This window comes from Rattus rattus, chromosome 10 (assembly GCF_011064425.1).
Source record: "Rattus rattus isolate New Zealand chromosome 10, Rrattus_CSIRO_v1, whole genome shotgun sequence".
NCBI classification, from domain to species: domain Eukaryota; kingdom Metazoa; phylum Chordata; class Mammalia; order Rodentia; family Muridae; genus Rattus; species Rattus rattus.
Window position 1 is genome coordinate 50,723,209 of NC_046163.1, and position 70,825 is coordinate 50,794,033.

At 45.0% G+C, this 70,825-nt stretch overlaps 2 protein-coding genes and 1 long non-coding RNA gene across 4 annotated transcripts; 2 read left to right on the forward strand and 1 right to left on the reverse strand.

The window, feature by feature from the left end:
• The first annotated feature begins 8,938 nt into the window (after nt 1–8,938).
• Cd244 (CD244 molecule) lies at nt 8,939–30,419 on the forward strand. Its single transcript, XM_032915532.1, has 9 exons — nt 8,939–9,158; nt 21,226–21,549; nt 21,638–21,913; nt 24,478–24,582; nt 25,050–25,204; nt 26,376–26,441; nt 27,970–28,032; nt 28,891–28,947; nt 29,861–30,419. The coding sequence occupies exons 1-9, from the start codon at nt 9,098–9,100 to the stop codon at nt 29,939–29,941; spliced, it is 1,188 nt and encodes a 395-aa protein (XP_032771423.1). The 5' UTR covers nt 8,939–9,097; the 3' UTR covers nt 29,942–30,419.
• A 1,735-nt stretch (nt 30,420–32,154) lies between these two features.
• On the forward strand, nt 32,155–38,395 carry LOC116911567. Its single transcript, XR_004389329.1, has 2 exons — nt 32,155–32,258; nt 38,273–38,395. It is a non-coding gene; the product is annotated as an uncharacterized LOC116911567 (long non-coding RNA).
• Ly9 (lymphocyte antigen 9) lies at nt 36,491–55,670 on the reverse strand. 2 transcript variants are annotated; one of them, XM_032915555.1, is made up of 10 exons: nt 55,547–55,670; nt 53,498–53,830; nt 50,295–50,570; nt 49,487–49,825; nt 48,188–48,457; nt 46,293–46,391; nt 45,092–45,145; nt 42,179–42,513; nt 40,608–40,679; nt 36,491–36,754 (listed from the first exon to the last, which is right to left on the reverse strand). In XM_032915555.1, the coding sequence occupies exons 1-10, from the start codon at nt 55,668–55,670 to the stop codon at nt 36,689–36,691; spliced, it is 1,968 nt and encodes a 655-aa protein (XP_032771446.1). In that variant the 3' UTR covers nt 36,491–36,688. The 2 variants fall into 2 exon arrangements, with proteins under 2 accessions (XP_032771446.1, XP_032771447.1); XM_032915556.1 differs by lacking the exon at nt 53,498–53,830.
• Between the last annotated feature and the right edge of the window lie 15,155 nt (nt 55,671–70,825).

A 70,825-nucleotide genomic window follows, 5' to 3' on the forward strand; every position in this document is an offset into this window, starting at 1 on the left:
TAGCCAACAGCTGGATGTCTCAGGTTTTCTTCAGTATATGCTGAAATCTCAAAGTAGACTCTAATACTACTATTCCTTCTAATAATGAAGGAATGGTTTTGCTAGTGAGGACCAAAGCAAGCAGGCAAAAAAGAGAGTTTCCATCTTTCATGACCTTATGTGGGCTGCCCACAGAAGGTGTGATTCAGACGTTTTCCACAGTTCAAAAGATGTGGATTAAAGGTGTGTCTTCCCGCCTCAAAGACCTGAATCAGAAGTGGATCTTTCTACTTCCGATTAAGCAGAAATCCTTTATATGTGTGCTCCTTCACTTTTGGGTTTTAGTTAATTACAGGTGTAGTCAAGTTGACAACCAAAAGCCGCCATCACTGTGATCTACACCTGCCGGGTGTCCCAGGCTCATGTCTTGGTCCTTCCACACTCAGGCATTGTCTTTGTCTCAATTTGTAGCTATTCTATTGTTTATGTTACTTTTATCTGTGCTGGTCTTTGCTACTTTGTGGGTTCTTTTTCTCACCTGTTATCTCCCAGTTTCACCTCTTAACCCTAGAGAGGAGAGAAAGAAGGATGTGTGTGTGTGTGTGTGTGTGTGTGTGTGTGTGTGTGTGTGTGTGAGAGAGAGAGAGAGAGAGAGAGAGAGAGAGAGAGAGAGAGAGAGAGTTCTTTAATTTAATTTCTTTCTCAAATGTTCCACTTTCCAGTCCAGCTCATTAAATGTTTCTTCCAACCGTTCCTCCCTCAGGTCCCCAACAGGCTGCTTAAACAGTCCCTGCTCCCAGTTTCCCCAACACTAGCAGCTCCAAACTATAACAGCTTTTCTATCTTTTCTGCTCAGCTCAGCTTCTCCTGGATCAGCTGACTCCTACCAATATCTGCACCAACTGCCTTCTCCTCTCACTCTGGGAGCTCAACTCTCTCTCCCAGCTTCAGCTGGCTTTTTCAAATAGCTTGTGGTCCTGGTGCTTCATCTCAGCATTGGTAACCCTAAACTAAGGTACTGTGATTCTCAGGTCCTGGGATTAAAGGTGTGTGCCACCATGCTCGGTGATTCTAGTAGTTTTTGTTACTTACAAATTATTATTATGATTGAGACAGGTCTTGTGTATCCCAGGCTCTCCTTGAACTTGTAATATGGCTAAGGATGACCTTGAACTTGGATTACAAGTCTGTACGACTCTCATTGGGCAGCATTCCCCAGCGCTAAAGATTGAACCCAGGCCCTCTTACATTCTAGACAATCATTCTTCCAACTTAGTTATAACATAGACCCTGGTGCTTTAAAACTTACTTTTGTCTTATTTTATGTGAATGGGTGTTTGCCTGTGAGGATGTCTATGTCCCCTGTTGTCCCCTGTGCCTGTTGCCCATGAAGGTTAGAATAGAGCATCAGATCCTCTGGAACCCGAGTTACGGATGGTTGTGAGCCACCATGTGGGTGCTGGGGATTGAACTCAGGTCCTCTCCAAGAGCAACAAGTGTCCTTAACCACTGAGCAATCTTTCAAAACCTCTGTTTTGTTTTGTTTTGTTTTGAATTATAAATAATGTGCTATATTCTAGGTATAGATGAGTCTAAATTTCATTTGAATATATGGGTCTATAACTAGAAGTCAAATTGCTGGGTCACTAATTTTGTGAATATTTAGCTTATTAGAGTATTATTAGATTTGTGAATAAGGTAGTTTTAACTTATTTCCAAAGAATGCCCCCATTAACACTCCCATCGCCAGTATATTATTGGTTCAGTTAATCCTTATCCTATCAAATACTTGATGTTTTCAGACTTGATTATTTTTGCTAATTAAGTGCTCTTGATTTACATGTCTCCTAATTCTCCTAATATCTCTTTGTGTGTGTGTTGTGTGTGTGTAGTATATGCATATGTGCCAACCAATGTGCGTGGACACATGGGATGTGTCACTGGTGCACATGCTTAGGGAGGCCACAGGTTGATTTAGGGATGTCTGCCCAGGGGACAGGGTTTCTCATTGAACCGAGAGGAGGATGACTGACCAGAAAGTCCCTGGGATCTGCCTCCACCCAGCATTAGGGCTACAAGCACGTTGTGATGCATGTGGCCACCTGACTGTTAAAATGTGGGTTCTGGGATCCAAACTGAGGTCCTCATGGTTGTGCAGGAAGCCCTTTGCCCACTGAGCCATCTCCTCAACCACTGTGAGTGAATAGTTCTCCAAGACTCACTGACTGTATTTCTTTTTCAACTACAATTCTCATTTATTCGTGCAAAGTTTCTTGTTAGATTATCTTTTCCCCTTGGACTTATTAGCTGATTAATAGGAATTCTTTATAAACAAGAATTACTTGCTATTGACCCTTTGGTATGTGTGTCAAAACATATGTCCTCGTTATATCTTTAATTTTATTGATGGTTTCTTTTGAAGTTTTGAGGTACAGAACTTCTTAGTGTTAAAGATTGTTTTTAGTCTTTTATGATTAGCCTAGCTTTAGGAAATAAAGATGTTATAGTTTATAATTGGGTTTTTTTTTGAGACAGGCTTTCATGATATAGCTAATTAATTTTTATTTTCCCAAATACTTGGTGTCATCAGACTTCATTGTTTTTGCCAATCAAATGTTCTTAATTAGCATATCTCTAATCTTTAGGGTGACTGAATCTCTGTGTATGAGTGTGTGTGTGTGTGTGTGTGTGTGTGTGTGTGTAGTATATGCATATGTTGTTCCCTCTAGGCTACCTTAGAACCCACGGTGTAGACAGGGATGGCCTTGAACTTGCCTATGCTTCCTGAGTGCTGAGACTACATCCAGCGCTTGCTGATATTTTCTTTGCTCTTTTACTAAAAAAGTCACCTGGTTCTTCTGTGAACAGCTCTGGCTTATCAGAGAGATTCACTGTAAATTCCATGAAATTCTGATGACCCAGAGAGGTAAGTTTGAATAAAGAAATCTCTTGGCAACAAATGCACTAAATACATGTGAAGAGGCTTTGACGCACTCTTGGAACCACAGAGTAGAAAGAGGATGAGAAAGTGAGTCGTCTCCTCACCTTGAGGATTAGAGAAAGCAGGAGGGACAAATGTGCATGGTGGCGGGGGTGGGGGGTGAGGGGGAGATCTGGATCTGAGAGGCAGAGATTTACAGATTCAGGGAAGGGACTAGGACTCAAGACCTAATAGTCGGGCTTATTACGTGGGATGGGATGGGGACTCCAAATGTAAACACGCACCCTCCAAAGTCTCTGATCAGGATTTATAAATCTGAAATGATGCTTTGAGGGCATCGACTGCAGGAAGACATGCGTTTTGTCTTGCACGCCTTTCTCGTACACTTGTGAGTGCTGTTGCTCTGCCCAGAGGGAAGGCAGGAAGGAGGCACTGGCAGAGAGCGGAGCGAGGGAGGTACCAGTCCTCAGGGCTCACAGATGTGCTACTGTCCGGTCCGTGATCAGAGGCAGCTGGCAGGACAGGATGTGCCAGAAAACTGCTCGTGAAAATCTAGTAGGAAGGGGGCAGTGGAGCTAGGATGGGAAGGAAAAGAGGAACCCAGCAGGACAGGAAGAGGAAGTGAGATCTAGTCTCTTGATTTTTTTTTTTCTTTTTTTGTGACCTTGTGTGGGTGTTTAAACACAATGCGCATGGTGTTCTCGGCAGCAAGCAGCCAGGGAATCTGTCAGCTCTGTCATGGATCCTACAAGATGTCGAAACAAAAACACGGAACAGAGTTAAATCTTCCAGAATGTAGCTGAGGTGTGTAAAATCAGTTTCATTTACAGTCATTACAATGATCTGAGTGGATGCTTGCTAGGGGATGATGACGCTGAACTCTGGTCATGTGCATGTGTATTTTAGGGGCTCTGGGTAGGCACAGCAGAAAAAACCTGAAGGGAACATGGACTTATACAAGTTACTTGATCATTGAAACTTCAGTTGTTCAGTTAATCCTAGAACTTTGAAAGCCTGTATAATTTACAAAGCAGGCAATCAAGTACCCAGAAGTCATTGTGTGTGGTATATACATGTGCGTGTTTGGTATATTAGTATGTCAAACTCAGAATATAAAAACTTGAGAATATGATGGTGACTGGCAAAGTCTTCTCTGGGTGAGGCTCAGAGGGAAGGCAAAACCTTTCTCAGGGGTCTGAGTGTGAAAGTTTACAGTGTGCAGAAACTGTACACCCCCCCACCCACACACACCCACACACACGCGGAAGCACTTTTATAGCTCTCTTGAGAAGTAACAACGGAAAAAGGACAGTTTCATGTTAAAAGCTTAGTCATGATGGTGAGGTGGGTGTGGTTTGCGTGTGGATTTATATTTCTGGAGCATGGTTCCCAGTGTGCTGAGAAGTAATTGGGTCAGCAGGAGGAAGAGCCTAGTGAGAGATTCTTAGGTTACATGAGGGAAACTATGCACAGAAGGGATCAAAGTACATCATCATGGACCTAGTATGGTGGCTTATACCTGTAATCCCAGCATCTGGGAAGCTGAGGCAGGAGGATCACTGTGAGTTTGAGGCCTGCTGGGTTATATAATGAATTCTGGAATATATAGAATGAAACCCTTCCTCAAACAAAAACAAAAACAAAACAAAAACCCAAAAAACAAACAAAAAAACAAACCCCCCCACAAAACCAACACAGAACCAAACAAAACCAACCAACAACAATGAAAATAGTGTGTCTCATGGGACCTCTGAGCTGTGCCTAACTCCTGAGTAGCTCTCTGGCTTCATGTGTCTGATATGGTTGCGTATTCTCTTGCCACTGTGATACCATCCTGACATTCGAGCAGAACATAGACAGTAATGAGATCGCTAGAAAGGAAGCCATTGAGCATTCTCTTAGTGTGTGTGTCATGGTAACTAATTCTTAAAAACTGGCTAAATATATCTGAAAAGCCAGGTGGGTCCTTTTTGAAAGGCTCATCTTTAACTCCTGAATAATGGTTACTTTTGAGAGGTACACAAAAGGCTTAACCTTACCTGAAGAAAGGCTTTGGCCTTTCCCCTTGGCTCTCAGGAGCCAATGCCTAAGGTCTTAGCCTTAGTTAGTGTCTAAGCCTTGGAATCTTGCTGACTAAGAACATCTTCATTTATGGGACCTTGGACTATGGCAGCCTGTGCCAATGAAGCGATTTCCTGTGGAGGACTTGGTCCCCTTAGCATCGGATCAGCCTCTGAAGGGGTCAGAGAGAAAGGGCAGCTCTGTTCATGGTGACTCTCTCCATATATGTGACCAAGCACAAAAAGTCTAGACACAAAGTTTGCGAGCTTTTCTGGTGGCAATACTCCATACATCTTGTCACATACAATTTCCAGGAGAAGTAAGTTTTTTCTTCCTTTTTTTTTAAAATTCATTTTTTGTAATTTATTTTATATTTTAAATGACTTTTAAAATCAGTAACTTTAGTTATATTGTTACATCATAATTGTTACTGAAAGACATTTGGTTGAATTTAGTATCAGTCTGGGGACAATTTTGCACACATGTACAATGTACTATAACCATGTTTTGAGAATTAGGCTCTGTCTGCCTACCTCTCTGAGGACCAGAACTCTGTTCATTGGAATTGTCTGGACCTTGCACGATGTTTTTCCCTCGATTCATTTTTGTCTGTAATTTAATTTGTGCTACGAATCAGCTGGAAGTAGCTTTTAATGAATTTTTTGAGTTTTTCTATTGAGTTAACAAATTTCAAGGTAGGCTTGGGGCTCCCAAGTTTGCAAAGTGTCTTGGAGGTGGGTAGCCCTGGGAGGTGGGATTTCCTAGGACGATCTGACTCTCTATAAAGTAGCTAAAGCAGAGGAGGATAGAGCTTGAGGAACCTTTGATCTCTTGGCTGCTGATTTTCAAAGCTCTTGATTAAGCCTCTGTTTCAGACTTTCAGAGACTTGGGGGAATCTCGATCTGTCTGTCTATCTGTCTGTCTGTCTGTCAGTTCATCCATTCATCTGTCCATCCATCCATCCATCCATCCATGAATGAAACACAGAACAGCCTCTGAGTTTACATGAATTTTGTCTGGTCTTGAATCTTTATAATAAAGTGGTCAAGTCTTAGAAGCTTCCCATCCAAGAACTTGTCATGAGGGGAGAGAACTATGTTCGAAGAGCTTACCACTGTATCTCAGTGGGAAGGAGAATGCCTTCTCTAGGGAACTCATTCATCCCTTTACCAAATAATGTTGAACCACCTGGAAAAAAGCAGGCTCCAAGACTAAGGAGAGCATTAGGGCTGGACAGCCTCAGGGCGGGACAGGGCAGTATGCAGAAAGGAATAGCAATTCTATGTACACGGTAGAACTTGTCAGGAGCAGAAGATAGAAAGATGCACATGGCGCTTCTTCCAATTCAGTTTCCAGGAGGTGGTAGGCTGTTTATATTTGGAAGAAAGGATGGAGCTGGTCCTGGGGTCAGGATTGGTGAAACAGATTTTCCTTTCCAGAGACCATGTCTTGCGTATATTGCTTTACCAACCTGTTACTCAATATGTATTCCAAGATGGCCTCTGGCTCAAGGCAATGTCCTGCCTCCTCCTCCAGTGTAAGGCTGCTTTTACATTCACGGTTGTTTATTACTTGCTTCCAAAAGCTGAGCCTTGTCTTCTGCCTGTCATGTGATAGTCTGTTGCATTACATCTTGGACACTACCTCTCAAAGTCAAGGGTGCTGGTAGGCCACTGTGCGGGAGCTCCAGGGGTTGAGGGCTTCGTCTTAGGATGAGATGTGGAAAAAGCTCTGTAGGCTGATGCTAAAGAAGCAGAACCTCACTGAAGTCTGCTTGGGTTGTTTAAGTACCACACCCCGGCTGGGTGTCGTCTACCTCTGTCTTTCATGGGTCTGAGAGCTAGATATGCCAAGATCAGGAGGCTTCATAGTCAGGTTCAGAGAAGGCTTCATGTTTTCTCAGTCATGGTAGAAAGAATGAGGGATGAAGAATTTTTGGAGCCTGTGGGGGGTCTCCTGACCCTGCTTTTTAAAATAAGACCATTAATTCAATTCAGGAGAGCTCGGTTCTCGCCCTGCTGGTTTTTTTTTTTTTTTTTTTTTTCGGAGCTGGGGACCGAACCCCGGGCCTTGCCCTTGCTAGGCAAGCGCTCTACCCCTGAGCTAAATCCCCGAGCTAAATCCCCAGCCCCATGAGAGCTCGGTTCTCAAGGCTTGATCACTTCCCCAAACACTCCACTTCCTAATACCACCATACCGTTGTTTAGATTTCAAGATATGAATGAAAAGGGTGGGGGACACTCAGATTCATTTATTTACTGATCTTTTACGATAATAATTAATAATAAAGAAACAAACAAATCAGAATATTTGATCCCAGCACTCGGAGGGCATAGACAGACAGATCTCTGAGTTCGGGGCCAGCCTAGTCTGCAGAGTGAACTCCAGGACAGGCAGAGCTGTAAAGTGACCCCATCTTGAAAACAACAACAACAACAACAATAACAACGAAAACCCAAAACCAAGAGTCTATTTGGGCTGGAGAGATGGCTCAGCAGTTAAGAGACTGCTGGTTCAGTCAATTCCCAGCACCCACATGGCAGCTGACAGCTGTCTGTAATTGCAGTTCCAGAGGATCTGATGCCCCCAACACAGACATAAATGCGGGCAGAACACCAATGCACATGACGTAAAAATATACGAAGGAGATTGCCATACGAAGTAAGGGGTTTTACCAGGGCATTTTCACACCAGCGTGTCCCGGAGTGTTATATGCACGCTCTCAAGGGTAGCTATTGATTTGGTCCTGAAAACTCTCTTGAAGGAAAGCCAAGTATTCACGTATCTGCTGCTCTTTAGTTGGGGGGAAAACCCCGTATATTTGTTTATTCATGTGTGTGTTCGTTTGGGTGTGTGGGGACGGCAGAGGTGGAGTCCATCCTCCCTCTTCATCATGTGGACTCTGGTGATCACGCTCGGGTCTTCAGGCTTGACGTTGAGTACCTTCGCCATCTTGCTTGCCCAACTGCTGTTGAGCCAGAGGACTTAGAAAGCAATTTTGTTGGTGCTACACAGGTCGCAAGGTAATGAGCTGGAGTTCAAGTCCAGGTCTTTGACTGCAAATTGATCGTCTAGTCCAGAGCGTCCGTGTTGCCTCCACTGGCAGCCACCGTCTCGTCAAGGTTTGGTCAGGCTAGAAATAGATCTAAGGATGGGAAGAGGGGATGGGCTTGGAGGAACCACAAGTATTTGTTGCTAAGGAGCAAAAAAGAGGAAGAAAGCAAGAGGCCTGGCCTCTGGATATGGCCTTGAAGTAAAGTGTTCTGGGGGAGCAGGGGTGCTGGGTACCACTGACTCTATCCCTCCTTGGAGTTCAAAGGGATCTTCGCTGCCTGCTGTCCTACAGGATGAATCCAGCTGTGGAAGCCAGGGAGTAACACAAATGGTTTCACATCCTTTGGTGGAGGGCGGTGAAAGGAGGAACACAGTTTGCATACGCTGAACATTTGAAATCATAGACTTCCTGGGCTGATTAGATTATTTCCGAGCAAATCTCAATTTTATGTCTCTTCCTTAATCGCCCCATACCACTCTTCCCTTTCAACATTAGCTCCCACTTACTCAGGGTCCTTCTTCTCAGCCCACCCTACCCCCAAGTTCCTTCAAACTTCTGTTTCCACGGTGTGTGTTGGTATGGGGCCGTCTGGAATAATCGCCAGTGGGTTTTTTTTTTCTTTTCTTTTTTTCGGAGCTGGGGACCAAACCCAGGGCCTTGCGCTTGCTAGGCAAGCGCCCTACCACTGAGCTAAATCCCCAACCCCTCGCCAGTGGTTTTTCTCCACACTGCTGGTGCCACTGAGGATTCAGCACCAGGCTGAGGAGGACCAAGGGCTGAGATTTTGCAGCTGGTTTTGTGAGTCACTATGCACTCTGAGAGAGCACCCACCCACTGGAGGCAGCTTAGCTTGTGGGAACCCAACTGGAGGGACTGAGGCTTTCTCAGTGGCCTTGTCAGTGTGCACAGCAGAAGTGAACAGCCTTGAGTTGAGGAAATTGTGGCTGGACAGGCAGGGAGGTAGTTCTGCTGTGTCCTGCTGGCTGTTAGCTGCAGAGTCTATTGACATCAGAGCACCTGGAGGAGACAGGGGCCCCTTAGCCTGCTCTGTTCTGTGGGGATGTTGCAGCAAACTGTCCTGTTGTCACTCTTCCTGCTCCTCAGAGCTCATCAGGGCCAAGGTAAGGATTCTTGTGTTGATGTGGGGTGGGGCCTGGTATGGACTCATGGGGGCCTGAGTGTGTGAGGGAGATCAGAACTCAGAGCCTCTGATTATGCCATCTACATAGTCACCCGGGACACAGGGAGCAAGAGGAGAGATTAGAGAATGTGGTCCAGGCCCCTCAGGCCATTGTAAAGTGCTTGGAGTTTAGTCTGTGTGAAAAGTGTGGAAAGTCAGGGTGATGTGTGCCCTATGTTTCTCTGGAGCTGTGTGTACACTAGGCTTCCCTGGAGAGAAGTGGGCATTAGCTTTCCCTGGAGCGAGGTGGGCATCAGCCTTCTTCTTTCTTGCTCTAGGAGCACCAGCCACAGCTTTTTTTCTTCATCCCGTCACAGTTTTGCCCAAACACCACCTTGTCATTGTCACTTTCCCCCACTGAATTCAGGTTTTTGGTTGTCCATTCTGAAGAAAAGGATGGGCTGGGAGTTGTGAGGAGTCCCTGGATGCTGTGGGTCTGGGTGAGGTAAGCTGTTGAAAAGAAGGAAGAACAGGCGGTGTCATGGGTCAGCACCGGGGTTGCTGTACTTTGCGTGGGTTCGGTTGAGCCTTGCATTTCTCAGGGACCAGTTTCTAATTGTCACTGTGCTGGAGGTGACCCAGGGAGGCTCTAGCAGGCCAGACTGTTTCACACTTCATCACCTCTCCTCCTCCCAAACAAGGCGTGAGTGGAGAAGCAGCTTCTTCTTCTTCTTTTTTTTCTTTTTTCTTTTTTTCGGAGCTGGGGACTGAACCCAGGGCCTTGCACTTGCTAGGGAAGCGCTCTACCACTGAGCTAAATCCCCAACCCCGAGAAGCAGCTTCTTGAGGAAGAGATTTGGGCTCGGGACTCAAAGGGACTCTAGTTCTGCAGAACTCACTCCAGGGGCAGCCAAATGATACGTTGACAGACAAACCTTTCTTACTAAAGTGTGACATCTGCACATAGACGTACGTGACAGTGGGTTGCTTCCTGGATGACTTTGGGACAATTGTATGCTCAAGTCCAGTCATCATCTATTGTCTTTTCCATGACCCTAGGCAATGTTCTCACTTCAAATCTCAGCTTAGTTTTCCCCGGATGTACGTGCCATGGTTTGGCCTCCTGGCTTCTTTTGCTTGACATGTTCATGAGGTTTGTCTACGTTGATAGCTGTAGTTCATCTCTTTACTGGGAGCTGTGAGTCTCTGGATGCCTGCGGTGAGATAATACTATTTCATCCCAGCCTCAGGCCGTTCTTCGCTCATTCTGTTACAGATGCCCATTCGGACTTTAACATGGTTCCTTCCACAATAATGCTTTCCTAACATGCCACGGTACACTTCCAAGGTCCAATCGTGGGAGCGCATGTTCTTAGCAGGTGTTGTCGAGTTCAGGAGTTTTCAGGAATGCTCGAGCCGTGTAGTACCCGGGATTTCAAGTTGCCTCAAGGCGACTGGCTTTTTGTTCTGAGGGCCTGTGAACAGGAAATTGCAATGGTGTGGAGTCCACAAAGCAAAAGGTCAAAGCCAAGGGTCCTGTGGCTTTATAACTTCTTTGATATTTTGCACAAAATCCCCATAGCAGAGCTACAAAGTTGAATTAATTAAACAGATTCATGGTGGCCTTACTATGTTATGAGAACTAGGTAAAATTTTGCAAGGAAACAGTTGAAGAGCTGGGGTCGATCTTTTTTTTTTTTTTTTTTTTTTTTGAGATAGAATCTCACATATTCCAGGATAGCCCGAAAGACAGAACTTTGGTCATGGGAGGCAAGGGTCCGACTAACTAAACTATATCCCCGACCCTGGATTTCACCCATGAAAATCTTCCAGTCAGAGAAATAGGTGTGTACAATACCAACTCCAAGGGAAGGCAGAAGAGCCCTGACAGTCATGGTACATTGAAAGGAATCAGAGGATGCTGGATTCTTCTAGGTGGAGACACAGGGGGACTGGCTTACAGTGGTAAGAGCTCAGAAAACCGAGTACAGAGAACCAATCCGGGCACAGAAAAGGCCTAAAGAGTTCGAGTGAGAGGCGTAGTACGGTAGTTGCCTTGGAGAAAGCAAATACTTCAGTGGACTGGGGATAGGAAGGGACACAGCCAGGGCAGTTTTGACAGACAGGAACAGTCAGCTTGCTGTCTGAGAAGGAGAGGCGGTGGTCAGTCAAGACAGGGCTAAGGAGGAAGTGGGCTGTGGCCTCTGCAAGAGACTCATTGTTTTGTGAGTTTGCTTTAGCTGGTCCTGTTCACTTCCCTGCATTGACCCAATCTCTCTTGTCCCTCCCCCAAACCTTGTTACCTATGCCCAACTGAGAAAAAAAAAACCCTCAACATCCTTTTGCAGGCTGGCAGGATTATACCCCCACTCCCACTCCCACTCCATCCCCCACCCCCATCCCCGTTTCTACACCTAGCCCCAGCCATCAGACTTGCCCCTGGCCCTCTCTCGGGCACTCGGGCCTCCCAGCTTCCGGTGAGCAGAGGGTCTAGGCTGGAGAAAGCTGAGCTGACTCTGATGTGGCCGCACAGGTGACCCCCCTGCTGAGTCAGAGGTCCCCTAGAGCATTGTTTTCTCCTTGGTGCTCACCCTACCAAGCTATACTAGAGTTTATCAACTGTCCTCACTTCCCTAAGCTGCAGTACAGTCTAGCAAACTGCCCCCATTCTTCTTCTATAGACTTAATATTTTACCTCATCCGTTCTTAACCACCGGAAAAGAGCCCCCAAGGCTATGAGCAGCAGCAACAGCCTTGGCTGTGGCGACCCTGACCACCGGAACTGGCTGCGGCCACTCCCTTCTGAACGGCAACCCTGTGTAGGCGGTTCACCTCTCTCCCTTTCTCGCTCCCAGCGTGCAAGAACTTGTGAAGTTATTCTCCCTTTCTCTCGTTATCTTTTCACATTAGCATTTCTTTTTTACTCCCTTAAAATGTCTGCCTCCCTGGGATGGGAACGAGGGTTTTCTGTCCCTCACAGGTCCCGCCTTTCCTCTGTCTTTACTCAGGCTCCAGCTCCTGCAGGAAGCTCAGCTCACCCCAACTCCTTTCTCCTTCCACTAGACTGTGGAGACCTGAAGGAGAAAAGCCCAGCAAAGAGCAGGCATAGATTCACAGCCTCTGAGCTCAGCCGAGTTCCTTTCTTCCTTCGAAAACATTAATTTATTCTTTGAGGATTTCATACAATATATTTTGATCATGTTCTTTCTTCTTTCCCAACTCTGCCAGATTCTTCCACATTTGCCAACATCCCCCACCAACACACACACACACACACACACACACACACACACACACACACACACACACACACACAAAGTGTTGGTCAGCTACTCTTGAACATGGGTCCTATTCTGGAATGTGGTTAATATATCGTCTCCTGGTAGCTATAAATTGTGAATAGCTTCTTAGCTATTGGTGGGACCTGGGTCCGTGCCCCTCTGGGAGTCCCCCACCGCAACGCGCGCGCGCCCTGGTCTGCAGTGTCTTTTTCTTTTCTTTTTTTTCCCGGAGCTGGGGACCGAACCGAGGGCCTTGCGCTTGCTAGGCAAGCACTCTACCACTGAGCTAAATCTCCAACCCCGGTCTGCAGTGTCTTTATCCTCCCCGAGGTTGCATTTAGTTGCTGGTGTCTGAAAACCTTTCAGAAAATGGAAGCATGGTTAGGGATTTTTTTCAATCCTACCCACAATTTCCCGGTGTCTCCTACCTGGTCTCCAGCACACAGTCACTTGGAGAGAGTGTGGTTGCTACCTCCTGTTGTTCTGTTTTTGGCCAGCACCAGCTTCCCACTCCTAGTTAAGTTTTCGCCCATCTGAAAAGCCCAAACCAACAACTGTCGTGACACCTGTGGGTCCGCCTAACCTTCCCACCCTTTAGACGGTCTTGTTAGGTCGGGCTGATCTCAAACTTGCTATGGGTCGGGGGATGGCTTTGAACTTTCGGCTTGTTTACCTAAAATAAAATACAGGGGTATAGTTTAGTAAGTGCCCTCAGTACAGTGTAGCATCAATAAGGGCTACAGATCCCATACTTTCTTTATTATTCAAATTTTATTTTAATTTTATTTTATTTTATTTTTTGAGACAGGGTTTCTCTGTCTAGCCCTAGCTGTCCTGGAAACTCACTCTGTAGACCAAGTTGGTCTTGAACTCAGAGATCCACCTGCTTCCTCCTCCCAAGTGCTGGGATTAAAACTGCGTGTCCGGCCCCACACTTCATTGCAAAGAAGTTACAGCCTAGTTAAGGATACTGCTTCGTTTGCAGAGTCCATATTTAACTGTGTGACAGTGGAGAACGGTGTTCTCTGTGGGCCTCTGCTCTGCTGCTGGCTACACAGTAGTTTACTTGTTATTATCTGTGGTACTGAATATTTTTTAGACGGCTCATCCTTAGATATTTCTGCTACCTCTTACAGGTATTTTTTTAAGGTTTACACCTTAAAAATTAAACTCACGCTGTTTATCACCCCACTTTCCAAACATGTTGGGGAAGGCTTTGCTGCAGTCATTCCTACACCAGTGTTGGCACCCGGCCCATGCTGCTGCTTTGCCTGTGATGCCCTCTTCCTTACTCCTTTCCCCCACTAGGCTGACCCTGAGGCTTTCTTCTAAGGGCAGTGCCTAACCACTTGCACTGAGCGGCCACTTCTAATACACTGGCACGAACGAGGAAGGCACGCTCTTCCCGTGTGCCAACGTCATTATACCGTTGTGTGGAAGCAGCAGAGGTTGTACCTAGTTCTGGTAGCCAAGCTTGGTAGTGTAGGAGTCACCAGGTGGTACTGTGTGGCGGGACTCGGGTCCCTGAAGAGGGCCCAGTAGAGGCCATCGGTGAAAGTGCAGCTCAGTTGTGGCAAGAGATGCCAGGAGTTTTGGAGATGGCAGTGTCATTGGGATGATCACCGAGCACAGCAATAGCAGTGGAGTGGAGTCAGCCAGAGCCTAGAGGACAAGCTGTGTGTGCTGCAGAGGGCAGAGCTGGAGAGGTGACCCCGAGCCCCTTGGAGGAGCCCAGAAGATCGTGACAGAATTCCAGATAACTGGACACGGAGTTATTTACACTGTTGGAGTTTGGCTTTGCTTGTTCAGATTGTGACTGTGCCCAGGTTCTTTACTCTTGGAGAAAGTATTTAACTTAATTTTAAATTTTTTAGGAGCCCACAGCTGAGAGACGAAACCTTTAAAAGAGATTTTTGGATCTTTAGAGGAGGTTATTTTAAAGAGAGTGAACTTTTAATGTATTTGAGTTTGTAAGGATTGTGAGACCTTTGAAGTTATTATGATATTAATATCGTAATGGTAATTATTGTGATGCTAATACTAATATACCATCCTGGGGATAAGTGAGAAAGATTCTAATTGAAAAGTCATATGCTTATGTGTAAAGTTGACAAGGGTCAGTTGTAATAGCTGCTTGTATGTCGACTTCACCCAAGCTAGAGTCATCAGAGAGGAGGAACCTCAAATGGTAAAACGCCTCCAAGATCCAGCTGTAGGCAAGCTTATGAGGCATTTTCTTAATTAGTGATGGATCCAGGAGGTCCCAGTCCATTGTGGGCGGTGCCTTCCCTGGGCTGGGGGTCCTGGGTTCTATAAGAAGGCAGGCCAGACAGGCCATTTGGAGCAAGCCAGTAAGCAGCACCCCTTTATGCCTCTGCCTCAGCTCCTGTGGCTAAGGTCCAGCCCTGCTTGCGTTCCTGCCCTTGGTGCTTTTGATAATGGACTATTATTATGAAACTGTGGAGTGAAATAAGCCCTTCCCTGTGCTTTTGGTCATGGTGTTTTGTCATAGCAGTAGTAACCCTAAGTAAATCGTGACCCAATCAATGCTCCTGATAGCTCCATTCTTAAACAGAGAAGTGATAAAAATATTACCTACAGGTGTAGGGAGACAACCAATCGTTAACAGCCAGCACTGAGCAACTGAGACATCCCTGTTGATGTGCCCAGTGGCTGAGCTTCTGACCTTGCCTTTGGGCTAGTAAGATGTATCCGGGCACCAGCCGAGGCTGGATGGTCACGTCTGTCAGCCACTCCTCTTACAGTCTTCTGTTTTAATGGCTCCCCTTTCCTTGATCAGGATTCCATTTCTTATTTAAAATCCTGCCCCACCCCGCCCTGCCCTGTGGATTTCTATTCTATGGCAAGCACATCAGGTTCTTTTCTCAGAATCTTTAGATTTGGCACTGCTGGCTGCTCTTGGCCTTGTTTCCTGTGAAATACCCAGGACCCATCTCTCGTCTCAGCCTTATGTGGGATGGAGTTTGGCTCCCAAAGCTTTCGGCTCAGCTCGAGGCTGACGAATTGCACGTCGTCCACACAGCTTCTTGTTGACTGGACCTTACTCTTGACTCTTCGTGTAGCTGATATCGCTGGTCAGTCCTGGGTGCCTCAGATCTTCCCTTTCATCACCTGTTATCTGAGAGGAGCACATCTATCTTCCTGTGTGTTGACCAATCAAAAACCCTCCTCTGACCCACTCACTTAGATTAGTCTCTACAGTGTTATCTGGTTCCTCCCCCTCTTCCCTTCCACAGCATAGAGTAACGTCACCCTTCTAGGAGTTGAAGCCTTATGACACATGTCTATTTCTTTACCAACGCTGCCGATCACACGATCAGATGTCTCACTGATCCTGGTTATTTTATCTCTGATGTTCTGCATAGGGGGAGAGCTTGCCCTCCCTGGCTCCCACCACGAGGACTGGGGTTTAATTCCCAATATTGAAAAAAAAAAGTCTGTAATAGGTTCATGCCCTCTGCTTGGGTCCTTTACCACAGAGGATTTAAACTCTCTGATTCGTGTCCTGGAAATGTTGTTCTGATAGCCCCTTCCGTGGCTAGAGAGCTTTCTGATTTCTCACTTCTCAGTCAGGCACATGCTGACATGGAGGCTTTCCCAGACCAGGCATCTAAAGAAACGTTCATGCTATTCCAAGCGTTCTGGTGTTACCTTTTAAATTAAAATGCTTTAAAAAAGAATTTAAAATCATAGGCACTCAGGCTTCTCTGAGAAGTCTTGTCTTAATTTTCTGCTTGCTAACAGCATGCACTCCAACGGAAATGTGATCTTCGGGGGTAGGGTGGGGTGGGGGAGAGGATCTTGATTCTCTTCCTCACCCCAATGCCCATTGCTTCTCAATGTTTCCCCTCAGCGGACATTTGGCAATGCCTAAAGACATTTTTGTTTGTCATGATTGAGGCTAGGATACCACTGGCATCTAGTGGGCGAGGCTTGGAACGCTGCTAAATGAGGTATAGCACAAGCTTCCTCCCAATACCTGGGTGTTCTTGGGTCCTGAATATTAAAGGCTGAATTCAGCCAATCCCCGTCTTAGAGCAATGCCCAGCACAAAGAGGAAATTTGTCGCCCTCTTCTGGCTTCTTGGAGTAACTGCATTCATATGCCCTCACCCACACGTAGATCACATATGCATTCACATAATTTTTTTTCTATTTCTGTGGCGAACGTCACTGATATTCTGATATGGCTTGCATTAATTATTAATAATAATAACTCTTCAAACCCAAGGATGTTGAATGTCTTTCTATTCTTTTGTTCTTTCCAACATCTTTCATTTCATTATGTACATTTCCTTATGGAGGTCTTTCACTTCTTTTTTTTTTTTTTTTTCTTTCTTTTTTTCGGAGCTGGGGACCGAACCCAGGACCTTTTGCTTGTTAGGCAAGCGCTCCACCACTGAGCCAAATCCCCAACCCCCCACTTCTTTAATTATATTTATTCCTAGGATTATTTTTTGGTAGCTACTTAAAGTTTGCTTTTTTTTTGACAGAAGGGTGACTATTTTTTTCTTGATTCCACTTTCACAGGAAATTTTGTTTTAACCTTTCACTTCCAATTTATGCATGTCCTTAGAGATAAGGTGTGTTTCCTTCCTTTGAGTGTTCTCATTCTCTGTCTCTCTCTGTCTTTGTCTCTCTCTGTCTTTTTCTCTCTCATTCTTCCTTCTCTCCTTTTCCCCTTCCTTCCTTTTCCCTTCCTCCCTTCCTTCCTTTTTACTTTTGTTTTTTCCTTCCTTCCTTCCTTCCTTCCTTTCTTTTTGAGACAAGATATCATCTGTCTGAGGCTGGCCTCAAACTTGTTATGTACCCAAGGGCAACCTTGAATTCCTGATCCTCCGGCCACAACCTCCCGAGTCTTGGGATGCACATTTTATGTAGTGTTTGGGTGTAGGGGGCCAGTGAAGTCCTGACCGAGTCCAGTTCTGAGCCAGTGTGTATTGCTCGACATGAGCCATGTTGAAGACCCCTGAGAAACTGGCAGAGCCTTTGTTTACCCCGTGTCATGCTGTTTTGGTGAAGTCAGTCTGTGAGAGCTAACCTGGGCCATGCTTGAGTTTCACAGCTTCGAGGACCTACACAGCTTCAGGGATGCGTGAGGACCATGTCACAGCTGGAGGGGATGTGGGCTAAGACACACATCTGGCCCATCAGTGCCTAGGTCTTCATCGGATGCAGGGCCTGTCTGTGTGTGAGCTTTGTCCACATGGGCAGTTTCCCCTCAGCTCTGGTTGTTCCTATGACAGGTCTGTCACTGAGCTCTAAGACAGGCCTACTACCTCCCCTCAGCTGTTGGAGTCTTATTTCCTGCCCTGCTACCTGAAGTTACAAGAGAGAGGTGGAGCATTCAGCCTCTCGGACTAATGTAGTTCTGGTAACTCAGTCTGTGGTGGGTATTGGCTTGGTGGTAGGAGTTGGGGGCTCTGCAGCACGTGTGTGGGTTTTACCACGTCAGGCCTGTTACGTGGTTTCAAGCCAAAAGCCAGAATTTAACTTATTCACTCTCACATGCTGGAGACATCATGCTTTACACTGGACTGATTGGAGTTGGGGCGCATGTGACATGGACAGTGGTTCCCTTCTGTATTTGTCTTTTGTTATAATTGGGCACTGTGGTCCCCACTGGATCTTCTTAGGTTTTATCAAGGTAATTTGGTGTGGGGAGAAGATACTGGATGATCTTACTTCGCTGCCATCTTGTTCTCCTAGGTCTGCCTTTCTTTTTAATGTGCTCCATTGTTAAGAACCATGCGTGGGGCTGGAGAGATGGCTCAGCGGTTAGGAGCACTGACGGCTCTCCCAGAGGTCCTGAGTTCAAATCCCAGCAACCACATGGTGGCTCACAACCATCTGTGATAGGATCTGTTGCCCTCTTCTGGTGTGTCTGAGGACAGCGACAGTGTATTTATAATAATAAATAAACCTTAAGAAAAAAAAGAGCTCTTGCTCTTACTCATCTCTTGCCTCTACTCTTCTCTGCTCTGGTGCCCTCTTCCCTGTCCCTTCTCGCCCCACTCCTCCCCCTTCCCTCCATGTGCTCATGGCCAGCCTTTGTTCCTCTCCTCTTCTACTCTTCTTCTCTCATTAAACCTCTCCATGTGCAAAAAAAGAGAACTATGTGTGCAACCATCTCTCTCTTTACCCTCTGACCCCTGCTCCTCCCCACTGTAGTCTCGTTAACTCAAGATTGTCATTTTTGTTGTGTCCTGCCTCTGGATGGCACCCTGAGGTAGCCGTCTAAAGTCTACCACTATGTTATAGTCTAGTCTACCACCACCACATTCACTAAATCGCATCTTGATTCCTAGGGAGGGAAGTGCAGACATATACCTGTAAGGCACAGTTTTAGAATTTTGGTGAGCACTCTTGCAGAGACCATCAGGTTCCTAAAACAATAGCAAACATTAACCATTAGTGAGCATCGCCCACAGTGCACTGTGCTAAGTGTCCTGAGAGGACTGTGAGTCCGGCTCTATTTTAGAGCACAAGGCCAGCTGTGAAGTCAGCATTGTTTTCATTGGGTCTGGCTGTTCAGGGTTCCTGGAAGTCACTGTTTGGCCATGTGTGCTTCCCTCAGTAGTTAGGGAATCAGGCTTTCTTTTGCCTCTGTGACAAATACCCAGAGGAACAAATTTAAAATGGGGAAAATTTATATTCGGCCTATTGCAGAGTTTCTATTTGCCCTTTTCTTTTGAGATGAGGTCTCATGTAGCCCAGGGCACATGTTTTGAGGATGGCCTTCAATTTTGATTCTTCTGGGCACCTCCCGAGTGCTGAGACCACCAAGGTGCTGAGGAAAATCCAAGGGCATGCTAGGGAAATCTCCATTATGTCAGAGGCATCGCCCACATGGTTGGCTTAATCCTGTGTCCTGAGACTATGATGAAGCAGTGTCATGGTGGGAGGATGTGACAAAGGTGCTCACCTTCTAGCATCTGGGCAGCCGAGAGACACAGTCAAGAAAGGGAAAGACGTAGCCTTGGAAGATGTGTCCTTAGTGACCCACTGGCCAAGCCCCATCTTTGTGTAGTTGATTGATGAAGTCAGTGCCCATGAGCCAACCACCTCTCAATGATGTCATCAGCTGAGGACCAATCCTACAGCATATGAACATTTGGGGGGGAAAACTTGGCAGCCAAGTTACAATGGGGTGGGTCACGCCAGTAACGTGATGTTTCTAACATTGGTGGTTATGAAATCATCCTCTAGGAAAGCACGGGGAAACATGTCTGTCATTCCAGCTCAGTAAGGTAGTGAGCTCATGGCCAGCCTGGGCTACTTAGTGAGATCCTGTCTCAAAATCCCAAAGGAAGGGTCTGAGGAGATGGCTTAGTGGATAATAATAGCATTTGATCTGAAAGCAAGAAGAGCCGAGTTCAAATCCCCAACACCCATTAAAAAGCCAGCCTAGATCAAACAAAGAGGTTCAGGTTCGGTGAGAGATCCTGTTTCCAAAAATAAGGCAGAGGTCCAGAAAGCTGGCTCAGTAGGTCAAAATACTTGCCTCGTAAGTCTAACAACCCGAGTTTGATCCCTGGAACACACACACGCGCGCACACACACACACACACACACACACACACACACACACACACACACACACACACACATACTAGCCCTCCTAAGGGGAAATGGGAGACAGAGACAGGAGAATCACCTGGAGCTCACAGGCTAGCCTGGAGTACACAGAGTAGGAGAAAGGACAGGAGGAACCCTGCCTCAAAAAGGTGGGAGGAGAAAAATCAATTTTTGAAAGTTCTCCTTTGGTTCTCAAACGTGTGCTAGAGCCTGAGTGTGCCCCCCACCCCCATACACATAATGTGGAGAGCGATAAAGACTCTTACCATCCGCCTCTGGTCTCCACATGCACAAGTGCCTGCACCTGCGCGCACACGCACACATATGCCACAGTAAATTATGTTAGAAGAAAAAGCTGAACCAAAATCTCTCTCTAACGCCATATCAGTTGTTCATCGTTTTGCTGTGTCGCTGGAGTTATTTACTTAAGTATTTTCTTTTTTTAAATATATATAATCTATTTTTATTTTATGTTCATTGGTGTTTTGCCTGATATATGTCTGTGTGATGGTGTCGGATGCCCTGGAACTGGAGTTACAGACAGGCACGAGCCACCATGTGGTTGCTGTGATTGAACCCAGGTCTTCTGGAAGAGCAGCCAGTGCTCTTAACCACTGAGCCATCTCTCCAGCCACTACTTAAGTATCTTCTAACACAATTCCTTACTTATAGAAGCGAGGCTAAGACCTCCACGGGGTTCTTGGGAAGTTAAGTACTGGCAACACGTTTGAAACTTGTCTGTCATATAGACTCAGGAGATTCTAGTTTGGGGCTGGAGGGATGGCTTAGCCGTTCAGAGAGCACACTGCTCTTCTAGACAACCTGAGTTCGGTGCCTAGCACTCTTGTAGGACAGCTCACAACTCTCTCTAAACACCAACTCTAACGAATCCAGTGCCCTCTGCTGGCCGCCTGGGCACCGCCCTCACCTGTACAAACCAATACACAGACACGCGTGCATCTACATATGTAAAAAATGAATCTTCAGAAGAGATTTTAGCTGCCATTGTTGGTCTGTGAGTTCCTTCCAACTAGAGGGTGGAGCCTGGGATGAGGAGAAACAGACGGGTCTCAGGGTTTCTCCTCATACTTGCTCCAGGTCCTTAGCCTAACGAAGTGACGGGCAGCTGCCTACACTGCTCAGGTCTCATACCCTTTCAGTTACCTGCAGCCAAGGTTCTCTTTTCTAGGTTGTGCAGGTTCTTCTGAAGAAGTGCTTGGTGTCTCAGGAAAGCCTGTCTGGCTGCGGCCTTCCAACATACAAACAAAACATGTTTTTATTGAATGGATGAAGAAGACAGGACATCAACAGACTCCCCGGATCGTGACTTGGGATACTACGGATCCCAAAAGCTTTTATATGTGGTCTAGTGATATCTATGGTTTTGAGTCTGAGGATTTTGCTCTTAGTATCAAGTCAGCTAAGCTAAATGACAGTGGTCACTACCTGCTGGAGATCACCAACCACCAAAGTGGAAAAGTGTGCACTAAAAACTTCCAGATTCTTATATTTGGTGAGTTTTAAGCACTGTCTACTCTGTCCCTCTGATTCCTGTAGGATTTGCATTTCCAGAACTCTCTGACCAGAACCTCTGTTTCCAGATCCTGTTGAGACACCTCACCTGACTGTCCAGTGGAAGCCCTGGGCTAACGGGACTTGTCAACTGTCTTTGTCCTGCTTTGTGCCCAAGGATGACAATGTGAGCTATGCTTTGTACAGAGGGAGCATGCTGATCTCGAATCAAAGGAATGGTACCCACTGGGAGAACCTGACTGATGCCAGCAGCCTGCACACATATACCTGCAATGTTAGCAACAAGGCCAGCTGGGCAAACCACACCCTGACCTCCCCCCAGAGCTGTCAGAGTGTCCCTTCGAGTAAGTGGGGGCACTTTGGCCCACAGCAGGGATCCTACAACCAGATTCACATGAGACCCAGGTATGAGGTCACATGGCCTTCTGGTCTAGTGCCTTGGGCCTTTCCTCAGAAGGGGCCTGGCCTCTCAGGGGCACAGGCCTGTCTTAGTCTGGGAGGACTTATCTCTTCTTCTTTTACTGGAAATAGTAGTTTCCTTCCTTGCAGGGACTCCTAGTTGTTTACTGATTGTTGTGATGCCCTGAACATTGTCCTCCTAACTGGAGATATTGGAGACCCAGTTTCTCCTGTCTTCCCTCGAGCTGGAGAGTTTCCTGGGAGGTAATAACCCTGTACCTTGTCCGTGGGGGCCGCAGGAAAATGCCCAGGTACTTAGCAGAGTTCTGCATTTATTGCTCATCCTGAGTCACCTGAGTCAAGGTTGTACTGCTTTTTATTAGATAAAGGCTTAATATGTTATCGGCATGGCAATTATAAGAAAACCAATCTAGTTCCAACCCAACCAACCCACCTGTCTTACTTCACAGACATCACCCTACTCAACCTACCAAACTTCCTCAATAGAATTCTACCCACCTAATCCATCTCACCAAACCCAACCCAACCTATTCAACCCAACCCAATCTACCCAGCCCTCTCAGCCCAATCCTACCCACCCAACCCTACCCAAACCTCAGAGTCTCTATCCTTAAATTTGTAGCAGAAAATGTGTATAGCTCCTTACTTTGGCCTTGGGTTTTTCTACCATGCTAAATTTAGCTTCATGAAGTGTATCTTCTTATCACGTGATCAGGTACATCTCCCCTTTCTCAGAGGAGAAAAACACTGAAAAAGCAGAAGGACTAAGTCCTCAGAAGCTTTCCCTGGAGCACCCTTAGGTTCTCACAGGACTGGACAGGACTGAAGTATTTCATGTGCCACATTCAGGCCTGGACTCTGGCTGCAGGTCTACCTTCAGTCACTTTAGGCATAAGGAAACTGGCATGGTGTGGGTGGAAGCTGGCTAGAAAGAGCAGCCCCATCGCGTCAGTGTCCTGAGTCACTACTCCACACCATGGTGTGCCTCTGAGTTCCCTTCCTTCAGTGGCAGATCCCCAAGTGAGTGTAGTTTCCAAGTTCTGAGCATTGCAGCCAGAGCAGAACACCCAGCTTACCCGCCAGAAGCTTGGTGCTAAGAGAACCAGGAACTCCTCCTGTAGGAATCCTGAGCTAGGATCCCTCTGTGGAATTAGAGACCTGAACAGGATTAACCCATAGTGTAGACACTGAAGGAGAAGACAAAAGTAATAAGCTCACGTAAAGAATCTCCCTGCCAATACATTTGCTTAAAAACATTAAGTTACACAAAGGAGAATGCCACGGAAGTGCCACCTTCCCCAGGAAGTTCAAAGGAGATGACTCTGTCCTCTTACGGCTGCCCATTAGGCTCCTTCCCCACACCTTGCCTCTGCTGGGAGGTTGAGAGAAGATGACCCTGGCTGATATGGTAGTTGCTCTCTCTGCCTTATCAGAAAAAGCACACTTCTGCCAGACGGGCAAGGTGACTGTGGTTAACAACTGCCCCTGGAAAAGCATCTCTGGCCCATCTCAAGATACCTAAAAATATCTTTTCATTGGAAATGCCCCCAAAGAACTCAACTCGCAGTTTCCGTCTCTGTAAGATGTGTTTAATTATTCCAAGTTTCCGGGACGTAAAAGAGACTTGCAGGTGAAAGCACGTGTAAAGATGTCATGTTATAGTGAGAACTGTGAAGAATCTCTGCTCAGAACCAGGACCAGTTCCCATCTTGCATTTGCCAAAACGCGTTCCACTCTATAATTTAAGAACCTTTCCTTAAGAGGTGGGCCAGCAAAACTACGTTCTTCCTGGGTAGCGAATGATCAAACAGGAGCGAGGGAAGGCATAGTAACGGGAACACTGGTTTAGGGGCCTCGGTCATCATTGCTTATTATTTCTGTAGTTCTTGGATCCCAGGTAGATTAATTCATTTCTATGAGTTTCTCTGTTAGGCAAATGAGAGTAATAATCAGAGATCAAACGAGAGTAAGATCAAACGAGATAATGTTTATGAAAAACTCATTAGTGGACACCCGTGATACAAAATTCTTTGCGGTTCTCCTCCTCCTTCTCTTCCTCCTCATCTTCCTCCTCCTCCTCTCCTCATCATCTTCCTCCTCCTCCTCTTCCTCCTCATCTTCCTCTTCCTTCTCTTCCTTCTTCTCCTCCTCCTCCTCCTCCTCCTTGTCTTCCTCCTCCTTCTCTTCCTTCTTCTCCTCCTCCTCCTTTTCCTCCTCTTCCTCCCTCTTCCTCATCTTCCTCCTCTTCCTCATCTTCCTCCTCCTGTTCCTCATCTTCCTCCTCCTCTTCCTCACCTTCCCTCCTCCTCCTCCTCCTCCTCCTCCTCCTCCTCCTCCTCCTCCTCCTCCTCCTCCGATAAGGGTGATGGACCCCTAAGATGTGAGGAGACAGGCCGCATGAGAGAGATAGTTCAATCCCTTGGGATAGTTCCTGAAGCTAATGGAGGGGCAGTGGGTGCTCAGTCTTCTCACCTTCTGTGTCCCTCAGAATTCAGTTATCTGCCCTTTGTGGTATCCATCGGTATCCTCGTTACCTTTCTTCTTGGGGCCATCGCTTGCTTCTGTGTGTGGAATAGGAAGAGAAAGCAGTCACGTAAGTAGACGGCTCCTGAAGGGATACTGTTGCTTGGGGTATCAGGTGTAGTGAGTTGACCCTGAGTCCATGGGCTATACGCTATACACAGCATCTTCTTTTCCTGGGAGAGGTGTTGGGATACGTGTGAATACAGGTTGGGGAGGGCAACCAAAGTACAACCTCCCGTTCACAGTATCTGTGGTGGCTTGAGAATATTTACAGCATGGTCCCCAGTAATGCTGAGTTATCTAGGGCACTGGGTTTGGCTGGTGACTTCCTAGCTTGGTAGAGGATATATGTCATGGCCAATGGCTCTGTTGTGTTCTTTATGCATTCTGGCAAGAGCATTAACCTGCCTAATTTCTAGAGCCATTTTAAAGATCGTGAACATCTTTGGTGGAGGTGTGACTTGTAAAGTGGAATCCTGGACAGGAAACCTTCTGAAGGTTTCTGAAGTTCTAGTCTTTATTTTCTCCCTCACACAGAGTCCATCGCTAAGGAATCTTTGACCATACATGAATACGTCAAGAACGCACAAGTCAGCAGGGACCAACAAGGACATTTTAGGGCCTCTGGATCTTCCTCAGATGTTCGGGGAGATGAGAAGGAACAAAGAGAATCGGACAGACCTCTTTTCCAGGTGATCTTGAGATATCTTCCATCTCTTTTTCTCCACCAGTTTCCTGGCTCTGTCCAAAGAGGAAAAGGAGAAAAGAAACAGAGCAGAGAAAATGGAAATGAGGCAGAAGGGGCATCATGGTGCTGTACTTAATCTGCCCAGGGGTAGAACTCAGTAGAAATCAATAGCAAAGGGCAGAATGTGTCTACTACTGTCTTCCCAGATCGCATCCCAACAACTTCCTCATTCCAGCTCAGTCTTACCAGCTTGGTTGAATGCTAGGATGAGTGCAGCCTTCATATATTTATTGTCTGCAGTGCTATAGTTAGGACCTACGTAAACTGTAAGGGATCTGTGTTCAGGGCCAGCTTTCCTTTGTGCATTAGCCAGAGATTATTCCACCCTATTATTTAAGAACTTTTCCTCAAAAAAGTGGAGCAACAAAATGGGGCAGTATCAGGAGATATTTCTGGAGACAATTCACACCAGTTTAGTCGGAAGAGAAAAGCAACAACTTCCTGTTGACTCTCTAGCTGCTAAGAAGGGCCAGTGTTTCTCTGCTTCTCAACTTCTTCTGGAGAGCTCAGCTTCTGAACTCTCGTGGCCTTCCTGACACTCTTGAGAGCCCCATTAGGCACTATGTTTTTGGGGACATGCAAGATGGACTACTTCCCTCTCTAATTGCCCATGGAGCTGGCATGAGGGGAGGAAAGCAGAAAGGGCCATGAGTTCCTTGTTTGGACCAAGTTCTCACTCTGCATTATAACTTCTTTGGGGTAGGCCAACCATGAAGCCTGGATCTAGAGAGGGGCTTTACGAAGGCTACGTCTTTAAAATGTTATTCCCTCTGAATTTCAATGTCCTAAAGAGGAAGGGTTCAGACACAAATCTCAGAAGAGCTCTGGCCACTGTCAGTGGTTATGTTGGCAGCTTTCACTCAAAACTCAGCAGAGGCAAGAAGGAAGTTCCATGTTGAGAAGGAAGAGACCGGGAACCTGTCAGGTTGTTGATTCTTGGGTTGTTCCTTGCTGGTGGTCCACTGTCAATCACTCTTCTTCCCACCCCTTCTCATTCTGGGTTGTTTGATAATGAGGCTCTCCTCCTGGAGACCCCTTCTTTTGTGATATCTCTTATTGCTCAACCCAAGCCTAGACAGAGATTATTTTATGTCCATTTACTCTTCTCTGGGCAGGAGCAGATGGCAGAGCAGAAATCCCCTGAAGATGGAGGCGCCATGTACTCTAAGGTCCAGTGTAAGGTACTCTCCAGCCTCTCTAACCCATCCCATTCCAGTCTACGAGAGTTCTTAAGCTTCACATAGAACACACCATTGAATGGAGAATGAGATGATGGTGTTCTCTGGGGCCCAGAACATGGCCACAGGTGCTTTAGCAAGTTGTTTGAAGTGCTCAGTACACTTAGAGTATCCTGACAGTGATTTTCATTCTTTCAAACCTAGCAGAGGTTGAAACCCAGACAACCAGGTTGTCTGTAGAACTTTGTTACAGGATTCAGCTTATGCTTTTTCTCTGACTCAAAGAACTGGAGTCCTTGTACTGATTATCCTAATGGTCCCATCAACAATTATCTCTACTAAAGAAAGAATAGATGTGGATGTGTCTTTTAAAAATCTTATTTAGACTTAATAGTAATGGCCATTTTCTTAATAAATCTCACTTGACTGTCGTCTGATGTCTACAAATGAGGAAATCAAGACTCAGGTTAACTGATGTGTTCAAGGGCCACGTAGCTGAATAGTAAGAAAGTTGAGCCAAATGGTTTCTCAATTTCCATTCTTCTTCTTCCTGCCACACCTCCAACTCCTGACAGTACAGAAGTCCATGAATGAGTTAGAAAGACATTCTGTAATACTGGCGGATAACTTTACTTCATTGATAACCAGTGTCAGGTGTTTCTCTTCTGAGGGAAAATGCCTGGTGATAGACAGCAGCAGAAAGTTTCTGATAAAAACCTTCTCTTCCTGCCATCTCCTTCCCACCCTCTCCTCTCCTCCCTTCTCTTCTTCCCCGTCTCTGCTCTTCACCTCTCAATTGCTTTTTCTCTCCTCCTCCCTCCCCTCCCCTCTTTAAGGACCAAGTCCAGGAACAATCAAACCCTCAGCTTTTTGGCAAAGTTGTATCACAAAGAAATCCACCCTAAGAGTGGTCAGTACCTGCCTGTTCACTGGCTTTAGCCACGCTGGGTTCCTGAGAGAATAATTTGAATAAATCTGAGGAAGAACCTTGATCTGGGTGCAGAATGAGAATGAGATTCTTCCTTTGGAGCTTCTTACCAGAGAGAGGGTTGACTGCCTGCCATGAAGAACGTGTATCTCAGGTCTAGGGAAGGAAGACTTTACCAGACGGAGCCATGGAACTGTTAAGGAAACTCTAGAAAATTTTGGGCTTGAATTCTTCTACTGTGCATCGTTGTCTTCTCCCTTCTCCTCCTCTTTCTCCTCAGTCTTCCTTTTTCTCTTTCCCTCCTTCTCCGAATCTGTAACCTTGTTTGTAGTAGAAGGAACGTTTCTATTTTTTTGTTTTAGGAATAACATAAGGCTCAGGAAATAAAATATATAGATAGACTAAGTGTACAACAAATAGTGGTGATCGTTACTAACAGTAAAGTGGACCAATGTCAGTCTCTACTCCTAGCCATCCCAGGCTTCTTCTCACTGATGACCAGAGCCCCTCACAGCTTCCACTAAAGCACAGTTTTAAGCACAGTTGCAGCAAAGGATTTCGCTCGATCTATATTTCTGAAATACTTTTTTTTTCCCTCATTAGCCTTCTGCTTCCACATCACAAGAAAAATGTACAATATATTCAGTAGTTGAACCTTCCAGGAAGGTAAGAACTCTCCTCTTCTGGAGGGTTTTGTGCATTTTACGTGTGTGTACTGGAGTGTGTTTGCAAGTGTGTGCTTCAGAGCATGTGTGTATCCCCCACTGAACTGTATTTCATTCTGTGTAGCTGAGTCCCTTAAATGATTATATCTGAATGGTAAGGGACTAACAAGGAGCAAATGTTTTTCCAGTTCTGCCTGGAGAAAAAAAAGCATTTCTGAAGTCCAGAGAACAGTGGAATGTAAGAGTTTCTTAGATGTTTTGGGTGATAGGTAAAGGCTAGGAAGAGAAAAGCAGCATTTGGTACAGAAGGATCCCAGAGCTGTCACTAGGACAGCAGAGGTTAAGGTGAGAGCTACTGGAGGTTTCCAAGGTAGGGGCTTGCATGCACACTGCAATAGCACACATGCTCATGCACACATCACATGCGCAAAAATAAAACATTCTACATACTACTCAAAGCATAGCTAATGAGTCATAAAACCACTGTGTCTAGGGTCTATGCTGAGGTTGGCATGCATGTATGTGCCTGAGCTGTTTACATTAGAAGAGGGGTGTGGCAATGATGCAAAGGTTCAGGTGGTATTTATGTTAGGACTGCCTGAGGGACATGTGCTTATATGGGTGAGCAGGAGGGATGTGGGTGTGTGGATTAGAGGGCTGTGTGGGTATGGGGTACTAAATTCTGACGTTAGCTCAGGGGGTCACATGATAGGCTAGAATGCATTGTGCTTATTTGGGTGCCATTAAGTACCACTGTTGACCCTAGGGAGTGTTTTCTCTTCAGGATCTGGCATGAGAGTCAGGAGGAATAAGGCATCTCTTATCCTAAACTTAAAGCCTCTTAACCCTCAATTTCTAGTCTGGATCCAAGAAGAGGAACCAGAACCCTTCCTTAAATTGCACCGTGTATGAAGAGGTAAGATTCTGGAACTCTCCTTCACACTGGGTTTAGTGTCTGTAGACTCCTAAGATCCAGCCAGGAGGATATACTTACAACAAGGTCACCCATACAACCTCGCAGTTGCTGGGATTTTAGGGATCCTGCGTGAAGACACTGAGGTGCCAGAAGGCTGAATGTCTAAGTCAAAGTCATGTCATCTGTGAGGCATGGGTTCTAAACCAGGGCTGTCCCTAAGCTCATTCCCTGGTTGTGTGTTCATGTTAAAGGATATATGTGGGACATACAGAGGAGGATCAGGGAGGAGAAAATAAATGACTCTAAGGTATAAGACAAACTGTGTGCATAAATCGCTTCATGCTGTGAGGTAGGTCTAACATAGCCACAACCTTCAACTGTTCCTTTCAGTGCTAGGTACAGAACCCACAGCCTTGGGTGTGCTAACCAAGTTATAGCCCTGTCTCCACGCTCACAGTTTATTAAGAAATTAAGAAGAAATTCAGAGAAATTAAGGCACAAAGCGCACCCCAAGTGTTAGCCTCATAGTATAATTGAAACGCCTAACGTCTAATGTAAACGTCATCTTTAGTCAGAAGGGAGGAGCTGTGTGGTTGCCTACGGGGATATTGGAGGATATCTTAGCTCTGCAGGGGTATAATGCTAAGAGTTGCAAGGGAGACTGAATGGCCAAGGCAAGCTGGGGGGCCGCAAAGATGCATGGGGAAAAAAGTATCAGAACTGAACAGGAGAATGGATTCAAGTCCTGCCTTCAATTCACACTCATCGCTGGCCTTCAGGGAAATGTTATACTGCTCTGATCTTTTTTTTTTTTTTCATTAGTGTGTAACATGGGAATAGACAACCACACCCTACGAGGTTATTTTAAGGATAGTCCAGGTGAAGGTTTGAAGTGTCTCCCTTTCCCCTGCAGATTGGAAAGCAATGGGTCAAACCTCACAACCCTGCCAGGCTGAGCCGCAGAGAGCTGGAGAACTTCGAAGTTTATTTCTAGCTGTTGGAAGTGGTCTCATCCTGTGTTACACATCAGCATTGACTTTGGAAGGGAGAGCATCAAATGATGATGAATCTGTCTGTGTCTGTGGACCAGCTTCTAGGCTGGAGAGGATGCCGTTAATTGTGGTTTTATTTTATTATTTTTCTTTTAGATAGGATCTGACATAGCTCAGCATGACCTGAATTTGCTAAGTAGCCAAGGATGACCTTAAACTTTTGATCCTTCTGCCTATACTTCTCAAGTTTTGGAATCACAGGCATGTACCACTGTAGATGGCTTGGAAACAATTTCTAATAGCCACTGTATGTCAAGGTTGTTAAAAAAGTCCCCCAAACTTATAGATCAGATAGGAATGGGTAGAGAGGTTGTATTGGCCACATTCTGAGCCATTATAACCTATGATTTATGTTTTATTTTATTTTATTATCAATTGTATAATTTAAAGTTATACGCCACTGTATAAATGTGAAATAGATTTCTTTTTGTGGTTCTCTAAGATGATATCCACCACCACCCCACCACCCCCGATACCATTATGGGATGCCTATATTCTAGACTCTTCCCCTGCCCACCTTCCAAAGCAAGGACAAGGAGAGAGACAGTGACTCAGAGGAAAAGGAAGCACAGGCCCTCTCTGAGGCTGTGCTGTCTGGCTGTGAGCTGGCTGGCAGTTCTCCCACGGAGGCTGGAATCTTGTCTCCTCTCCAGGGTGGGGAACTCCTGATCAGCCCACATCTTTGCTTTTGGCCAGTTGTTCACAAGGGAGAGTGCAAAGAAATGAGATTAGATGGTGCAGTTCAAACAGGTCTCTGGACACAAGAATCACCCAATATGGACGTCATCCCGATAACAGGTGGTTAAGACCAGTGTGGCCCACAGTAGGATGGTTGGCTTACAAAGTCCCACCACAGAAATCTACCTTGTCATTGACTTCTTTGTGTTTATCTTTATCTTCTTTAGGACAGTTTTCCACTGTGTAGTTCTGGATAGTCTGAAACTCACTATGTAGACCAGACTGGCCTAGAGCTTACAGAGATCCACCCGCCTGTGCCTTCCAAGTGCCAGCGTGTTGTGCTGCCACACCCAGCCGATTTCGTCTCCTTTGCGGAAGTCTCTCAGAAACCATAGCTATCCAAACCTAGAACCCCGAGGAGTGTTCCCAGTGATACATCAGGAGAAAGGGCTCGCACCATAGCTATCCAAGTTCAGAGTCCTGAGAAGTGCTCCCCATGATATACCCCGAAGGGAGGACTCAAATAGTCGATTGCTGAAGACGAGGCAGTTGAGTACTGCACACCATGCTAGATTTTTTCAGGCTAGCTCCTTCAGCAGTGCAGGAGGAGCAGGCCCAACACTGTGGATGAGCTCCTGAAGGCAGGAAGTATAAACCAAGAGAGGACTCATTCCAATGCTCTGGATTTTTTTTTTTTTTTTGAAGACAAGGTCTCACTATACTGACCTGGCTGTCCTGAACCTCACTGTGTAAACCATGTGGACCTCAAACTCACAGAGATCCTCCTGCCTCTGCTGGAGTGAAAGGCAAATGGCACCATTCCCGGCTCAGAGTCTTAGTCTTGCTCTTCAAGAGTCTTACCCTGCATTTATCATGGGAGGCACGAAAACTTGTTCTCGCCCAGAAGTAGTGCCAGTCCTTTGCCTGGATTAAACTGATGAAATTCTCTATATTCAGTGTGTATGGGCCATTGGTTAACATTCATTAGCACGACTGTTTAAATTCTGCTAGAAGTGGAGCTGTCTTTCTGGCCAGATGTCAGTCTTGTTCATATACAGATAGCAGAGAGCCAGACCAGGCTACTCTGCCTCACGAGGGCCAGTCAACCCATAGGCTTGCCTGTGCTTCGCCTGATCCCTCATCCCTGTACCAGCCTAGCAGGCTGGCATCCCCTTAGGTAGAAACACACAGCACATCTTAAAGCAAGTGCGAAGAAATGGGATTATTCAAAAAGAGTCTGTGGTCTTGCGGCAGATATTGGGAGTTGAGTCAAGGTGTTTGGTAAGCAGAGACAATAAGAAATGATGGAGAAGCGGGGTTAGCCTTCAATCCTAGCATTCAGGAGGCAGAGGCAGGTGGACCTTTGTGAGTTAGAGGCCAGCCTAGGCTATAGAATGAGTTCCAGAACAGCCAAGGTTGCACAGAGAAACCCGGTCTCAACCCCCCACCCCCAGAACAATAAAATGATGAAGAGATGGTGCAGTGGTTAAGAGCACTTGCTGCTCTTCCAGAAGACCCAGGTGCAGCTCCTTGCACCTGTATCAGATGCTTACAACAACCTATATATTCCAGGACCTCCAGGTGAGCCAATGCTCTCTTTGAGTCTCCACAGGTGGTATTCCATGCATGTGGTATACATACATACATACATACATACATACATACATACATACAAGCAAAATGATCATACACATAACATAAAAATAATCTTAAAAAAAGATGGAGTAAGAATAGCCCAGATGAATGCTGAACATATTGCCATTGGTTTCTTTTTTCTACGGTAGCAGCAGTAGTAGTAGTAGTAGTAGTAGCAGTAGTAGTAGTAGTAGTAGTAGTAGTAGTAGTAGTAGTAGTAGTAGTAGCAGTAGTAGTAGTAGTAGTAGTAGTAGTAGCAGTAGTAGCAGTAGTAGTAGTAGTAGTAGTAGTAGTAGTAGTAGTAGCAGTAGTAGTAGTAGTAGTAGTAGTAGTAGTAGTAGTAGTAGTAGTAGTAGTAGTAGTAGTAGTAGCAGTAGCAGTAGTAGCAGTAGTAGTAGCAGTAGTAGCAGTAGTAGTAGTAGCAGCAGCAGCAGCAGCAGCAATAGTAGTAGTTGATAGGTTATTTCTTTGCCAATGAAATGAGCCAATTCAAGCCAGATTAGATTATATTAAATTAAAGGCAGCTGCATTTGGGCAAGTTCACTGGCCCAAGGATTGAGGCCACGTGACTCCCCATGGGGTGGGACTGGGGGGAGAAGAGAAAAAGAGAAAGGGTGCAGGTGCAGAGAAAGAAGAGGAGAAGAGTAGAAGAAGAGAGAGACCAAAATGTCTAGGTTATATAGAAAAGAGCCTCTGGGGGAAGGGTATGTCAGGTAGATACTGAGGGATTATGGGAGAACTTGGAGGCAGGTCTGCTTTGGTGTGTAAAATATGCACCTCAGTCCTGTGTCTCAGGGTCAGAAACCAAACAGTAGTGTGTTTTGGGCATGCATGCGTAGGCCTTGCAGCCCTCTGCCCTTTGATGCTGCACATCTGCTCACGTATCTGCATATGGCCTTGAAATCCACATGGTTGTGCGGGTAGTGGGTACCTGGGTGCTCCTAGACATTCAGATTGTGCCTCATACTCAAGCTCTTAATGACTAACTGTCTACAGAGTTAGTTCTCTCTTCCCACCTTTCCATGAGTCTGGGGATGCAAACTCAGGTCTCCAGGCTATGCAGCCAGGACTTTACTGACTGAGTCGTCTTGCCAACACTGTCGCTGCTTTCTTCTAGCTTTGAGCCTTGGGCTGCGTAGCTCTCGAGATCACAAGAAACTTCAATGCCCAGGCCAAATGCCCAGGCCTTTTGGAAGGCTGTGTTGTGGAGTGTGCTGTGATCTCACCACTGTATTGTATGTCTGCTTGTTGACCCCTTGTGACCTCACAAAGACAGTGACCCACACAACTAACTGCTGAGCAGCTCGTAATTGTGTGAAGTGCCTACCACACATGCACGGAGACCTGAGTTTGTATCCCCGCTACCCCACTTAAAAAGCTGGGTGTGTCAGTGCACATTATAGTCCCACTGCTGGGACAGGAAGAGGGGAGAGGGGAGAGGGGAGAGGGGAAGGGGATGGGAGAGGCCAAAACAGTTGTACCCTTGAATCTCATTGGCCAGCGATACAGGGGACCAGTCTAGTGAAACCAGTGAGCCTGTTAAGGTGCCTGCGAATCCCCCAACACAAACACACATATGCACACAATTAAAAAATGAAACAAATATTTTAAAAAGTGTTGAAAAACACTAATTTTTAAAGTACTTTATTTTTTCAATCAAGCAATACAAAAAAAGTATTCGATAAAAACGTCCCCTCAATCTAAGGTTCTTGGTCACTCCTCTGGAAGCAGTCACTGATTTTATATTTCCATTTAGACTTTGCCATGCCTTACATAAGCATGTAGACTTAGGATTTTCTAATCCATCTGATGGTACACAATACGTACTGCTCTGGACACTCAACAATGTATCCCATATGGCACATTAACCTTTGCTCTCTCTACAAGTTTGCCACTGCTTGGGGAGGCGACCATGTACTGGAACAGAGTTTCAGTAAATGGCTTATTTTCCACACTAGAGTGAGCATTGCTTCATGTAGACCTGTGTGCTCATGTGTGAAAATACCTGTTGGGTTCATTGGGGAGGAGGTGCTGTTGAGAAGATGGTATGAAGGTTGGTCAGTCCTGGCCTCCTTCAATTATCATTTGACCAGAAGTAATCCTATGCAAGTAGGGATGCCATGTTCCGGAATGTTCTGTATATAATACGATCATAATTGTATATCTGATTATTAAGCTTTTGCCATGTCGCTACACAAGGACAGTGATACTTTCAATGAGCTGACAAACTGGCTGTCACAGTCAGTGCTTTAGTGCTGTGATGAGATACTGTGACTATGGCAACTCTTATGAGAGAAAGCATTGACTGGGATTCGCTTACAGTTTCCTCTATTGTCACCATGATGGGGAGCACGGTGGCACACAGGCAGACACGGGGCTGAAGAGGGAGCTGAGAGTTCTACATCTTGATCCAAGAACAGCAGGAAGAGAAAGCTACTGGGCCTGGCTGGGCTTTTGAAAACTTAAAGCCCACCCCCCAGTGACAGACCTCCTTCAACAAGGCCTTCTCAAGTAGTTCCACTCCCCGATAGCTAACCATTCAAGCATCTGAACTTATGGGGACCACTTGTTTTTAAAAAAAGTTTTTCTTCATTAATTTATTCCTTCACTTTATATCCTGACCACAGCTCCCCCTTCTCCCAGTTCTACCCTCACCCCCCCCAACTCCCCTCTCCCCTTCTCCTCAGAGAAGGAACCAACCCACTCTGGCACATCAAGCCCCAATAGGACTAGGTATATCCTCACCCACTGAGGCAGACAAGGCAGTCCAGATATAAAAAAAGGATCCAAAGGCAGGCAACTGAGTCAGAGACAGTACGGGAGCCATTCTTATTCAAACCATCACCACACTGCATTCCCTGCCCCCACCCCCTGTAGACTTATAGCTATATTATAATGCAAAGTACATTTAGTCCAACTTTAAAAGTTCCTGTAATCTGTCACAGTCTTAACACTGTTTAAAAGTCTAAAGTTCAAAGTCTCTTCTGAGATTCATGGTAATCTCTTAACTGTAACTCCCATAATATCAAAATAATAAAAAATAAAAGCAGATTACACACTTTCAGCATATAGTGGCACGAAATATACATTACCTTTCCAAAACTGAGAAAGCGGCTCATAGTAAACAAATACTGGAGTAAAACACAAGAATGAGAACCAGCAGGACAGACTCTAAATTCTGCATCTCCATGTCTGATGTCCAAGTGTTCTTCCGATCTCTGACTCCTTTCAGCTTTGTGGACTGTAACATAGTTCTCTAGCTTGGGCTAGTTCCACACCTAGTTTGCAGCTCATCTTGGAAGATATCCCGTGGCTCTGGTATCTCCAACAGCTTGGGGTCTCCAGGGCAATCCAGACTTCACCTTCACAGCTTTATCCTCCATGTAGGGATGCCCCTGATTCTTTTGAAACATCTTGAGCTGGGTCCCCACAGTTTAAATCATCCTTGGCACTTTTCTTTCATGCTCCTAATGGGATGGCCTGTTATGCCCTGCTTAAAATGTCCAACCACTTTGCTAGTCCGAAGTCCCAAGGTCTTCCATATTCCTCCAACAAATAGCATGTCCTGGCCTTCCACAGCAATAACTCCTGCTCCTTGGTACCAACTTCCGTCTCAACCAATGTTCGATTGCTGTGAAGAGACGCTATGACCAAGGCAACTGTTATGAGAGAAGGCATTGCAGCTGGCTTACAGTTTTAGAGGTTTAGTGCATTACATCATGGTAGTATGTAAGCAGACATGGTGCTGGTGAAGGAGCTGAGAGTTCTCCATCCAGATGTGCAGGTAGCAGAAGAGGGAGACACTGGGCATTTTGGAATGTCCAAGTTCCACCTCCAGTGACACACTCTCCCAACATGGCCACGCCTATTCCAACAATGCTCACTCCTAATCTTCTCAAGCCATTCCTCCCCCACCCTATGACTAAGCATTCAAGTAAATGAGCCTATAGGGGGTGGGGTGGCGGCCATCATTTTCGAACCACACACTGGTCATACTTACGCTCTCACTGAGTATAAAACTCTGCTTGAATTGATAGGTATTCTAATAAATGCAACGTGGGGAACAGAAGTCAAGTGGGTCCAAAGCCGTGTTCAGGAGAACACTCTCTAGTGAGTTTTAGTTTAGAGGAAGAACTTTAAAGGATGAATAGAGACAAATAGAGAAAAGGTGTTAGGCTCCAAGGAGACTCTGCCTGACCTGTACATGGGCTCATGAGGTAAGGAGGATGACAAGAAGAGGAAGGCATCAAATTCAGGCCAGTCTAAGCCATGGCAGGAAATTCCAATGTGTCCTTTCTGCAGAAACAGCGGGATGTACGAGGCCTGCTTTTCTCCAAATCCTTGCCCCCTCCCAGAAGTAGCAGCTGCTTTTCACTTCAGGTGAAATTTTCATAGGTAGGGGTTTCAGGAGGCTCAGTAGCTTGCTGTGGTGTCTGCACCATCTAGATGAGTCAAAAAGAACATGCAAGAATAAGGTTAGCAAAGCCTTGGAAAATCCAACTCTCTTCAGTCCGTGCTGGTAAGATGCAAGGCCAGGACGAGGCTCGTCCATCTCATAATTTATGGAAAGTCTTCTAGAGCTAAGGACCATGGGCTGGACTCTCCACAGGGGTGTACTAGATAGTTAAGTGAATCAGACCTACAAGTTTAAAAATGACAAAAAAGAAATACTTTGCACTTAATAAGCTAGCATTGAGTGATCCCAGTCTCTGCCTGTAACTAGAGGAAGAGGCAAACATGTACATAGTAATTTAGATGAAAGAGGTTAGGCTTCCATTAGACCTCAGTTCTGGAGAATGACAAGTACTGTACAGAGAGGATGAAACCTGAACTGATGATAGTGGTGATGGTGGTGGTGGTGGTGGTGGTGGTGGTGGTGGTGGTGGTGGTGGTGGTGATGGTGGTGGTGGTGTGATGGTGGTGGTGGTGGTGGTGGTGGTGGTGATGGTGATGGTGGTGGTGGTGGTGGTAGTGGTGGTGGTGGTGGTGGTGGGGGGAGTGGTGGTGATGGCGGTGGTGGTGGTGGCGGTGGTGATGGCGGTGGTGATGGTGGTGGTGGTGGTGGTGGGAAGGGTTAGGTATCAAGACACTGTCCAGAGATGTGTGTTAGAAAATGATTAATATAGGTTGAGAAATTCCTGATCAAAACATGATGGCCTTGGATCCAGAACTAGAACTCCTGGTCCCCCAAACCCCTGAAGACAGATAAATTCTGCAAAGAACATAGCTGAGGAAATGCACTCATTTCTACCTACTGTAGGGTAGGCTGGGGATGCTGTGCAGCCCTGCATGAGGTGGCTTGGGGCCACGTTAAAAGTCGGAGCAAAGAAAAATCAATATTCATAGCTGTAAATTTGGCCCAAAGAATTAGACTGCAGAGGAAAGCAGCTGTGAAATGTAGTAAATTATACAGATTAATGCCTAAGGTCAGCAGAGACATCCCTAAACAGTAAACCATGGGCTTGGAGTCAGGAGGAGGCGGAAGACGATGAACTAACCTGCTATCTGAGTAGGTGATTATCGAGCCCTGTTCATTGAGAAGCTCTGCTTCGTCCTCCTTCCCTTGACAGGGTCTTGCTATATAGGACAGTTGGCCTAAAACTTGCAATTCTCCAGCTTCCAACACCTAAGGCTATGCCAACACGCCTGGCAGAGTTTAAAAACCCAACTCAACGTCTTCTGAAGTCATATCTGCTCTGTCCCTCAGTGCAGTGACAGCTGCTGCCCTGTCCCTCAGTGCAGTGACAGCTGCTGCCCTGTCCCTCAGTGCAGTGACAGCTGCTGCCCTGTCCTTCTCAGTGCAGTGACAGCTGCTGCCCTGTCCCTCAGTGCAGTGACAGCTGCTGCCCTGTCCCTCAGTGCAGTGACATTTGTTACTACTAGCATCTGAAAAAAAACCTTTGGAATTTCACAAACACTTAAGTAATCACATAGTGTTTTTCTCCTTCTCTCACTGACAGATTCAACGCTAACCTCTTCTATCAAATGACCAATAAAAGACACATCCACAGGGTCAGGGTGCCGCTGCAAACACATCTGGATCCTCACAGCACCACCTGATTGTGAATAAAAGGCATTCAGTAGACATCAATGACTGGACCATTAATTACAGACAAGTAGTGTGTTTGAAAAATTTTGGAGTTAAAAAATTTTTAATGTTTTACAGGAGGGTAGGTGATATTTGGGGGTAGATTCAACAGCAAAAGTGTTAGAGGACTCAATGTTTTTAGGAAATTGAGGATGAAATAATCAGCTAGATCCAGAGCAAGAATAATCGTGAGGCATATTTAAGAAAAGAAAAACATTTAAAAGTGATGTTTTAAATGCTTTTAATAAAGGGACGAGATAGAAATTTGACATACAAAGTCAGCAGCTTTCCTGTAGACCAGTGGCAAATACGATGAGAGAGAATTAGGAGAAAAAATGCCATTTGTGATTGCTGCAAAATAAAATGAGACAAAAATAGATCCAACAAAACAAAACCTGGGAATAAAGCTAGCCTAGGAAGTGAAAGGCATATACAATGAAAATTAACACCAACAAACTAATCAGAGACGGTAGAAGATAGACTTTCTATGCTCGTGGATTGAAAGAGTTAATAGTGTGAGGATAGCCATCTAACAAAAAGCAATATATAGACTCAGTGCAAACACACACACACACACACACACACACACACACACACACACACAATCTTAAAGTTCATATGGAAGCACAAACATAGCCAAATCAGCCCAAGCAAAAGGAATATCACAACCCCTGATTTCAAGTTATAGTCCAGCCGCACGGTGCCAAAAACAGCCTAGCAAAGCAGACACCCAGATTAATAGGTTAATCGGTTGCAGGTCTGTGACTTTATAGCTGGGTATCATATTTGTCAGATGCAGAGATTGCGATGATGCTGTAGGCTGTCTGCGCTCACTTAACTGTTTGTTATACTAAAGCACTTTAAACTCAGGAGTCCCATTTGTTGATTGTTGGCTGTAGTTCCTGAAGAACTAAGGCATTATCTGACATAGGAATTTACCTATGTCTACAACTTTTTTGACAAATATACCAACAGCACACACAGGAGAAAGAGTCTCCCTTCAGCAAATAGTGATGGTGGGCAGGATGCTCACAAGGAGGAGGGTAAAACTAGACTCTTATCTCTTATTCTGCACAAAGCCAACCCCAGGGGATCAAAGGCCATGACGTAAAAGGCCATGAAACTTCAAAACTTCCAGAGAAAGAAAAGGGAGAAATAATTCAAGGTGTAGATGGTAGATAGCGCCGAGCTCTTGTGCTTATTGTAAATATAAAGGTTGTGTGTATCTTTTATTTGGGAACTAAATGGTCAAAGGTGGGGTCGAAACCCAGGTCAGGATTAAAAATCTTCTACAACAGGAAGGGAAAGGGGTAAGAAAAAGTAAGGTAGAGGATACTAGGAGGAATATGCTCAGCATATGATATACACTGCACAGAAACTTTTAAAAAATGTAAGTGTTTGTGGCTTGCACTGGTGCTAGAACTTTCAATGAGCATGAACTTGACAGGAGGCAAAATTAATTTCTCTGAGTCAGCTTCTTCAGCTTTCAAATGAAGACAACACATTTCCAATGATTGCTACAAGGATGTAGGGAACATGTTTGTCAAAGCCTTATGAACTGTGAGATTTTATATGAGTTAGTTATTATAGCTATTACTATTTAATGGTAAATTTACCATTAACTGACCTGTTCAAAACTCCAAGACACCAACATATTGTAATTAATGACACATTTTCTTGGCATTAAATTGTTGGCTAATTTTCAATTGTAAATTACCATTTTGGTGGGTTAAGGTCTTAGATGTGTGTGTGTGTGTGTGTGTGTGTGTGTGTGTGTGTGTGTGTGTTTGTCTGTGTCTGTATATACCTGTGTAAAATGCAAGTAGGATATATTGCTTATATGTGTGTCTATGTTTATATAAAATATAGAATCTGTCTATCTATATTTATATATCTATGTATATATATAAAATCTGTAGGCTTATGGTTAATGTTGAGAATAATCAACATCAGACATAAATCGATTATTAAATGTTCAGCCTTCTGTCACACAGATGTACATCAGACGCCTCTGTTGATGACAGAATTTGTCAGATCTGTACGCACTGATGTACATCAGACGCCTCTGTTGATGACAGAATTTGTCAGATCTGTACGCACTGAGGAGATTTGAGCTCCTCAGCCATGGGAATCTAGGCCTTTCAGTTAAAACCACTGGCAACACCTTCTTACTTGATGGGTCTTGGGAAAAAGAAAATGGTTCTCACCATTTTATGTTTCTGTATAGAGCAGTAGATTGTATTTGAGTCTTCTTTCTTCTGAGGAAGTGGGTTCTCTCCCTGTAACAGGTAAGTATCAGATTAGCCTCCCTTTCCCCTTTAGCCCATAGCCATTGAGGCCAGAGGACACCCACTGTGCTCTGGTCTCAGAAGTTGGGAACTGCTTTTGTGCTGGGGACAGTGCCTCTGACTCTCTTGTTCCCCCTATGGTGTCCCAAGAATGAGTTCCTCCATTTCAAAGGATCTCAAGGTTTGGTAATCATGGCTGAACCTAGCATCAGTCTGTAAGAAGCGGTTGTGATGCTAAGGTCCTGCTCCCTAATTGGTTCTTGATCTGTCAGTAAAGAAAATCATGGGACAATTGCTGGGTGGCAGGAATAGGCAGGACTTCTGGGTCCCTGGAGGGAAAGAGACAGACACAAGGGAGTAGGAAGATCCACCATGCTTTGGGGAGAGAAGAACCAAGCAACTGTGTGAGGTCTCGGGAGGAGTGGGGACCTGTGGCTGCTCCTGTAGGCGGATGGGCAGGGGTGTTTAGCAGGGACTACATGTATCTTAGCAACTAAGGTTTAGGGCAGTGGGGAGGAGCAGAGATAAGAATATTGTTAAGGGCATGCTTTTCCAGGTGGGAGATAGTCACAGCCAGCAATCATGTCCAAAGGCAAGTAGAAAAGGAACAACTGTGTGTGTGTGTGTGTGTGTGTGTGTGTCTTTTATCCATGGATTTAAGAGAACCTGGGCTGGGAGCATAGCCTGTTCTGGGAGCTAGGCACCAACATATTGTAATTAATGTAATTAATGGCACCTTTTTTGCATTAAATATTTGGCTAATTTTCAATTGTAAATTACCATTTTGGTGGGTCAAGTTCTTAGATTGTCTGTGTGTGTGTTTATATAAAATAATCCTATAGTTTTATGGTTGATGTTGAGAATAATGAATATCAGAAATTAAATTGATTATTAAATGTTCAGCCTTCTGTCACACAGATGTACATCAGACACCTCTGTTGATGACAGAATTTGTCAGATCTGTACGCACTGAGGGGATTTGAACTCCTCAGCCATGGGAATCTAGGCCTTTCAGTTAAAACCACTGGCAACACCTTCTTACTTGATGGGTCTTGGGAAAAAGAAAGTTGTTCTCACCGTTTTATGTTTCTGTATAGAGCAGTAGATTGTATTTAAGTCTTCTTTCTTCTGAGGAAGTGGGTTCTTTCCCTGTAACAGGTAAGTATCAGATTAGCCTTCACTTTCCCATTCAGCCATAGCCATTGAGGCCAGAGGACACCTACTGTGCTCTGGTCTCAGAAGTTGGGAACTGCTTTTGTGCTGGGGACAGTGCCTCTGACTCTCTTGCTCCCCATAATGGTGTCCCCAAGACAGAGCTCCTCCATTTCAAAGGATCTCAAGGTTTGGTGATCATGGTTGAACCTAGCATCAGTCTGTATGGTCCTTGCTCTATTCTCACACAGACCTCCACTTTGTAAGAACTTCTTCAGGCCATCAGAGAGTCCCAAAAGGAGAAGGAAGATGAAGATGTGCTAGTCAGAAGTGCTCACCTGCACAATCAGGGACTCTTGTGTGTACGCTGTGTCTTCTTCATCCATAGACTTAGCCACTTTATCATCTGGACTAACTGCTTCATATTCTGCTTGCCCCTCAGAGGCCAAGTCATGTGCAATGTCCTCTTGAGTGAATAAGTCGTACACCTGACTTCTACCGTTAACAGTGCTATGCATTCTGGTCTTTTCATCATCCTCTTCTGTTGTTGCGCTGCTCTCAGAGCTGGTATCTGAGGTGGATGTAGAGTGATGTCTGATAGTCTTAGCAGGCATATCTAGTTTCTCATACTGTTGGGAGAGCACGGAAAATTCTATGTGGCCAGCTGGGGTTTCTAGAACACATTATTTTGGATTAATAAAAGTGTGTCAATTCCCACGTCTTTTTTGATCTGCTACAAAGACCCAACTTGCTCCAACCTCTATCCTAGACCAGATCACAAGGCTGGGGGAGTTTTCATCTGTTTTCCATTAGGGAGTTTCTCTAGGTGTTTCCTTCTTCCTTTTCAAACACCAAATAATTTATTCATCTGACACATACATGTTCACTACATATAATGAGATATGGTCTTCCCAGCCACTTTAAGTGAACAGAACTAACCCACTGGATAAACCTTGCCAAGAACACAGGCAGGTATTCTGGGGAAACACAATGATAAATTAGATCTGGTCCTGGAGTTCACTGTCTAGCTGGGGAAAAGGAGTCATATACATGAATATTTATTACTTATTAATATAAGGTGGTCTCTGATAGGTATCCCATGGGTGGTTTAAGGAAAGTGCTGAGGTGGGAGGACATGCTTCTCATTAGAACAAGGAAGACCTTGAAACTGGCAGAATTGAGGTGGGCTTTAAAGTAAAGGCAAGCTTTGATGACTGACAGGGTGTGGTGTATCTTGTGTGGGGAGCAGCACAACCTTGCCCTGAGGTAAATAAAGTAGCTCATTTGACTCAAATGTAGAACAACATGTCTACCATTCACTAAGTATCTGTGATGTGTCAAGCAATGCTCCAAGTGTCTTTAATCTGCTATAATAACATCATGAAGCACAGAAATGAGGAAGCTGGGTCGCATAGAGGTTGTATATCTTCATCTACACGGTAAAGCCAAGGTTTGAGTGCAGTGGCTTGGTCCTGGTGTCCTTACCACTACCTAGTGCTTTCCCTGGCTTTGTGTGAGTTGATATAATAGTGGACAATAGTAAAGATTTGTTGAGAGCTTTTGGTGCCACTTTTAGGAATTTGACAGTTGTCACTGGGCTCGGACAAGGAAGTAGGCTCAGGTAAGAATGTTAGAAACAGTGACCATGGGGTTTTGTTTACTCCTTTGCTGAATTACTACCTTTTGTGATCTCTTTGCCTACTATTTTACTTAATTTCTATCTTGTGTGATCTCGTTTACTACTTCGCTTGATTACTTCGCCTTTCATCCAAGAACTGACCATGTGTTTTGGGTGTACCTAGAATGATATAAAAGCAGGCTGGAGAGACATAAACCTGTTTTAGCCTCAGTGTGGGCTGGAGTCATGTTGTAATTTTGTCTGTTTTTCTTTTTCAATCCTCACTCCTTCACTTGCGACTCTGTTGATGGACTGAGCTGGCTTGGTCAAAGATTGTCACTGAGTGACCACCGTGGTCATCATTCCCCTTTGCTCCTCACAGCAAATGAAGCATCCCCATTTTTCCAGATAAGGAAAATGAAAGTTAGAGCTTGTGTCCCCTGAGATGCAATCATTGGTAGGGAAGAGAAGTTGGGTCTAAACTTCCTGACCTGAGTCCATATATCTGACAGCTATGATGTGTTGACTTTAGAACATAGCAAAACCGTGAGGAGTCATTGATAGTTTCTTTTTTCTATTCCCATTTTTTGGGGAAGGGGTTTGCATTTCTCTCTCAGAAAGTCTACATTGTGTAATGGTTTCAGCCCCAGTCCTTCCTCTAACCCTGTCTCCTTGGTAGATCTTTTCCATAAGATTCAACGAGTTTTTAGAGGCATGGTGTGGGGCGAGGAGGCAGAATAAGGGGCTCTTCAGCATATCAGAACTCTGTTGTTCAAGGAGGTAATTTGGGGTGTCATGCCATGGACATGAGGAAGTAAAAGCAAGCATATCAGCTCCACACCCCAACACCCAATGGAACAGTTCTTCTTTTACATGCTTTGTGCAGTTAGAATGTTGAATAAGAGTTTGTTTCAAGAACTCACCCCTTAGCTTAGGTTGTATTGCAAACACACTGAGGATACTCTAGATCAGTGGTTCTCAAACTTCTGAAGGCTTGACCCTTTGGTGACCCCCCCAGCCATAAAGTACTTTTGTTGCTACTTCAGAACTGTAATTTTGCTGCGGTTATGAGTCATAATGTAAATATCTGAAATGCAGGATGTCTAAAATGCGACCCTTGTGGTGATTATGACCCATGCATGGGTTGAAAACTGCTGCTCTCGGGTAACTGGCATCTGTGAGTCTAATTTTAATTGGCTTTTTGGTTTTGCTCCTGCCACAGCTTTACCACTTCACCTGGCCTTTGTTTCTGTAATCTCACAATTAAGAAAATAACTCAATCCTCAATTGGTAAGTCACAATCAAGTGACTTCCAAGGGACCTAGGAGGCTCTAGCAGACAGACCGCCCCTCCTAGTTCCAGTAATTAACTCTAAGGGATCTATCTTTCTGGAGTTTTTATTCCCAAATCACTTTCTTTCAGCATGCTGCATTTTCAAACTTTAGCAGGCATGTGGGTCCCATAAAGGCAGCTTTGCGTTCCGTATTCCAGTGGTAGTGATCAAGAGTCTACATTTTTAACAAGCTGCTAAGTACTCCATGTGGCTGGTCAGCTGACTACACTTTGACTAGCTAGGCTTTGGGGGCTTCTAGCTGCACAGGGGACCCATATTCAGAGTCACCAATGACATTACCTGGTATTTCAGCTGGGACATTGGCTTGGCTGTACCTGATGGCCAAAGATGAACCTGAGAAAGCAAGTAGAAGAAGTCACCAAGACTGAGAGTGGAGAGATACCTTGATTCTGTGAGACTCAAAGGAGAGGGGGAGAAGCTTCTGAAGACAGAGTCAGGGAGGAGATTATGGAGAAGGAGAGGACCCCAAGGTAAGCCTAGAGTCAAGGGAAGCAGTAACCAGAGCCCAGGGTCATCTTCATTCTGGAAAGAATGCCGTGAGACTTCCTGGCATTCTAACTCTTTTAGAAGTGATTCTTCCAGGGCCATGTGTCTTCTATCCTGCCTGTTCTTTGGGAAGAAAATTTTCCATTACCACTCCACTATTCAGTTTAGAGGGAGATGCCGATTATGAACACTTATCTCCTTGTCTGCAGTGATTTGTCCAACAGCAATCACATGACTTCAACCTGGGTAATCAGAGATATTTCTTACATTTTTAAAATTGAAGTTGGAGGGAAACAGCCTCATTCACTAGCCACTAGTGTGTGTGTGTGTGTGTGTGTGTGTGTGTGTGTGTGTGTGTGTGTGTGTGTGTGTATCTGAAACTGCAGGTGGTAGCGCTGAGGTACACCCCTCCTCTTGACCCTCCACTGTATTGCAGTAGGAAAGTCAAGCTGGCTCACAGATAAGACATGGGGAGATCTGGTAGTTTGTGAGCATCTGTTGACATTTGTCCATTAAGGTCACTGAGCATGAAATAATAAATCGTGTCCCTGCTCTTCCTTCACACTCTACAAAAGTCTAAGCTAGGGTTGGAGCGATGGCTCAGTGGTTAAGAGGACTGGCTACTCTTCCAGAGGACCTGAGTTTGGTTCCTAGCACCTATATGCTGTCTCTTGACTATCTGTAACTCCAATTCCAAGGGCTCAGATGCCCTCTTCTGGCCCTCAAGGGCATCAAGTGCACATATAGTGTCTGTACACACAAGCAAAACACATATACACAGAAAAATAAAAATGACAAAATCTGGGCTCCTTTCAGTTGGGCTACAATTATTTTAACTAAAGACCCTTAACTAATATCTAGCCTATTCATCACTCTGAGAAGAAACTAGGTCTACAGAGAGAAGTAGCAGGGGTTTAGGGGAAGTCGTAGGAACCTCCCAGTTTCCAAATGAAGAGGCTCCTAAGGGTGGGCAAAGTGAATTTAGCACCTTCACACAGTTTCCTTTTCTTCAAAATGAAGCAACCGCCAATGAGCATCCCCAAGAACAAACCCAGGAGGAGCGGGATCCAAAGCCTTTTGTTTCTCTCAGGGCCTTGAAGAGAAAAATGAGGATATTAATGCAAATACTGACAGAGAAATCAGAGCGAATGACTGACAGAACACAGTGACCATCCTAACTGGCTCTCAAAATCCTGTCACAACCTAAAATGCATACTTTTAGTCATTCATTCTACAGCCATTTACCAGCAAGCCTCCTAGGTAAGAGGTTACCTGAGGAGTACAGAGGCTCCCCAGAGAGAGATTTATGGCTTACCCAGACTCAAGAGTTTTAACATGAGGCTTGACCACTGCACTACTGCCTTCCTCTATGAGTGAGACAGAAGTTACAAACTCAAGGAAGAAAGGGCTCAGATTCCTATGAGGCCAGGCTCTAGCACTGTCTTCCAGACTCAGCCTGCCCCAGCGACACTGCATCCTAGTAGACTTTACCTTTCTCCTGCGTTCTGCTGGGGAGGAACAGAGTGCCAGGCTTAAGGTACAAATACTGCTTTTGCTGTGTGACCTCGGTAAGTCCCTATACTTCTGTCAGTATCTTTAGAGAACCAGGAAAATGGTAAAAATATTCCTCTTATAGGATTGCTGTGAAAATTAAAGGTGCAAAAATGCACAGAGCTCTAGAGTAGTGGCTAACATTTGTTAAGAACCACCAGAGCCAGGCATGGTGCATAGACTTTTACTCCCAGCACCTGGCAGAGACAGATGAATACCATGAGTCTGAGGCTAGCCTATCGATGCTCCAGGCCAGATAAGGCTATACTCAGTTCAAAAAACCAAAACAAGTGAAGCAAAACAAAACAGAAAAGCTTCTGTCCAGTAGGCCATAGCTTTTGACATATAGCCGGCACGGCTTAGAAACTAAGTGCTCATTTCTTATTAAATTTGAGTGGTAAATGGCGGGCGATTCAGTTCCTTCTTGAAACACTGGAGTTAGTTTGAAAAAGACTTGGATATATACATTTAGTTTTGAGCTGTATGTTTTATGGAATCCGAATAAGAAAATAACTTTTAATAAAAATCTAATATCTGAATCGAGATATGGCGTAAGTGCAAAGCAATGCTGACCTTGGCAATGCTCGTAAATATTTTTATACAAAATTCATAGGAACTACTGATATTTTGGATCTATTAGATTAAATAAAATCTATTATATAAAGTAATTGTTTGGCTGCATCGCTTCCTCTTTTTAACTTCTTTGGACAGGTTGTCTTGTTAGCCCAGGCTGGTATCAAACTCTGTATGTAGGGGTTGGGATTTAGCTCAGTGGTAGGCGCTTGCCTAGCAAGTGCAAGGCCCTGGGTTGGTCCCCAGCTCAAAAAAAAAAAAAAAAAACTCTCTATGTAGCCAAGTATGTACTCAAACTCCTTGATCTCTGTCTCTCTGTCTTTCTGTCTCTCTGTCTCTCTGTCTGAATAGATTACAGGCAGGATTTCACACACACTGGGAAGAACTCCACCAATGGAATTAAAGCCACAGCTTTTTTTTTCTTTTTGACAAATTCTAACTTTATAGCTCAGGCTGACTTCAAATTTGTAATCCTTCTGCCTCAGCCTCTGAAGTATTTGGATACAGGTAGTCACTAACCCATCTGTCTCTTTTTGCCTTTAACAACACAGCTATCAGAAACTTAGAAATCCGTATGCGGACTCCCAGTTGCACTGAAATGATGCTCTAAAGGATTCTGCCCTCTGTTCCCTCACTGACGTTCATAAACAGCTTAGAACGAAAACACTGTACATCAAAGCCCCAGCTTCTGCAGCCTGGGTGCAGCTGGAGCTGGATAGAGAGATAGAGAGATAGAGAGATAGAGATAGGGGTAGAAATAGCAACCTGAACAGAGGCTCCCAGAAGACAACTGGCGGGAGCTGTTGCTGACAGGGTTATGGGTTGTGCATGTGAAGTTGGGCAGGCGTTCACCAATCTTCCAGGAGACGTTGAGGTGCGACTTCCCTTGGGACATGACAGCTTCCTTTTGCAGAGGCATCCACGTGTACCTCACGTCTTTTCCACCACCTTCCACTGAGCAGGTCAGGACAACCTCGCAGATGCCATTCGTCATGTGCACAGGACTCTGGGTGACGTTGGGCTTCTTCAGTCTCTCTGTGCGTGGGGGGTGGGGGGGAAGCAGAGCCAGTGTGGAACTAGACCTGTCAGCAAACCGGTTTGCTGCCAAGGTTGATGTCCTGAGTTTGAGTCCCAAGACCTACATAGTGGAATGAAAAAAAATCCTAAACACTATCTATATTCACACACACACACACACACACACACACACACACACACACACACACTCACACAATTAAAAAGAAAAGTAAAAGAGAAAGAATACAACCATGAAGAATGTATGGTGCCCCGCCCCCCAGGAGTCATACACCACGTGGAGGTCTTTTCCTCACCTACAAAATGTCGTGAGCATCCCTTCCCTCTGTGGGCCTTGATATTCAGGTGTGAAGGAGGGAAATATGAAAGAAACTACTTGATCCAAACACTGTCTTGCAGTGAAAAGCTCACCAGTTAATCAATACAAACAAATCCAGTTCTTCTGAACACAACAAGCTTTACCAGGAATTTTAAGACGAAAAACTACTACTTAAATGCCACATTCATTTTTGTTACTTGAACAAAATTCCTTTGCAGTTGTTTATTTGATTAGAGACAGGGAGGGTCTCACGTCGTCCAGGCTGACTTCCATCCTGCTGGGCAGCCTAGGATGTAGATAGGGAAGAGAGCTGGGAGGCTTCAACTACACAAAATACCAAGCCCCACGTCCTGGAAAGGCCAAGGCTGAGGAAGAATGCAGATTCCGTGTCTCACGCTCTGGGTCCCCGAGTAGCCCATCCTCTTGTGTCACAGTGTTCTGAGAGACCAAGAGCTTCCTCCAGCCTACTCTGCTTCCTTGCGAGTTTCCCCCGCCTTCGTTCTAAACGATGTTGGAACGTGAGTGCACAGACAGACAGACAGATGAAAGTTAGGTGTTTGAGGCCTAGATCAAGGGGCCTTGGCAGGTAGGGTCTGCTCACCTGAGGGTTCTGATGTTTCCTTCCTAGGTACACCTGCGTGAATTGACTAGCTCTTACGAGTGCATTTTGGCAGGAGGGGAAACTGAGGAGGCTGGCGAGGGGTACTCACGGTAGACGAGCAGGGTGAAGTGTCTCACGCTGGGGCCTCTGGAGGTCTCTGAGCACACATAGGCATGGTAGGGGCCTGTGTCCTCCATCTTCAGCTGGCTGATCTTCAGGGAGCTGTCCTGGTCGGAGATCCTCAGCCTCCTTTCTTCAGAACTTTTGGGCTTACGGCGGTGAGGATCCACTGTTGCTGCTCCTTTCGGTTCTCGGCTGATAACCGATGTGTTAAATACCCAGACAACATTCTTTGTTTCCTGATTGGCCGGGAATTCCAAGGACAGGGTCACTGGCTCTCCCAGGATTCCTACCACAGTCTTCTCGGTTGTTTTTTTCCTGGAGGTTCCTGAATTTGAAGTCAGAGATGAGACAAGGCAGCTTCGGCCTTTGTTCCTATCTCCCTTGGCCCCACCCCCACCCCCACCCAAGTCACACTGAAGGAGACTGGAACCCCTTCTCCTCTTCCCATAGCCCCCCTCCCCATGAGGAACCCTCACTCTTCTCCCAAGACCACCTCTTTTATTTGGTTGTTTTCATTCCTCTTTTGGCCTGTCTAGTCTTCCCCATTTTTGAGGTGATCCTGGAAGACACTACCATTCAAGTTAAGCTCAATTCGGATCTTTGCCTCAGGCCTTTCTTTTCCTCCTTGGGGTGCCACAGTGCCCAGGGTTTTGAAGTCTGGCCAGTCTCTCTTAGGCCCCTGAGAAGCTTGTTCTCTTTCTTTTCTCTGCCATCTATGTCCCACCGAAACCTCAACTTTAAACCCCAGGGGATGTTTCTAGAGTCCCCAGGAAGATCTGAGTGGAGCCACTTGCCTGTACAGAACTGCCGGACGCGGACAGGTTGGGAACTGTTTTGGCTGACTGGATTCCGGGCTGTGCAGGTATACGGTAGGTCCGGGTCACAGGGACTCAGGGAAACCCTGAGGATGTGACGTTCATGGGCTGTCTTATTATGGGTGTCCTTTTGGATCCAGCTGTACTGGACACCATCCTTTGACCCATTTACAGTGCAGGTTAGGGTGACAGTGCAGGAATCATTCTCGGATGAGGTCATAGATTTCACGGTGACTTGAGGCTCCTGGAGCTGCTCTGAGGGGGATAACAATATTGAGAAGTCTCTCAGTTTTCTTCCTAATCAGCAGAAGGCCGCCTGAAGAAGGAGGCGATGGTAGAGAAGCTAGGCATGGAGGAAGGCCAGCGTTCCCTGTTCTAAGGAAGTTGTGTCTCAAGCTTGAGCGAGCCCTCTCCACTGTGTTTCTAGGACCTTCTTCATAGGTCTTATTACCACAACGGCTCAAAGTTAATCGTTACTATGCCAAACACCTACTTCTTTTCCCCCATTAATTTTCTGGAGTCAGTTACTACTAAGTGTTTTCTATTAGAGTAATATTTTCACTGATTACCTGAGAATTTTGTAGTGTTTATTTTGGTCATATTCACCCTAAGTGGCACAATAATGCTTACACTAAGAGTTTCATACTGATTCTTCTAGATATACATATGTGATAGCATACTATTCCTACTGCCTAGAACTTATTAAACACCAGTAATACATATGAAGAATCTCTACATGTTAATAATCTAAGTTTAATAGCTGCAAAAAAATTTCCTCAATATATACAGGACACCCTACAAATCAACAGAGATGTCAGAAATGTGACATTATGAAATGACTAATATTTCTCAAAACTTCATATATCCAACCTCAATCTCCAACTTCTCAGAGTGTGACTTTGGAGTCAGGTTTGTGTTTGGAAATAGGGGTGACTATGTTAGCGTAGGCCCAAATTCTATCTATTATTTTTATAAGAAGAAGAGAAATGGGAAACCAACTATGTAGACTCCCATCTGAGGACCTAGAGAGAAGATGGCCATTTTCAATCCAAAGACTTCAGAAGAAACTAAACCTACAGGTATCTTGATCAGACTGTAAAGTTGTAAGAAAACATAGTTCTATTGTTTAATATACTCAGCCAATAATATATTTCTAAAAATCTATGTGTATGGGTGTTTTGCCTGCACACATTTCTGTGTGCTACATGCATACAGTGTACATAGAGGCCAGAAGAGGCTATCAGATCTCTTTGGAACTGGGGTTACTGACACCTGTTAATGGCCATGTGGTTGCTGGGAGTTGAACCTGGATCCTCTGGATATGCAGACAGTGCTCTTAACCACTGATCCATCTTTCCAACCCCATCAACTAATAATTTTTTGTTATGGCAACCTTCACAAACCAATAGAGCTTTCGATACCAAAAGTGAGGTGTTGGAACAAATGTCTAAAAATCTGGAAGGTGTCTTTGGAAATAAGTAGTGAATACACGTTGGAAAAAGTTGTTGATACAGAGTTTCACTGTGTAGCCCTGGCTGTCCTGGAACTCACAGAAGCCTACCTGCCTCATAAGTGCTGGTATTAAAGGTCTAAGTCACCATTGCCCAGACTGAGGTTGGAAGAATTTTGAGTCACATGTTAGTAAAAGTCCCATATTGCCATCAAGATGCTTTTGGTAGAAATATGATGTTAAAGGCAGTTTCTGAAGACTCAGAAAGAAAATAGGGCACTGTAGGAAATCTAATATATATATTATGTATATTCATATACATATGTATATATATTCTATAGAAATAAAGCTGACAGCCTTTTGGAATCCTATTACATATGAATATTCATACATAAATAGTGATAGAAATGAAAACATTTAAGGCCTTTTGGGTAATGTTTCAGAAATTAGGGACATGCCATTAGAAAGTGAAGAGAAGTGAATGCTTCTCTTCAAGCATTCAAGTGGGATAGAACTTGGCTGAATTGTATTCTACTGTTCTGTAGAAAGTAGAATGTTTAAGAAACAAAGTGTATTTCTAAGCAAAACATTAAAGGTAAGGGGCTGGAGGGATTCGTGCTAAGAGCACTTTCTGCTCTTGCAGAAGACCACAGTTTGATTCCCAGTACTCAACACTGGGTGGTTCACATTCACCTGTGACTCAAACTCCAGGGGATTTGACACCTTCCTCTGTCCTCTATGGGCACCCATATGCACATTCACACACACACACACACACACACACACACACACACACACACACACACACATCTACTCATACATAAATATTTATAGTGCAAACCATAAGCAAGCACATATTCCCTCCCTTGTTTCCCTTACCTCCCTCCTCCCTCTTTGATCCTCCTGTCTCAGTCTACTCCCGCCCCTCCATCCATTTGTAACTAGGGAGAACATGTGTATGGACAAGGTTTGCTGAGGAGAGAGTGCGTGTGATTTATGGACTCTATTGATTAAATTCTACAAGCTTAAACTGAAGGGGCAAAAATAGGGTAGAATGGAAGTGGTCAGCCTTTTGGGTGTCTATAAGTGAAATGAGCTTCAGGGCTGTAAGTACATGTTATCAATCGAGAAGGAGAAGACACCAATGGCAGGGCTGTCCCTGTCACCATGAGTCTAGATTAGACAAGTATGTGGTAGGATTGGATATTTTCTTTTGGGGGGTTTGGAGACAGAGTGATGCCTAAAGTCAAGGAATAGAGTGGTCACCCCAGGGGACATGGAAGGTGTTGCTGCCATTATTATGGGCCCAGAAGATACAGTACTGAGCCTTAAAATATATACAAATAGTCACTCTGGGTTTTAGGTTTGCCTGGCATCTGTGACTCCTTTATACTTTTTCTCTTTCAGAACGGCAATGTCAACCTTATGCCCAAACCCACCACTGTGTTCTGGAAGCTGATACCTTTCCTTGTTTCATAGGTTCACAACTGGAGGATGGCTTTAAAATGAATTATACCTCAAGTCTCGTTCATGCCTGAATTAGATAGTACTTTAGAATTGAAGTTGACGTTAGAGTGGGTTAAGGCTTTGGGTGCTAATGGAATAGGGTAAATATATTTTTCATGTGAGGAAGACATGGGTTTGGGAAGACCAGTGACAAAGTTATTAGGGATCAGTAGGAGTTTGGTGGTGGTGTAGGGGTGGAAAACGCCCCAAGCTCCCTGGAACTCACCATAGATGTGCAGTATGAACTCGTTCCTCACGGTGTGGTCAACATTCTTTTGGATTATTTGAGCCTGGTAGGATCCTGAATCACTCTTGGTTAGGTTACTCATGCACAAGGAGTAGCCATCTTGGCTGATGTTGAGTCGGCCACTGTATTCTTTGAGCAGAATCGTTATATCAGATCTGCTGGTGATGGCTAAAACAAGAGTCTTTGAGAGATAAGTCCAGGTGATGAGCTCAATTTCTGCATTTTTTGAGACATTTAGGAGGAAAGTCACAGAACCCCCTAGGATCCCTGATATCACTCTTGGGGGTGTTTCCTTTCCAGAGGCTCCAAGCCCTGTGGAAACAGAAGAGGGACTTGAAAGAACAGCTGAAGTCCTCAAACTACCTTTCATTCATTCACCCCATAAACCTGTATTTATCACAAATTCCATATGCTGAGAAATGAATGATACTACACGTTCTCCTTCTAAACCCATTGGCTAGCAATGTCATTCATTCATTCATTCATGCATGCATGCATGCATTCACCAAACTCCCTTCCATGAAAGCAGCTATAGTAATCTGTAAAACATTCCTTCTAAATTTCTGTTCTAATCGGGAAATGATTCGGGCTATGACTGGGTGAATTTCTGAAGTTTTCTGAGAGTCGGCTTATTGATCTGTAAGACTGATAAACTTATCATAGTTTCGTCATGTTCATGGGATAGTCTGATAAAACTTCTACGAAAGTAGGTTGTTGCAAACTGTGAAGAACTAGAAAAGCAAAGCAAATGACATCATCTCTTTAAAGATAAGTGGATAGGAAGGTGCGTAGAGGGGCAGAGAGATGGCTGGGTGAGTGATGGGATAGATAAAGTCACTCCTTGATAGAACCTCAGCATGGGGAGAAGCTGTCGCTAAGAGTCTAGAGAAGTGACAATTCTTTCCAAGAGACTGTTCCATGTTACTGCACTAAGCATGACTCTCTCACTGTTTTCAAGTTTGAACATGTCTTGATCAGCCTACCTTCCACCTCATCATCTAGGGGATCTCACACTGTTTTTGGCTTAGCTGCATCAGGCTTGGGGTTAGGAAGAGATGGTACCATTAGCTCACTCCTGTTTTTTTGTCTTTTGTCTTTTTTTTTTCTTTTTGGTGTTAAGCAAGATCCATATCTCTGATAATCATTGTTATTAAAGGTCTTAAGAGCTCAGCTGTTTGGTCAACACAACTCATTTTCCTGTGAAGATTGTGGTATCTGCTGGATAACCCCAGCCTGGATCCCCCGTTCCAGGGCTCCTGAAGCTTTGTAGAGCACACTGGGAGTTCAGATTAAATCAGACAAGATCTGAAGCCTAGCTACTCCAAGAATTCTGGGTGGAAAAATTATGAAAGAAAAATAAGACATAGAAGTGAAGCTGTAGCCTAAAGGGAAAAGAGGAGAAGGAGGAGGAGGAGGAAGAGGAGGAGGAGGAGAAAGAGGAGGAGGAGGAGGAGGAAGAAGAGGAGGAGGAGGAAGAGGAGGAGGAGGAAGAGGAGGAGGAGGAAGAGGAGGAGGAGGAGTTACATTGTTTATGGCCACCTGAGCATATGAAGCTCAGGGGATGTGAGATTTAAGACAGGAAGTAGAAAATCTTTCAAGGTGGCTTGTCATCAGAAGGATTTGCTTTGTCCGATCCCTCTGTGAATTTATATACTTACACAGGAAACAAACTGGAGACCGTATTTCTTAGCAGGAAAATGCAAGTGTGAAGGGAAAATGGTTTGATTCCAGAGTTATTTGAGATTAGGGCTAGACTATCACTTTCTCATGGTGAATTAATGTGCATGTTCTCTCTCTCTCTCTCTCTCTCTCTCTCTCATGTGTGCGCACGCGTGCGCGCGCGCGCACACACACACACACACACTACATATATACTCACACGTATACAGTTCTCAAAATAGAGTTGCAGAGTATTTACCATAAAGAAGGTAATTTCCTGATTTTACCACAAGAACCTATCTTCCGTGAAAAAGACCAACCTCAGAGACCATCAAGTAGCAAGTGGTTATGACTATAAGAGGAACTTACCCATGAGTAGGAAGAGGAGAGGGATCCAAAGAATGGGAGAAAATATCTGCTGCTGATTCTTTCTTGTTTTTTCAGAGAATGCGTCTAGAGCCCGTTCACACCAACATCTTTTTAGATCCGCCATGACGGTGTACTTTCAGCTCTCAGATTAAAGGTAGATGCACTAACCACAGCTTCCTGAAGCATGTGAGTGCACACGCATGCGTGGTGTGTGTCCCGGAAGGAACTGTTTATATTGAGCACTACGGACCCCTGCATTTCTGCTCAGACTGAGGTAGAGGTCCCAAGCACATCTAGATCCTACAAGGAAATTGTAAACGAGTGCTAAGGTTCACTTGTTTTAGCATCAGAGAGAGTCTCTAAACATGAATTCTAAAGATGTCCGCTAAGTATCCTCACCTTCGGACATTCATGTCCTTTCTATTCTCCTCTTCTTGGATTAAGAATGGGCTTAGCTTTTTTTTTTTTTTTTTTTTTTTTTTTTTTTTTTTTTTTTTGGAGCTGGGACCGAACCCAGGGCCTTGCGCTTCCCTAGGCAAGTGCTCTACCACTGAGCTAAATCCCCAACCTGCTTAGCAGCTTCTTATAGTGGACACATGTGACAGAGTTAGTGATGTCACTTCTGAATACAGGACTAGAGAAAGGCTGGGACTCCCATCTCTTTCTTTCCCATTTCCAATTCCTTCCCTCTCTTCTCATATCTATCTATCTATCTATCTATCTATCTATCTATCTATCTATCTATCTATTATCTTCTATCTATCTATCTATCTTATGATATATATATCTTATGATATATATACACACCTACATGATATATATATCATGATATATATATCTCTCTCTATATATATATCATGTAGGTTCTGCATATGAAAGAAATTATGAACTTCATATCTTTCTGAACCTGGATTATTTTCCTCAATGTAATGATCTCCAGAACATTTTCCTGAACATTTCATTTTCTTTATAACTGAACAAAATGGTGGCTTGTTTGCATACTTCATTTTTCTTCTTTTGATGGACAGCCAGGCTGAGGCCCTAAGTTGGTTATTATAAATAGTGCCTCAAGAAATGTGGCTGACGGGGTTGGGATTTAGCTCAGTGGTAGGCGCTTGCCTAGGAAGCGCAAGGCCCTGGGTTTGGCCCCCAGCTCTGAAAAAAAAAAAAAAAAAAAAAAAAAAAAAATGTGGCTGACGATATGTAGCAGAGGATGGCCTTGTCAGGCATCAGTGGGAGGGGAGGCCCTTAGTCTTGTCAAGGCGGGAAATGTCAGGGCTGGGAGGTAGGAGGGAGTGGGTGGATGGGTGGGGGAGCACCCTCATAGAAGCAGGGGGAGAGAGCGGGTTTCTGGAGGGGATACTGGGAAAGGGGAAAACATTTGAAATGTAAATAAAAAATGTCCAATAAAAACAATAGAAGAGAAGAGGGGGTGGCTGAATCCGTATCTCTATAAGATGGGTGTGGGATTTTGATTTATGTTGCAGAAAAGAATTTCAGGACAAGCAAAGTTAGTTTATGGGGAAAAGAAAGTACACTCAAAGAGAGAAGGAGTCCAGGGTGGCCATTCAGAGGGATGCACGGCAGCGCCTTGGCAGTAACTGTGCACAGCTGATGTTGTGGCTTCGGAAGTCGCATTGCCTGAAGCATACAGGCTATGTGGGGGTTCGAAGATCAAGTAAAAATTTTCTGGTATGCATGTTTTATCTAAAATGTTTTTGTTTTGTGGATGAGATTATAAGGTGGTGTGCTGGTTCATTGTATTGGTTTCCAGGTAAGAAAGGAATGTTGAAAAGTTAAGAACATAGACCATAAGAGTTAAGGGAATTCCTTCTCTGTGTGGTAGCACAGAGGTCAAGGTTGTATTTTGACTGTAAGAATCTTGATTGTGGTATTTTCTCAGAAAGGGGAACATAAATCCTCTGTAGGTCATCTTACAAGTGGTTTAATGAGCTGTGTTTAGATTTTTGATTCTTAGCTTATGTGAGATCGCTCATGCCTGGTGAAGTCATCGTTTCTTGACTTTTCCATGTCTTTCTAGCATGCCTCAGGAATTTGTATCCAATCAAAGGACAGAGATCTCTTAAGTCATTGGATCAATGTCCAATGGAGAAGTCAGCCTAGTGAGTCCACACCAGTACATTTGGCTTGATCCTGTTTTAACTTTCTTCCACCAGTACTCCACACCAGCCTTGCCTGTTCCTATAGATGTTCCTTGAATCAGTAAGAAGCCTCCAGGAAGTTCTTTTGGGGGCTAGTGTTCCTTCTCATGGCTCACCCTGGGTACTTTCCTTTGGTTAGGTACAAGACAGGCATGAGCAGGGAAGCTGGGAGAAAGGCTTCCTAAAACACAGTTCAAACCTTAATCTTGTTTGTACAACTTGTCAAGCTGTAAACACTTGGCCCTAACTCTCACGATAAAGTCTCAATTTATGAAATAACAAGACGCCTTAACTCTGTGGCAGCAGAGCGTCTTAACTGATGGACAGCAGTGGGATCAACCAAGACACCTTGAGAAGCCTCAAAGAGGAGTTAGATTATGTGGTATTCAAGAAAGCCACAGCTGTGTCTTAATATCCTGCTGGTCTTTGTGGTTGAACTTTCTTAGACTGAAGATAGATTGTTCCTGATACATCAAAAGCTAAGACTCCAGGACATTTCCCCACACAAGTGCACAGAGAAACTTCCTTCCGCTGCTGTACACTGTGATTTGAGATGCTCCCTCCTACCCCCCACATACTTTGGATTTTTGTGAAGGATATAGAAAGAAATATCCACAAAATGAGTTTTGATCCACCGTAGTTTGAAAAGAGTCAAGGGTCATATTAATTCACAAATTCATCGCCATTCCCCTCATAAATCCTCATAAGAAACTTCCTTAGGATTCACAAAACAGAAACCAAAATATGGCTACCACCCTCATTGAGACAGCTCACTCCAACTTCTCTTTGGAACACTTTGCCAAATAAACTTCTCCAGCAGTGTCTGTGACTCGACTGAATTCTTTCTTCATGAAGATGGGAAGAACCCCATCTCACCCACAACATCTTTCAGAAAATGCCGGGGCTTGTTCTGGCTATAGATGGAGCAGCCCAGGCGGGGTCTGTTCTGAGGAGAATCAGCTGCATGGCAATTGTCTCTGGGGGAGCTATTATTGTTTCCTCAGATGATGCACTGCGAATGCCTTCAGACAAAGGTAGGAAGGTGGAGATCCATGGATGTGTAGAGGTTCCTGGACCACCGCAGTTGCTGAAGCTGCTTCCACTGTGAGTGGTTGGGGGAGGTGTGTGTGCCGCTGGAGTGCAGCGAATCCACTTTTCCAGGTAACAATGGTATTTCGATGCTTGAGGGTAGTCACTTTCCACTGGTAAAAATGAGTCATCAGAATTTAGGGGCTCGATATCCCCAGCTCAATCTGTTTATTCTCACATTTCCCCATCCCCTATGAGATCCCATTTTCCTCAACTCTAGCCTGCTATTATGATACATTTATTTTTATTGGTTTATTTTGTTTATTTATTTATTTTTTATTTTACGTATGTCGGTGTTCTGTCTGCATGTATGTATGTATGTATGTATGTATGTGGTGGTATCACGTCTCCTGGAATTGGAACTACAGACAGTTGTGAGCTGCCATGTGGGAATCGGGAATTGAACCTGGGTCCTTTGGAAGAGCAGCCAGTGCTTTTTTTTTTTTTTTTTTTTTTTTTTTTTTTTGGGCTGGGGAGGGAACAGGGCCTTGCGCTTACCTAGGCAAGCGCTCTACCACTGAGCCAAATCCCCAACCCCGCAGCCAGTGCTCTTAACCACTGAACCAACTTTCCAGCCCAGAGACAGTCCCTGCCCCTGTTCCCCTAACTGGGTTTCTCTTTGTAGCTTTGTCTGTCCTGGAACTCACTGTGTAGACCAGGCTGGCCTCAAACTCTCTAGCCTGCATAAGGTGGCACCCATTATGTCTCAGATTGAATGTGCCCTGTAGTTTAGTCAATTGCTGGAAAAGGTTCTGGGCTGAATTTTCAGCAACTTTATCCTTGTGTGTGCCGAGAGGGGGGAGCTAGTGCGATCCTTCGAGGCCCATGTGGCGGCTCTTCCATTACTGTTTTCTTTTATTGAAAATAGATTTTTTCGTACAATATATTCTGATTATAGTTTCTCCACCCTCCATTTCTTCCATTTCCTCCCCACCCTCCTATCCAGTACTGCACCTCCTGTTTCTCAGTCAAAAACAAATAGAAATCTAAAGAATAATAATATAATATGATAACAAAACAAAGTAAAAAATAAACCAAAACCAAACCAGAATAGGACAAAACAAACAAACAGCAGAAAAGGAACCAAAGAAAAAGCCCAAGAAACACATTTAGACACAGGGACACATACTTTGGCACACACGATAATTCTATAAAAACACAGAATGGGAAAGCATAATGCATGAGGGATGTATGAAAGATCTAGAAGGTTAAAAAAAGAGCCCGACACAAACATTGTGAGGCAAAGACCCTCCAAAGACATTGTCGAGCTCATTTTCTATTGGCCATCTATTGCTGGGCATGGGGCCTACTCTAAAGAGTGGTTTGTTTCCCCAGTGATACTCCCTTAGAGAAAACTAGGTTTTCAACTGCAAGTGGTTATCAACTGGTGGATTAGGATGGGGGTTGTGTCTACTTCTCTCAGCTCTAGGACCCCATCTGGTGCAGCCCCTGTACTCTCTACAGTCTCTCTGAGTTCATAGGTGCTTCAGTCCTGCTGTGTTTAGAGGCCCTTGTTTCCTTGGTGTCCTCTGCCCCTCTGGTTCTTACATTCTTTTTGCCTCCTCTCCTGCAGAATTCTGAGGAGAGGGAATGGGTGAAGACATCCCACTTAGGTCTGAGTGTTCTCTGCTCTCTTGCTCTCTACCCATTGTCTGGCTGTGGGTCTCTGTATTGGTTCCCATCTTCTGCAGGAGGAAGCGTCTCTGATGAGGGCCGAATAAGGTTCTGATGTATAACCACAATGGAACACTGTTAGGGGTCATTTTATCGCTATGTTCCTTTAGCAGAATAGTCGTATTTGGTTTCCCTGTAGGAGCCTGGCTAATTTGGTCTCAGGTTCTTGGCCATCTAAACAGTGTTGGGTATGGGTTCCAGCTTATGAGGTGGGCGTTGGTTGGTGACTCCCAGAAGCTGTGTGCCACCACGGCACCTGTGTATCTTGTGGGCAGATCACAAGTGTTCATCCAAGCGTTTGTAGCTGGATTGGTGTTTACCTTTCTCCTTTGGTAGCACGCAGAGTCAGTCCCCTCCAGTTCCATTAGTCCATAGGGGCGAAGGCTCTAGGTAGGCATTGGCTCTACTTCTCCATGCTCAGTGAACTGTGTAGGTGTTGTCTTTCTCTAGCGTCTTACTGTTCATTTGTAGAGAGCAACCCATAGCCTTAGCAGCAGCCTCAGCTGTTTGGAGTTTCTCATGGGACTCCTCTAGCGATCAACTAGGTTAGAGGTGACCCATTCCAGGTACTGGAAGCTTCATTTGCTGATGGGAGGTGACTCTCCCATTATTTGGCAATTTCACTTAGATCAGGCTCATATATATTTATATTTTAACAAGCCCTCAAATGTCCTTTAGTTTTATCTGTCCCTCCACATATTCCCTCCCTTGTTCCCCTTACCTCCCTCCCTTACCTCCCTCCTCCCTCTTTGATCCTCTGGTCTCAGTCTACTCCTGCCCCTCCATCCATCTGTAACTATCGATTCTATATCCCTTCCTTAAGGTGAGTCATCCGTCCTCCCCTTACTCTGTTCCTAACCCCTGTGGGTATACGGATTGTAGCTTGTTTAATCAATGACTTGACAGCTAACGTCCCCATAGAAATGAATGCATACTTAAGAAGGTCTTTGACCTTCTGGGTCTGGGTTACCTTACTTGGAATGATTTATTTTTTTCTAGTTTCGTCTATTTACCAGCAATTCCACGATTTTTTTTTTTTTTTTTTTTTTTTTTTTTTTAGTGGCCAGGTAATAGTCCATCGTGTAAATGCACCATGTCACGTTTTTCTTTCTTTGTTCATTCACTGACATCCATTTAAGTCATTTGCAACTTCTGGCTATGATGGATAGAGCAGCGGTGAACATGGCGGGCTAAGTGTCTCTGTAGTAGGATGAAGTGTCCTTTAGGTATATGCCTAAGAATAGGATAGCTAGATATTGAGGTAGATCAATTCTCGGTTTCCTGAGGAGCCACCAGCCTGATTTCCTTAGTGGCTGTACAGGACTGCACTCCCACCAGCAATGGAGGAGAGCTCTCCCTACTTCACAGCCTCATGAGCATGGGCTGTCATTTGTTTTAGTGGTCTGGGCCATTCTGGCAGGTGTAAGGTGAAATCTCAAGGTCGTTTTGCTTTGCATTTCCCCGATGGCTGAGGATTTTGAATACTTCTTTATGTGCTCCTCCACCACTGTGCTTCCTCTTTTGAGGATTCTTTGTTTAGATTTGTACCCCACTTTAAAATTTGAGTATTTAGGGTTTTAATGTCTAGTTTCTTGAGTTCTTTATATATTTTAGATATCAGCCCTCTATTGGGTATACAGTTGGTTAAAATCTTTTCCCAGTCTGTTGGTTGCTATTTTGAATGACAGTGTCCTTTGCATTACAGAAGCTTTTCGGTTTCAGGAGCTCCCACTTGTTATTCTTAGTGCCCGTGCTATTAGTGTTCTGTTTGGAAAAGCTCTTCCCGTGACGATGAATTCAAGACTATCCCCTCTTTCTCTTCTATCAGATCTAGAGTTTCTGCTCTTATGTTGAAGTGTTTGATCCATTTGGAGTTGCATTTTTTTGTTGTTTTTTTGTTTTTAGTTTTTTTTTTTTTTTTTTTTGGTAGGGAATAAGTATGGATCTATTTTGAATCCTTCTATACAAATATATAAATATCCAGTTTGTCCAGCACCATTTGTTGAAGATGCTGTTTTTTTTCCAGTGTGTGAAAAATTTTTAGAATTTAAGTGTCCATAAGTATATGGACTTATTTCTGGGTATTAAATTGTTTCCCATTAATCAAAATGTCTTTTTGTGCCAGGGCCTTGCTGTGCTTATTACCATAGCTCTGTAGTACAAATTGAAGGTCGGGGACAGTGAGACCTTAGATTATTTATGGGAGCCTCTGGCTGCGAATTTGAGTTTCAAAACTCTTTCCTTTCTTTCACCACATTGTATTGTGATATTAGGAGATATTAGGTTATTAATTTGGATTCATGTGAGTGACTTAAATTTACCCAAAGAATTGAGAATGAGTCAAAGCCTTCTGTGAATTTTAGAACCTCCAGCCTGGGGCTGAGAAACAATGTAACTAGAATTTGGGGTAGTGTGGTTTAGAAGGTAACTGGAATAGGTCTTTAGATTTCCTAGTTTGCAGAAATTTGTAACAAAGGCAAATTTGTTATCTTTAATAAATACACAAATAGATTAGAATGAGCCATTGGAGATGGGGGAATTGTTTTTACAGGTGCATGTGTGGGTGTGTGCACACTCGTGATGTTCAGAGTTCAATGTGTGCTACCAACCCTGTTTATTTCTCCTTGAGGCAAGGTCTCCATGAGGCCTAGCTGGCCTCTTAACTCTTGGTCCGGCCTCTCTTGTTTCCCAAGTTTTGACACCATAGACTTGTCAGCAAGATCTGGAAAATGCTTGTCTTGATTTTGTGTTTGTTCATACTGTGTAATAAAAAGCAATTGGTTGATATATTCCTAAAAAAAATAGTTTGCATGCACATATGAGAAACAGGTTATAGAAATGAGCTTATGCAATTCTATAATTATCCATACAAGTATCATGTTGATAGATCCCAACATAATGTAGAATCCATGACACGTCTAGAAGATGTTCTGGCAGGTATAAGAAAGGTAGCCTTGGGGGTTGGGGATTTAGCTCAGTGGTAGAGCGCTTGCCTACTAAGGGCAAGGTCCTGGGTTCGGTCCCCAGCTCCGAAAAAAAGAAAAGAAAAAAAAAAAAAAGAAAGAAAAAAAAGAAAGGTAGCCTTATGTGTGCCTGGAGGCTAAGCCAGTAAGCAGGAATCCACCATCATTTCTGATGCCGCGCCTGCCTCCTGCTGCCCACCCTGCTTGAGTTCCTGCCGAGGCTTCCTTCACAATGAACCATAAAGTGAAACAAACCATTTCTTCTTAACGCTGTGCTTGGTCATGGAGTTTGTTACAGCATAGAAAGCAAACTAAGACACCAGTAGAACCTCTGAGTCTAAGGGCCTGATAACCATAGAAGTTAATAGTGTTGATCCTACTCCGAATCTAAAGGCCTGTGAATCAGGAGGGGTGGTGGTGATAACGGCGGTAGTGGTGTTTAAGTCCCCTGCTTCACAGCTAAAGGCCTTCAAACCAGGAGTACCCAAGTCTGAGGGGTAGAAGATGGATGCCTTGGTATCAGTCTAGCATAAGATGTCTGGGGAATTTTTTCTAGGTTTTCAAGTTGGTGATGCTTTGATATAGGCAATGAGAGGATATTAGGAAAAGTCAGATATCAGGGGTAGGGTAATCCAGTAGGCAAAACTATACTAATCAGTAGAATTGAACTTGAAAGTGTGAGAAATTATAAGATGACTGCTTTTGAGGGTTTGGTTTGGGTTTTTTAAGACTTCCTTTGTTAATGCAATTAATTCGAATCTTTTTGCCTCAGTCCCAGGCAGACTCTTCAGACAAGGGCAAACAAAACAAAACAAAACAAAACAAAACAAAACAAAATAACAACAACAACAAAAAACCCGAACAAAAACCAGCTGCATTCTTCACCAGAATATCACAAGAAAGGTCTCTAGGCAGAATACTAAAATTCTTATCCTTTGAAATCTCTTTAAAACCCGGCCTCAGCAGCAGGGTGCTTGGAATTTTGACTAGGCCTTTGAAGAGCTGTTTTGGCCAGGAAGCTCTGGGATGCCGCAGGACCAGAGCCCCTACAAATGCTTTCTGGCTTTAGTCCATCATCTGTCAGCGGGAGTGACTCAGAGGCAGCAAGTAACTAAGACATCTTTCAAGAGCTGTTTCTTTCTGCGGCTCTGTTGAAGAGTGCCCTCTGCTGGCAAGGATGGGAATCGCACCCTTACAGGAATCACCATCTAGCTGTGTGGTAGGTAGACTACCTACATTCTTTGGATTTCTGTTTCTTCACCTCATAAATAGAGCTCAGAAGCCCCTGGTTTGCTCTCAGACGGGCTGAGATCTTCTGCTTACTCAGGATACCCTGAAACATATTCCCAGGCTCAGGGTCTTCCAGAGAGGACCCAGAATCCCTGGTGGTAACTGGGATCCTAGGGACTCTTCCCCTGCAGCCGCTGTCTGGACAGCACCTCCTGGACATCCCCTTCAGAACCAAGGACTTTTGCCTCTATCACCACGGTAGAAACTGGAGAGCTAGACACTTTTTACCAGACAAAACCTCCATCCTGAGGTCAGGTGAGTATTGTGGGTCCTGACTTCTCTCTGCAGATTAGCAGCCCAAGCCTGAAGGATGCATGGTGTTACAGAGACCACATTAACCTTAGGGACTCTCTTATCACCCACACCCGGAAGTGTCACCTGCAAGTCTTGGTTGAGTGTCTGGGAAGGCAGGTGGGGAACTGTCAGTCTGTGGTTATTGTCACAGTGTTTAGTCACATTTACAATGTTTTCTTTTTCTAGTTGCAAGATCAGCACATGCTTGGTGTAAAAGATTTATAAAGAAGAGTGGCTGAAAGACATGAAGGCCCAGAATCTGCTTTGAACCAACCTTAGCAGAACCCCTAGGTAGGCTGCAGTCACCAGATGATTTCAGGACCTGAGAACTGGGATTTGCCACACTCTGTTCCTGTGGTTCTGTGCTTCCTCACTGCTAAAACAGAAGCAATACCTTTCTCTGAGGATAGACAGGCTAAGCTATGAAGGGAACCTCTTACTTTCCTCAAAGAAAAATTAACCTTTAGCAGGGGAGTTACCAAGGAAACTGTAGGTGTGATATAAAGTACGAACCACCTTGGAAAGTCCAGAACCTGACTCGCCAGGCTGGTAAGAAGGTCATTGACCACCTTTGGGATCAATTAGGTCATGACTTATATAGAACAGAAGGGAACCAAAGATTCGGGACCACAAGGGCCTTGCTCCCCACACCAACAAAGGTGGTACTGAAATAAACAGGCCCAGGTGATGGACCTGAAAACGGAGAAACATGTGCCAGTGGGGATTCTGGTCTAGGCTGTAGCCGGGGTGAAGGGTAAGATGTAGGAGCTTGGGATGGAGTGATCAGGGGTCAGGGATGGGCTATGCTCTATGGGGCTCAGGAGCCTCAAGCCAGGAGGAACTGTCTGGGACAGCATCCAAGGGAGGGAGAGGCAAGGGAAATGGCCGCTAAATGGTGTCTCATTGTCCTCCCTGCCTGGGCCTTGGCGGCGGCCATGACTCATACCATCTGTGGCTCCAGCTTTTCCTGAGGGTGATGGGAAAGTTCCCAAGAGGCCGTGGCAGAACTCTTCAGGAGTAGGTGGGTTATAGATGAGGGAAAAACCAATGTTGACAGCCTTCTTATTTCCTTTGGGTTGTATGACAGGAAATGCTCCCTAGATAGAGGCACTGATGGGGTAACTTCCGGGAGTTTATGACAGTGGAAAGCAATTTGTTTGGGAAGTTGGCTTAGGCTGATAACTGTCAGGTCCCTGAAAAGCTAGGGTCGAGGCTGCCAGAACCTGGATAGGTTTGTTCATCTAGCGTAAGGTCGCAGCTGAAGAGGAGGCCTCTTGCCATGCTGATGGGTGTCCCAGCAGGATGAGCTCAAGTATAACGACATAAGTGGCATGAGACAAAGCTTGCTGCGCAGTCAGGGTCTGTCTTCCTCAACGGTCCACACTCTGGGATACCCTGCATCTTCCTCAAAGCCCTGCACTGCACTTGGGGATGCCTTGCTTTTCTGGGTTGCTGACAGGCCACCTACACCAGTGAAGACAGCGAGAAGGGGGATGGTAGAAGTAGACTGAGAAAGTGTTTTCCAGAACTCACCTTACAGAAGATCCCCCTGGGAAGAAGCAGTGGAGTCTCCCAGCCGTAGAAGTCCAGCCAGGGTACACTTTGACCGGCTGCTCCTGCCGGGGACTAAGCCACAGTGTAGGCAGCAGGGCAACCTTCTGTAGGCTCTGGCTTCGTCCAGCCTAGTTTGTTCATTTTTGTAGCTGCTCTTGCTGCCTTCCAAAACGTTCCTGGTTCTAATAAATAATGAAAAACTGGAAACTGGAAGAAGAGGGTGGGGTGCTTGGGGAAAGAAGAGAGGGCACATAGGTCGAAGGGAGGGAAAGGATGGGGAGAAACCTAAAAAACCTGTCACTCACTATACAGAAGCCCAGGGTGTGCCACAGAGCCCCCTGCTGGCAGGAAGGCATATAACAACATAGTTCCATGTTTCTATTATATATTCTGGGTAGGGGTTAAGAACCCAGGAATATCTGGGTTGTTTCCAGCTTCTGGATATTATTAATAAAGCTGCTATGAACATAGTGGAGCATGTGTCCTTGTTATATGTTGGAGCATCTTTTGGGTGTATGCCCAGGAGTGGTATAGCTGGGTCTTCAGGTAGAACTATTTCCAATTTTCTGAGGAACCACCAGACTGATTCCCAGAGAGGTTGTACCACCATGAAATCCCACTAACAGTGGAGGAGTGTCCCTCTTTTTCCACATCCTCGCCAACATCTGCTGTCACCTGTGTTTTTGATCTTAGCCATTCTGGCTGATGTGAGGTGGAATCTCAGGGTTGTTTTGATTTGCATTTCCCTGATGACTAAGGATGTTGAACATTTCTTTAAGTGCTTCTTAGCCATTTGAGACTCCTCGGTTGAGAATTCTTTGTTTAGCTCTGTACACCATTTTTAATAGGGTTATTTGGCTCTCTGGAGTCTACCTTCTTGAGTTCTTTGTGTATTTTGGACATTAACCCTCTATTGGATATAGGGCTGGTAAAGATCTTTTCCCAATCTGTTGCTATTTTGTCCTAATGACAGTGTCCTTTGCCTTACAGAAGTTTTGCAGTTTTATGAGGTCCCATTGTCGATTCTTGATGTTAGAGCATAAACCATTGGTGTTCTGTTCAGGAAGGTTTTCCCTGTGCCAAAGTATTCAATGCTCTTTCCCACTTTCTCTTCTATTAGATTTAGTGTATCTGATTTTATGTGGAGGTCCTTGATCCACTTGGACTTGAGCTTTGTACAAGGAGATAAGAATGGATCGATTTTCATTCTTCTACATGCTGACCACCAGTTGAACCAGCACCACTGGTTGAAAATGCTGTCTTTTTCCCATGGATGGTTTTGGCTTCTTTGTTAAAGATCAAGTGACCATACGTGTATGGGTTCATTTCTGGGTCTTCAATTCTATTCCATTGATCTACCTGCCTGCCCTTGTACCAATACCATGGTGGTTTTTATCATGATTACTCTGTATTATAGCTTGAAGTCAGGGATGATGATTTCCCCGGAAGTTCTTTTATTGTTGAAAAAAAAAATTGCTATCCTGGGTTTTTTGTTATTCCAAATGAATTCAAGAATCACTGTTTCTATTTCTGTGAAGAATTGAGTTGGAATTTTGATGGGGATTGCATTGAATCTGTAGATTGCCAGATATCTCTCAAAAGAAAAATGGATCTAGAAAATGTGGTACATTTACACAATGGAGTACTACTCAGCTATTAAAAACAATGACTTCATGAAATTCACAGACAAATAAATGGAACTAGAAAATATCATCCTGAGTGAGATGACCCAGACACAAAAGAAAAGACCTGGTATGAATTCACTGATAAGTGGATATTAATTAGCCCAAACGCTCAGAATATCCACGATACAACCCACAAACCATATGGAGTTCAAAAAGAAGGACGACCAAAGTGTAGATGCTTCAATTCTACATAGAAAGGGGAACAAAATAATCACAGGAGACAGAGGGAGGGACCTGGGAAGGAGAGGAGGGCAAGGGGAAAACGTGGGGGCAAGATCAGGTATTGGAAGGGATAGGAGAGAAGAACAGAAGGTCAGGAAATTGAACAGAGATGTATAGCGGTAGGGGATGAGGAACTGAGGGCAGTCACTAGAAAGTCCCAGATGCAAGGGACACGAGAGGTTCCCAGGACCCAGCAAGAGGGATGACTTTAGCCAAAATACGCAACAAAGGGGAGATAAATCCTGTAGAGACCACCTCCAGTAGATAGGTATGGCACCCAGTTGAGGGATGGAGCCACCCATACATCTCAAAAATTTAAATCCAGAAATGTTCCTGCCCAAAGGAAAGACAGGGACAAAAAATGGAGCAGAGACTGAAGGAAGGGCCATCCAGGGACCACACCACCTAGAGACCCATCCCATCTGTAGACACCAAACCCTGCCACTAATGCTGCTGCCAAAAAACACTTGCTGACAGGAGCCTGGTATGGCTGTTCACTGAGAGGCTCTACCAGCCCCTAACCAATACAGATTCAGATACTGACAGCCAAACATTGGACTGAGCCCTGGGACCACAATGGAAGAGCTAGGGGAAGGACTGAAGGAGCTGAAGGGGATTGCAACTCCATAGGAACAACAATATCAACTAAGTGGACACCCCCCACCACCACCCCAGAGCTCCCAGAGACTAAACCACCAGCCACAGAGTACACACGAAGTTATCCATGGCTCCAGATGCATATGTAGCAGAGGATGGCCTTATCCGTATCAGTGGGAGGGGAGGCCCCTTGGTCCTGTGGAGGCTTGATACCACAGCATAGGGGGATGCTAGAGCAGTGAGGTGGGAATGGGTGAGTGGGTGGAGGAGCACCCTCATAGAGGCAACGAGGCGGGGGGAGAGAGGGGATGGGATGGGGGGGTTGTGGAGGGGTAACTGGGAAGGGGGATATTATTTGAAATATAAATGGATAAAATGATTATTAAAAAATAATAAAAACAAAATCCTCCCACAGAACAAATAGAAACAAAACAAAACAAAACAAACAAACAGAACCCAGGAATAGGAACAGATCCATGACATTTGAGGCTGGGATTCACCATTTAGGTAGATGGGACTTTGGGCAAGTTCCTGGAGCAGTCTGAGCCTCAGAAATGGAAATGCAGAATACAAATGAGACACTACGTGTTACATTCTTGTAAAGGATCAAATGGGCCAAGGTCCAAAAAAGATGTGGGCAAACCCCTACCCGCACCCCCACCCCCACCCCCACCCCCGTCGTTCCTTGTGTATGCTCTGGGTGATGCAGGCTGGGCTGACACTTCTTGTGCGGGTTTTTCCAGTATGTGGCAGCCTAAAAGCATTTCCTAGTCCCTGCCTTGTTCCCCTTTGCACACAAAGAGAAGTTGGCCCAGCCTCATGTGACCCTGAGATAAGGGACTTTGCATTCCTTATCCCTGACCTGTGACAGGAAGCAGAGGAGGCAGCTGGACGCTGCTGAGTGCCAGGACTGTATTGTCCCACAGAGGGTCTGTTCTCAGTCTCTGGGAGTCCCCAGGACGCCGCTGCAGTTTTGCCTGTACGGTCAAGAATCTAGTCAGTAACAGCTCCACCCCCGTTATTGTGCCAAACTCCTGCACAGGCGACCTGGCTGCCCAGACATCTGAGCGTGCTTCTTTCACAGCAGCTTTGGAATGGACGGAGAAGTTAGAGAAGGACTCGGCCCCGCCCCCAAGGAAGCTTGAGACAGAGGGTTAACACCTTTGCAAGAGCAAGGTGCTGTTGGAACAGAGGGGTCTGATCACAGGTAGGCAGGAAGAGCAGGGCCTGAGGCTGCCCCATGGGAGTAGGAGAAACGGATGCAAAAACACTGCTTTTCTCCCTCTGGCTGCAGGGTCAAGAGCAAGCCACAGCCTGTCTATGCTCCAGGCAGAGTAGGAGGTGGGAAGTGTGACTAATGAGCTGGTTGTTGTTCTGCAGCTAGGGGGGGGGGGAGAACCTTGTGACATCCCTAAGCACTACAGGGGCTGATTAGACATTACCCACCATGGTGACTATTCTCTTCAGATCAACGCTTTAGGGCCTGGAAAACTCACTGCAGTCCCTGAAGAGCATCAGCTAGTTTATGGTGAGGAGAGTGGAGAGACACACATTTGGTCCTTTGCTTGGCCAATCTGAAACTTCTCTGTACAGAGAGGCTAGAGAAGCCCAGTGTCACTGCCAACTCACAGACCATGAGGGACAGGACCTTCATGCTTGCTCCTGGTCAGCTCTCTGAAACAGGCTGGAGAGGATGTTCAGTACCACTGGGACCTCCATGGCCAGGGGGCAGTTGTCTCCTGTGGGGGA

Coding starts and splice junctions, on each gene's coding strand:
- Cd244 (XM_032915532.1), top strand. CDS start 9,098: ATGTTGCAGCAAACTGTCCTGTTGTCACTCTTCCTGCTCCTCAGAGCT. Junction 9,159..21,225: donor CAGAGCTCATCAGGGCCAAG/GTAAGGATTCTT, acceptor TCTCTTTTCTAG/GTTGTGCAGGTTCTTCTGAA. Junction 26,442..27,969: donor ACTCTAAGGTCCAGTGTAAG/GTACTCTCCAGC, acceptor TTCCCTCATTAG/CCTTCTGCTTCCACATCACA.
- Ly9 (XM_032915555.1), bottom strand. CDS start 55,670: ATGGCGGATCTAAAAAGATGTTGGTGTGAACGGGCTCTAGACGCATTC. Junction 50,571..53,497: donor GTTCATACTGCACATCTATG/GTGAGTTCCAGG, acceptor TATCCCCCTCAG/AGCAGCTCCAGGAGCCTCAA. Junction 36,755..40,607: donor CTATACAGAAACATAAAATG/GTGAGAACCATT, acceptor TGACTCATCTAG/ATGGTGCAGACACCACAGCA.